Raw genomic sequence first — 72089 nt, 5'->3', positions numbered from 1 at the left:
CACTTTGCAAATAAAACAGTCCATTTAACTGTCTGTATTATCATCTCTGATATGATTTAACAATGAATGGTGGAACTGACAATTCCTTGGGAAGACCAGAATGAGGAGGCATTTGAACCGAAGAAAGCCAAATACCAAGGGCTAGGAGAGCAGTACCAGAGGCAGGGTTGAAGGGAATGATGTGAGCCTGTAGAGTTGGGGTGGAAAGATTTTGCTGGCCATTCGCTGGGCAGAACTTACTCTCTCTTTGGAATTATGGGGGCTGCAATAAAAAGAGTCATCAGGACCATCACAGAGTCTGCTGAACAAACCTCCAGGAGGCTTTGGATCAGGAGGTGTGACCGGTGGACCAGTGCCACTGGGATAGAAGCCAGGGCCTGATCAACCCTGGCTGGGTCACCTGGGTGAGAGTCTGCTATCGAAAGACCCGAAGCACACAATGACCCCAGGTTACATCACTGTTGATGTGTCCCAGCATCAAGGAAATGAATAAAGGTGCTCAGTTAGTATTTCCATGATGCCCACAGCATTGCTCAAGACCATTAACATTTAAATCCCTGTTTCTCCAGGACCACTGTGAAGGATATTCCAATCCTATTCTGTCAAGCCTATTTCAGGCATTTCATTCCGATTCACTCACAGCTGTCAGCCAATATGTGAAACATACAGGTGGATGGAAATCAATATTCTGGGAAATGGGTCTCAATTGCGTCTTTTCCTTGAGAATATTTATAGTTATTCTATACAATTGGAAGTTACTACTGAATAGAATAGGGGCATTAGTAGAAAAAATACTTAAAAGAATAATCCATTATGGCTTTTGCTTCTCATGGCTATTTTCGTATTTAGATTTCCAAGAAATATAGCAGTCTGTGGATTCAGTTATTTTTTATTTTCTGACTGGAATTTAGATGCAAATACTTGGCGACTCATCATTTCCATAAGATGAAATGACTGCATCACTCATTATTTCAGGAGACTATGATCCCAATATTTTGCGGGCAGAAATGTCCTACAAACACGCAGTAGATTCAAACTCTCTGACTGCATGGTGTTGAAGCCTTCTGAATCGGATAAGAGATTGTGATTTGAGAGCTTCAAAGTGCCATATAACTATAAAATTGTAAATAGATCAACACTGCTGGTTTATTTTCAATAATTACTTTGATTTTACATTTTATCAGGAGAATCTTTTGCAAAGATGTGAGAGAGAATGTAATAATCTTTAGTGCCTCCACCAAGAAGTACCTGACCACACTCTATCTGGTAAAAATATTTTGGGTGCAGGTGGTGTTGAGAGTGTAACTTTAAAAAAGTTTACCTTCAACCAACTCAACCTGATTGTGACTTTGATCCCTTCTCATTTTTCTAAGCTCTAGTAAATACAAACATAGTTAACTTAGTCCCTCTTCATGAGGAATAAACAATGTGGTGAATATTCCTTGCACTGGATTAGACATCAGTGTTCAACACTCCTGGGCTCAGGCAGTGATTTGAGAGAGAGAATGTGGCATTGAAGAGTTGGGTAAAATGACGAAGTTATTTCTGCCATTCTCATTATCTAGGAAGAAAGCAACTTAAAGCATTAAATTTTAATAAAATTTGAAATTACAGGGTCAGTACAAATTCCACTGCCCAGCGGTGAAAGCTGATGGACAGGCATGTGGACAGGAATGGCCCTACCATGAAGTTCGCAAGCTGGCAGTACTGACCAGAGAGGAGCAGCTGCATTTTGAGGAAACAGTTGCTGTACTGGCTGCAGCTGAGTACTGTGATTACAAATCAGTAAGTCTCACAATCTGATCTCACAAATCAGTAAGTCTATTAAAGTGTGCATTTCAATGTTTGTGTCTGCATTACATTTGCTTCATAGAAAATACTTCGTTGTCAGCATATAATAAATATTTAATTGAGAGTTACCTCTTTGATTAGCATGTCCAAATTGATGCAGTAGACTCACATATCAAACATGTGTCCATGTCTACATTCTGTGAGTAGAAACCATATATGAGCAATTTAGAAACAGTAAATTTCTATGAAATAGCAAATTTATTTTGCTCCTATGCTCAATATTCTTATCACAAACAAATTTCTCTACTGTCTTCTAATTAGCTAAAATGCATTTTTAAAAATTGTAATCTACTCCTGAGCCCCACAGTTTAGCAGGATATGGGGGAAAGATTTAAGCTCTAACCTAGGAAGATTACAAATGCAAATTCCAAGTAAAGAAGCAGACTTCATCAGAAATTAAAGAAAGTTTGATCATTTTGTGGTAAAGTTAGTCACAGCAGCCTATAACATTTGAAGCATATTTATTTAGGTCATGCATTATAAGGGTCATCAGTGTGAAGTAATTAATTTTGCCAATCTTTTTTGCTTATCTTTTTGCTTATCCACAGTGTCCTGGATGTGGAACATTTGTTGAACGCACAGACCTGAGTAACTTGAGTGTCCGCTGCACTATCTGTACTGCAGAAAAGGGGAATGTTTACAAGTTCTGTTGGCAGTGCCTGAAACCATGGAAGGGACGTGTCCCACGTTCTGACCGATGTGATAATGAAGGGTGCACCAATTTGGAACTGGACACACAACGCAGTTGCCCATTAGTCAACCTGTTAGGTACTGTAGTGAAGAATTGCCCTTCTATTCGAGCCTGCCCAACATGTGGTAAGCTGCTCGAACACAACCAAACGGGATGTAAAAATATTATCTGTTCGAGGTGCCAAGTTGAATTTTGCTTTATCTGTCTGGAGCTGACAAAAGTATGTCAGGCAAAAAAATCAAATTTGTGGGGTGATCTCTGTGCTAAACCAATTGCACCAAGGCAAACTTCAATCCCGACGTGGAATTGAAATCCTTCTCAAAGAATACATTCCACAGAAAACGTGGCACAAGATTCCACCTGTATATTGATATAATTTGATTTTAACCTGCTATCACTCCTCCAAAACTTTTGTTCTCTTTAAATTGTTGGACCTTTTGTTTGACATTCTAATCTGAACGTTCATCCTCAGCTCAAATATTGAATCAAAAATCTTCAGCCCCAGCAGAGACATCAGATCCTTGCCACTGACTCTAAGCTTCTCCCTAACAGTGTCTAAACTGGATAATTTGCAACATTGCTGTCATGCCTGATTTGAGTTGATTTTCAGATCTCATATCTCTACGCCACCATTTCCGTCACCTGCTTCCACAAGTGTAACATGACACATTTCTGCCTCTGCCTATAATCCATGTCTTTGTGACGTGTAAGATTCACTGTTATACTGAACACTTGATTGCAACCTTCTTCTCTCTGTAAATTTGTACTCAATGAAGCCTCTGATGCCGATGTCCCAACTTGCACCAGCATTATTCCCATCAGTTACATTGCAATTAAGTTCCTTATCTTTGAAGCTTTCATCATTTTCAAATCTTTTCAATGATCTTGTCCTCTTTCTGTAACCTCCTCCTGCCTTACAACCCCCCAAGATATCCGACTTCACTTTAAAATGAGCCTCCTGAACATTGCTGACTTTCATCACTTCCTCACTGTCAGCCAACAAGTCATTAAAATCTGTAGTCCATCTCATTCTTGCTATCTACCAAGCAGTAACAGTGACTACACTTAACTAAATACACTTCTGGCATTATAATGACTTGCAATGACCCATCTGTTCCTATATAAATGAAAAGCATTTTTCATTTTTATGTCGTATAGTTGGTTGCACATTAAGATCAGATTCAATGCAAATATTTTGAGAAACAATGCAAAGGAAAATATTGCTTATTTTGTTTCTTCTATAGCCAAAAGAATTCACTGTGAATGATTGGCTTATAATTAATGAGATCACGTTTATTCAATAGCATATGAAGTATCATTTTGATTATTTGATGTTAAATCTTTACAATATTTGAAGAACTTGCATGAACTGTGCATTTTTACGCATCACATGATCCTGCTGAACATTAGGAATTTAAAGTACTGCAGGCCTACCCCATCAGTGAGTTGCTCACAGGGGGAGAAGATGAAGGAGCTGTGCATTGTGCTGCTGCCTGAGTCGAAGGAGATGTGCAGTCTAACAGTGAGTGACCATCTTGCTCGCTTTTCTTGTGACTGCAAGACCCTTTTGGACATTGTTAGCATGAAATGCCGCGAGTTCGATTCACCGATTTATTGGTGGAGGGGGTGTGGAGCTGCGTGGACATATCTTATGTGTGAGTGTGTGTATATATATATATATATCTTATATGTGCTAAGGGGACTTTGATGTGTGTGTGAGACTGTTGGAACTGTGTTTTGCACCTGGACCCTGGAGTAATGCTGCTTTGTTTGGCTGTATTCATGTATGGTTGAATGACAATTAAACTTGAAATGAATTGAATGATTTCCATTTTGAATTTTTAATTAGTTAAATTGAACACAGCATAATATGGTTACTTTAAAAAAAATCCTCTCTTCAAATTGACTAACCTTCCTACTTTGTTTGCTTTCTAAAGATGGTCAATAATAAATTGACCAACATTCATTCATCTATGTAGGAACCACAATTAATTTTCCTTTCCAGAATGTTTAAATAATAGATGCAAATTGAAGTTGCTGAAATTTCACTGGAGTCTATTATCTTTTTCTGATTAGAACCATATGAAAATTGACAACTTTGTTACCTAATAAAACACATTTTATGTTAAGAGTATCTTCTTTGTAAATGAAGTTCAGTTATATCCAAATCCCATTTTTATAAACTATGTCCTTCCATCTCTGGTAGGTGACTGAAATCCTGAAAGGTGTTGGATTGATCTGTTTCTGTAACTGGCCAGGTGGTTCTTGGGCTATGTCCACACTAGACTGGATAATTTTGAAAACACTGGTTTAGTGTAAAAATGATAGGCATCCACATCAAGCGTTTTTGAAAATACCTCCGTCTACATTAAAATGGGTATTTGGGCGAATTTTCTCCTACTAGGCATGCACAGGGCACATCCACAGAAAACAAGCGACGTTTGATGTCGAATCTTACTGTGTAAGTCCACATTTGTGCAGTTATAGACTAGAAAATCTTAAAAGGAAGTTGCCAAAAGATGGACAGCTGTTGGCTCTTGCGCAGGAGGACTTAAAACTAAAAAAAAATCAAATACTGAAGCGTATGGAGGCAACAAACAGGGAGTTCACGGATAGTATGACCCCGCTGATGACGAACATTGAAAAACTGACTAACTCTGGTGCATTAATAAAGTACCTTGTTAAATGTATAAAACATGCCTGCATCAGTGTTATTTTGCATTTCCATACAATGTTACATTAGGCTGTTACACATCTATTGTCAGAGAAGTACTTGCATAAATAGGTAAACCACCTTCATACGAGCAAGGACAGAAAACAGGGCAAAGTGATTATACTTATTTATTCAGAAAGTTATAGGTCAAAGTATTTGGTGAGTACATTTCTAACTCTTCTGGTGAGAGGGACTATGGGTAGAATGAAAAGAGATTAGAATAAGATTAGTGTTAATAGCTGTTTGATAGTTGACAGTACCCGATGGGTTAAAGCACCTACCTCCACACCATATGTATTTAAGATGCTATGAGTTTACTGTGCTGATTTTTTTTTAAAAAGGAGTACGTGAAGTCGAAAATGAGAAGAAAATATATGTCATGCTGATCTAACTTGTCTCCTGGAGTGCAGTGAAAGGGTTAAGGAGCTGAATTGCACAATTTTGCATGCACAACAAGCCAAACCCAGTTGCTGTAATTCATCAGCAGTTCTTGGAAAACAAAACTGAAAGTTATGGGAAATGCAAAACACGTTTTAAGGAAACCTCTTGTTTTCATACTTGTAAAAATGTACGACAATTAAACATATTTCTAAGGTGGTTGGATTGGGCATCATTGTGCAAAATTTCCATGTGTGAGCATGGGTGAAAGGCATCTAATTTGTTATCTATGGTTACTAGCTGCAGTGAAATAAAGCAAAGTTAATTACTCAAGAGCTAGTAAATTGAAGTGACCCAGTGCAGGGTGGGGTTATTGAAAACTAAGTAAAGCAACATCAGCTGCTAAATGTCAAAGAGGAATGAAGAAGTTTGTCCTGCCTTGTATGAAGATAAGGCCATCAGCAATTTGATCACATCAAAATTCCCAATTGTTGCTGTTTTTTCCATGAATTGCAACGACCAGCTGTCTGAGTCCCTCATAGTAAAGCCTGACATAAAAAAAAAACTTTCTTCGTGTTCTGATGTTTTCACCAGAGAAAACGGGGGTGGGTAGGTTTAGACGCCACCTCCACAAAAAAGGCAACACAATCACACTGAGCACGGGGGGGCCCCAGGACTGTGTGCTCAGTCCACTGCTGTTCACTCTGCTGACCCACTCTGCAGCAATACACAACTTGAACCACATCATCAAGTTCGCCAATGACACGACCGTGGTGGGTCTCATCAGCAAGAACGAAGAGTCAGTATACAGAGAGGAGGTGCAGTGGCTAACGGATTGGTGCACAGCCAACAACCTGTCTCCGAGTGTGAACAAGACAAAAGAGATGATTGTTGACTTCAGGAGGGCACGGAGCGACCACTCCCCACTGACCATCGACGGCTCCTCAGTAGTGTTCGTTAAGAGCACCATATTTCTTGGTGTTCACCTGGTGGAGAATCTCAGCTGAGAATCTCAATCTAACCCTAACCCTAATGCGAGCTCCATAGCAAAGAAAGCCCAGCAGCATCTTTACTTTCTGTGAAGCCTGAGGAAATTCCTTCTCCCACCCTCCCCCCCCCCCCCTTCCTCACCACATTCTACAGAGGTTGTATTGAGAGCATCCTGAGCAGCTGCATCACTGCCTGGTTCAGAAATTGCACCATCTCAGAAGTGATGTCAGCTGAGAAGATCATCGGGGTATCTCTTCCTGCCATTACAGACATTTACATCACACGCTGCATCTGCAAAGCGAACAGCATTATGAAGGACCCCGTGCATGCCTCTTACAAACTCTCCTCCCTCCTGCCGTATGGGAAAAGGTACCGAAGCATTCGGGCTCTCACGACCAGACTATGTAACAGTTTCTTCCCCCAAGCTATCAGACTCCTCAATACCCAGAGTCTGGACACACCAAATTACCACCCTCTACTGTGTCTATTGTCTTGTTTATTATTTATTGTAATGCCTGCACTATTTTGTACACTTTATGCAGTCTTGGGTAGGTCTGTAGTCTAGTGTAGTTTTTTTGTGTTAATTTACGTAGTTCAGTGTAGTTTTTGTATTGTTTCATGTAGCACCATGGTCCTGAAAAACGTTGTCTCATTTTAACTGTGTACTGTACCTGCAGTTATGGTCGAAATGACAATAAAAATCGACTTGACTTGACAGCTGACTCACCCATGCCCAATGATTTAGATAAGGTGTCAAAGGCTTCATATTCATATGTTCATAAACAATTAAGTGACCATCAACACCACTAACTACTGGGTGATAGGCCTTTCCTCCCTCTATAAGTGGTAGTGTGTGTCCAGACTGTGTCCGTGGTGCTCAGCGTGAGTACCTGCCAATGTTAGCACAACCCTCCCCACCACTGAAACATCCACATGAGGTGCTGCCTCATCGATCAACAAGAACCCCACCATATGGAACATGCACTTTTACAACCGCTATCATTGCGAAAGGGTCACAGAAGCACAAAGTCTCACAACACCAGCTTCAGGAATTCCCTACAACCAGTTGATTCTTGAAGTAAATTGCACAACCCTAACCCTACCTCAATAATGGTACACCATGGAATACCTCTTGTACCACCATGCACTGTAAAGATCAAAGTTCAAAGTACATTTATAATCTAAGTATTTATGTGTCACTATCTTGAGGTCCTTTTTCTTGCAGTTATTTACAGTAAAACAAATAAAAACAATAGAATCAAGGAAAAACTACACACAAAGACTAACAAGCAGCCAACGTGCAAAAGAGAAACTGTGCAAATACAAAAAACCCAAATAATAAAAAATAAACAAATAGTACTGAGAACGTAGGTTCTAGGGTCCTTGAAAAGTGAGAATCAGGTGTGTTCAGTGAACAGTTCAGTTTTGCTCTGAGTGAAGTTATCCACACCGGTTCGGAGCCTGATAGTTGTGGTAATAAATGTCATTGAGCCTGGTAGCCTGAGACCCAAGGCTCCTTCGCCTCCTTCCTGATGGTAGCAGCAAAAAGAAAGTATGCCTTGAATCTGGTTTATTTTGACAGATGCCTTCAACACGTACAAAAGCTGGATGAAATCAGCAGATCAGTCAATGAGCAGTCAACGTTTTGGGCCAAGACCCTTCATCAGGTCTGTAGAAGGAGGGGGCAGGATTCCTATAAAGAAGGTGGGGGGAGGGGGGAGGTGCAAGGTGAAAAACCAATCAGAGGAAAGGTCAAGGGGGGGAGGGGAAGCAGGGAGTGTATAGGCAGGAGAGGTGGAAGGAATGTGAAGGGAAAGCACTATGGGTAGTAGAAGGAGGCAGAATCATGAGAGAGGTGATAGGCAGCTAGAAGAGGAGACAGAGTAGAGGTGGGATGGAGAAGGGAGAGGGAGGGAATTACCGGAAGATGGAGAATTCAATGTTCATACCAAGGGGCTGGAGACTACCCAGACGGTATGTGATACTCCTCCAACCTGAGTTTGGCCTCATCATGGCAGTAGAGGATGCCAGGTATGGACATATCTGAATGGGAACGTGTTGTGGCGGATGGAGCTGAGGTGCTCAACAAAGCGCTCCCACAACCTGCGTCAGCTCTCGCCGATGTAGAGGAGGCCGCACCGGGAGCACCGGATGCAATAGATTACCCCAAAAGACTCACAAGTGAAGTGTTGCCTCACCTGGAAGGACTGTTTGGGGCCCTGAATGGTGGTAAGAGAGGAGGTGTAGGGACAGGTGTAGCACTTACGCTTGCAGGGATAAGTACCAGGTGGGAAATCTGTGGGGAGGGACGTGTGGACCAGGCAGTCATGGAGGGAACGATCCCTGTGAAAAGCAGAGAGGGAAAGATGTGCTTAGTGGTGGGGTCCTGTTGAAGGTGGCAGAAGTTGCAGAGGATAATATGCAGGATCCGGAGGCTGGTGGGGAGGTAGGTGAGGACAAGGGGAACACGGTCCCTGTTGTGGTGATGGGAGGATAGGCTGAGAGCCAAAGTGTGAGAAATGGAGGAATTTAAGGTGGGGGGTTATATGGGAGGCACGGTTTGAGGGTTGGCACAACATTGTGGGCCGAAGGGCCTGTAATAACCATATAACGTATAACCATATAACAATCACAGCACGGAAACAGGCCATCCCGGCCCTCCTAGTCCGTGCCAAACTCTTAATGTCACCTAGTCCCACCTACCCGCACTCAGCCCATAACCCTCCACTTCTTTCCTGTCCATATACCTATCCAATTTTACCTTAAATGACACAACTGAACTGGCCTCTACTACTTCTACAGGAAGCTCATTCCACACAGCTATCACTCTCTGAGTAAAGAAATATCCCCTTGTGTTTCCCTTAAACTTCTGCCCCCTAACTCTCAAATCATGTCTTCTCGTTTGAATCTCCCCTACTCTCAATGGAAACAGCCTATTCACGTCAACTCTATCTATCCCTCTCAAAATTTTAAATACCTCGATCAAATCCCCCCTCAAACTTCTACGCTCCAATGAATAGAGACCTAACTTGTTCAACTTGTGCTGTACTATTCTATGTACTGTGCTATGTTCTATGTTCTATGAAATGGAGGAGATGCGGGTGAGGGCATCATTGATGACGGCAGAAGGGAAAACACGATTCTTAAAGAAAGAGGACATTTGAGATGTCCTAGAACGGAAAGCCTCATTCTAGGAGCAGATGCCCAACACAGCCATACTCCTCCAGTTGGCAGAACTGGTACTCACACTTAATAACTTCTCTTTCGGCTCTTCCCACTTTCTTCAGACCAAGGGTGTAGCTATGGGCACTTGCATGGGCCCCAGCTATGCCTGCTCTTTGTGGGTTATGTGGAACAGTCTATGCTCCAAATCTATACTGGTACTGCTCCCCAACTTTTCCTTTGCTTCATTAACGACTACATTGGTGCTGCTTCCTGCACCCATGCTGGGCTCGTCAATTTCATCGACTTTGCCTCTAACTTTCACCCAGCTCTCAAATTCACTTGGTCCATCTCGGACTCTTCTCTCCCCTTTCTCGATCTCTCAGTCTCCAACTCTGTCGGAATTGGTTGCTTTTCTTAACATAATATTTGTAAGCTATTCATTCAATTAATGCAACAGGAAAGTTGATGTTTTAATTGTGTCAGTAAAAAGAAACCATAGTTTTTACTTCTAATAAACTCGTGTATTTTTCATAGCTTGGTGGTTCATCCCCACCTCACTGGCAGAAGATGATATTCCAGTTGCAAATTATGTTTTCATTTTTAATTAGCTAAGTGTTAGCACATTATGCACGTGTTATAATTAATTTAATTGTGTAGTCTATTAACTAGATTGTTTCCGTCTAAAGAATTCCTGTTATTTTGAGTACAGATAGTATCTTGAGTATGTGATAGATTTTTCAGAGGTGCCACCTTCTTCATCTTCTTCTTTACATTGAATTTATTGCATCTCTATTTTGCTTCTTAGCTCCTCAGTTACTTTCAAATGCTCTGTACCTTTGTCCAAACTTTAAAATAAATTATAGATGTGTGTAAGACTTTTGCATAATAATGTTTGATTATGTTCTGGAAGGAAAAGCCTCATCCTGAGAGCAGATCCGGTGTAGAAGGAGGAACTGAGAGAAGGAGATGGAATTTTTACAGGTGACAAGGTGGGAAGAGGTATAGCCCAGGTAGTGCAGGTACTACTTTCAAGTCAGATACTCCCAAACACCAGCAAAGAAGGTATCATGGACAGTGCTTTTCATCAGCATTTATTGCTTAGTGTGGTTCGGCCAAGTCTTTCACATGCTGTCCAGAAATGTTCCAGGCAGAGACAGAGAGCTGAATTCCAGAGTGGAGGTGAGAATGAGCACATTTACAATTCTATAACTTATGACCAAGTGCAGTGTCAAGTTGTCTCAGTAAAAGTAAGGACAATTGGAATGAAACAGTGCAACCACACCAACAGTAAGGGAAGAGGGGATGGTTATTATGAATGAATAGCTTTGCCCTGGGCCATCATCCCTCCAACAATATCACAGTAAAAATTGGTTTTCAGAGCATTCTCCTGGTTCCATTTGCTTTCAGTTGTTTCATCAATGCCTTGCCCTTTGTTATAAGATCTGGAATGGGGATGCTTGCAGTTGGTAGCATAATGTTCAATTTCATTTACAACTCCCCACAGAACAGACTGGTCTGCCCCCCATTTGTAGGAATAACTGAACAAAATTTAGTCTGGGGAACACAAGCTTTCAAACCACGCAAGAGCTGGGTAATGATGGCTTACAATGAAGTAAAGTCTGACCATGTAAAATCCTTTCAAAAACCAATGTGCCTCTCTATCAACAACCTGGGATATTGGATATTAATTAGAAACTTAACCTGAACTAGCAGATAAATACTTTATCTTTAAAATCAGAGATTGGGTATTGACAGCAAATGACACCTCTTACTCTCTGTTCACCACCTCTCTATCAATTGAAAGGCAAAGGAAAGTGATGGAATATTCTCCCTGATCTGGGTTAAGTACAGATCTGATGACATGCAAGATGATCTACATCAACAAGCAGAAAGCTACATTCTGGAGCTGTACCGAGCTGTCTCACAGCTCTTCTGAGCCCAGTTTGAATCTTCCCTTCGTACACTTGTGCTATGAACTTGTCCGTTCTCCTAGTTACTGCACGTTCCAATGATGAGTTCAATGGTTTATTGTCGTTACCAAATTCATTACTGTAATTTGTAATGTAATTAGTTAATATAATTTGCCCTCTCTGTATTTGCATGTGGCTCTGTGCTGAGCCCCTCCATAAAGAAACCATTACCAGCTACTATAGGTATGATTACAAATCTTCAGCATGTTGTCAACACCACTTCTGCAAATATAAAAATTAATTCATACTATTAGATTAAGGGTCTATGAAAGTTGGATGAAGGGTCTCAGCATGAAATATTGATTCTTTATTCGTCTCTATTGATGCTTCCTAACCTGTGAAATTCCATTAGCATTTTGTGCATGTTACTCTGGATTTCTAGATCTGCAGAATCTCTTATGTTTATCAGACTATTAGAGCTTTATTTCTTGTCTTTGAGTTTATTGTGGAAACAGGATGCTATTTAATTAAGGAGACACTTGGCCCATCAGGTCTACACAATCTCACAGCAGGGAAATCCCACCATGATTTATATCACAGTACTCCTGAAATCTCTCATTTAAACATCACCTCTCCTGTCTGTTTTGTCACTGACCTATCCTAAATTTGGGCATTTAAATGGAAACAGGCTTAAACACTCAGCAGGTATTAACTGATGTCATCATCTCTCTGTACAGATTTCAGGGTGCTGTCATTCTGAGGCAGTGCATTCCAGAACCCCACAACTCTCTGGGAGAAGAAGATTTTCCTTAACTCTGTCCTAAATGACCTACCCCTTATTCTTAAACCATGCCCTCTTGTACTGGACTCTCCCAGCATCTGGAACATATTTCCTGCCTCTATCTTGTCCGATCCCTTAATAATCTTATATGTTGCAATCAGATCCCCTCTCAATCTCCTTAATTCCAGCGTGTACAAGCCCAGTCTCTCTAACCTCTCTGCGTAAGAAAGTCCGGACATCCTAGGAATTAACCTCGTGAATCTATGCTGCACTTCCTCTACAGCCAGGATGTCCTTCCTTAACCCTGGAGACCAAAACTGTACACAATACTCCAGGTGTGGTCTCACCAGGGCCCTGTACAAATGCAAAAGAATTTCCTTGCTCTTGTACTCAATTCCCTTTGTAATAAAGGCCAACATTCCATTAGCTTTCTTCACTGCCTGCTGCACTTGCTCATTCACCTTCAGTGACTGATGAACAAGGACTACTAGATCTCTTTGTATTTCTCCCTTACCTAACTCTACACCATACAGATAATAAACTGCCTTCCTGTTCTTACTCCCAAAGTGGATAAATTCACACTTATTCACATTAAACATCACCTGCCAAGTATCTGTCCACTCACCCAGCCTATCCAAGTCACCCTGAATTCTCTTAACATCCTCATCACATGTCACACTGCCACCCAGCTTAGTATCATCAACAAACTTGCTGATGTTATTCTCAATGCCTTCATCTAAATCGTTGATGTAAATTGTAAACAGCTGTGGTCCCAATACCGAGCCCTGTGGCACCCCACTAGTCACCACCTGCCATTCTGAGAAACACCCATTCATTTTCTATCATTTGTTCATGGAGTTTTCTTCTGTTTTGTGGATGCCTGTGGAGAGTAGGAATTTCAGGTTGTATTCTGCTTACATTCTCTGATATTTATTGGAATCATTGAACCATTGAACCACACATGTGACATGTAGCTTCCAATGATTTGTCAAGTTACTTCTCCATCCCTGTTGTACTTTGATCTGTTCATGGGCTCCTACATTCCTTTATCAGGTAAACTAAAGGAACAACACACCTTGCAAGATGTCAAATAACAGCTTTCTAAATGTAAATAATCTGAGTTTCTTTGATAATTTCAGATTATTCTACATTTGTGTTTTAACTAGATCATTCCTCCAATTTACATCTTTCCTCTTTCCAATCGTATACCTTCCCTTTTGTTTTTCTCCCCTTCCTCTTCCTGCATCTGAACTGTTTCTCTCTGTTCCTGATAAAAGACCATTGAACTGAACTGTGAATTGTTTCTCTCCTCACAGGTGTTGCCTGACCTGCCGAGTATATCCAATATTGTTTCTGTTATTACATTATTTTTCACTTAAAGATGCTGACTTGTACTTGACATTGTCTGAAAAATATCTATTGCCCATTTCTGAATTTTGGCCTTTAGTGTCTTTTACACATTTACACATGATGGGAAATCAGGAATGGTTTGAATCCTCGTATCAAGAATCCCATTTCAGTTTTGGTAAAGAAAATGTCAGAAACAAGAAGTATAACTGTGTTGTTGATTGGCAGAATGTCAAGTGTTGTCTTTTTGGAAAATCAGCCTTATTATCATTGAATGAAAATTAAACCTGTGTTCCAAATACACAAAAAACAGGGAAGCTTACACATGGCGTTGTTTGAAGATAGTCCGTTATCTGCACTAAGTGTCTGCACTGATTTTGATCATTGGCTGTCGGTTGGGGTCTGTAGTGATATACACTGGATGAATTCCTCCATCCATAACTACCGGGAACTAATAGACAGTTTAATATTACTGTGGTGGTATTAGTGGAGTTTTGGTTTGGTCTGTATTTCAATTAAATGCATAATTTGTTACTCAGTCGAATGGTGGTCTGTCTTTCTCATACTGTTTTAACTGGGCAACTGCTAATTCGGCCAATATGTACTGGTTCCAATATCCCAATTAACCAGAATCCACTGCACTAGCAGATGAAAATAAGACATCTATAGTTGCATCTAATTATTTAAAGGCATGAAATTTGAAAATTTTGTTTTACTGTTATTTTGTGTTTCAACTTCATCTTAATCAGAGTCAAATTTATTATCACCGACATATATCATGGAATTTGACATTTTACAGCAGCAATAAAAAATAAATCAATCGTGCAAATGAGAAATAGTAAAGTAGTTCTCATGGACGGGTCAGAAATCGATGGCAGATGGGAAAAAGTTGTTCCAAAAACATTCAGTGTGTGTCTTCAGGCTCCTGACCTCCTCCCTGATGGTAGTAATGAGAAGGTGGCGTGTCCTGGATGGTGAGGGCTCTTAATGATGGATGGTGCATTGAGACACTGCCTTGTGAAGATGTCCTTGATGTTGGAGAGGCTTTGCCCTATGATGGTGTTGGAAGCCCCTTTTGATTCTGCACATTGGACCCTCCATACCAGGCTGTGATGCAACCATTCAGAATGCTCTCCACTATTCATCTCTGGAAATTTTCTGGTGTAACCCAGGTTCATCAACCCAAAGATGTAATGTTAGAAACCTCCAGCTTAGGATGGATGAAAATGAAAATATTTTTTAAAAAAAGGGAACTTGATAAAGATACCTATCAGAGAATGAGGCATGGTTGACACAGGTGTGGACAAATGATAGAAACGCAATAAACTATTAGAAACTAACTAAAGATATAAATTATTAAAAGTGGAATTAGTATTTGGTATTTCTACTTATTCATTGGAAATCCTCAGGGTGAAACCTCTGGAGGAGAGACGATATTGATTAATGATTTATTGAAGCTCCAGCTATAACGAGGATTTGCGGGAGAAGCCAGAGAGTGGTCGTAGATGGCTGACTCTCCGACTTGAGACCTGTGACTTGTGGTAAACTGGGTTCATTGATGTTTGTCATCTATATCAATGATCTGGATGATAATGTGGTAAACTGGATCAACAAATATGGAAATGACACCAAGATATTGGGTGAGATGGGCAGTGAGGAAGATGATCAGAGCTTGAGCTGGATCTGGACCAGCTGGAAATCCGGATTGAAAACTGCAGATGGAATTTAATGCAGGCAAGTGCAAGGTGTTGCACTTCAGTGGGATCAACCAGGGAAGGACTAACACAGTGAAAAATGGGTCACTGATGAGTGCTGTAGAACAAAGGGATTTGGGAATAGGGGTCCATAATTCATTGATAGTGGTGTCACAGATCGACTGGGTCATAAAGAAAGCTTTTGGCACATAGGCCTTCATAAATCAAAGTATTGACTAAAGGAGGCCAGCAGGGATGCCTGGTGAGTTCCTCAAACATTTTGTGTGTGTTATTGAGTACAGGAGATGGGATGTTATGTTATCGTACAAGACATTGGTGATGCCTAATGTGGAATATTGTGTGCAACACGCACAAGATGCTGGAAGAACTCAGCAGGCCAGGCAGCATCTAGGAAAAGAGTACAGTCGACATTTTGGGCCGAAACCCTTCAGCAGGTCTGGAGAGAAAAACAGCAGAGGTGTAGATTTAAAAGGTGAGGGGAGGGGAGAGAGAAACTCCTGGTGATAGGTGAGACCTGGAGGGGGAGGGATGAAGTAAAGAGCTGGAAAGATGATTGGCAAAAGAGACAGAAGATCATGGAAGAAAGAAAAAGGAAATAAGGTGAGAGAGGGGAAAAAAGGGATGGGAAATGGAGAAGGTGGAGGGGTTGGGGGTCATTACCAGAATTTTGAGAAATCGATGTTCATGCCATCAAGTTGAAGGCTACCCAAACAGAATTTAAGGTGTTGTTCCTTTAACCTAAGTGTGGCTTTACCCCAACAGTGGAGGAGGCCATCAATGGAAGTATCAGAATGGGAATGGGAAGTGGAATTAAAATGGGTGACCACTGGAAAAACCCTCTTATTCTGGCAAATGGAGCATAGATGCTCGGCGAAGGGGTTTCCCAATCTACATTGTGTCTCACTGATATACACACCGGAAGCACTGAACACAGTATATGACCCCAACAGACTCACAGGTGAAGTACCCCTTCCCCTGAATGGTAATGAGGGAGGAGGTGTAGGGGCATGTGTAGCACCTGTTCCACTTTCAAGGATAAGTGCCAGGAGGGAGATCAGTGGGGAGGGACAAATGGACAGGGCAGTCGTGTAGGGAATGACCCCTGTAGCAGGTGGGGGGAGGAGGGAAAGTTGTGCTTGGTGGTGGGATCCTATTAAAGATGGCAGAAGATTCAGAGAATTATGTGCTGAATGTGGACACTGCTTAGGTGATAGGTGAGGAAAAGAGGAATCCTATCCCTGGTAGGGTGTTGGGAAGATAGGGTAAGAGCAGACGTCCATGAAATGGAAGAGATGTGATTGAGGGCAGTGTTGATGGTGGAGGATGGGAAGCCCTTTTCTTTGAAAAAGGAGGACTTCTTAATTTTTCTAGAATGAAAAGCCTCATCCTGAGAGCAGATATGGCAGAGACAGAGGACTTGAGAACAAGGAATGACATTTTTACAAGTAGCAGGGTGGGATGAGGTGTAGTCCAGGTAGCTGCAAGAGACCATGTGTTTGTAATAGACATCAGTGGATTAGCTGTCTCTGGAGATAGAGACAGTGAGATCGAGGAAGAGAAGGGAGGTGTCGGAAATGGATGAGGTGAATTTGAGGGCAAGGTGGAAGTTGGAAGCAAAGTGGATGAAGTCGACAAGTTCAGCACAAGTGCAGGAAACAGGACCAATACGGTCGTTGATGTAGCATATGAAAAGTGTGGGACGGTCACCGGTGCAGACTTGGAACATAGACTGTTCCACGTAGCCGACAAACAGGCAGGCCCACAGCTACCCCTTTTGTTTGAAGGAAGTGGGAGGAGCCAAAGGAGAAATTATTTAGAGTGAGGACAAGTTTCACTAGATGAAGGTGAGTTGTGGTGGAGGGGAACTGGTTAGGTCTAACCTATTCCAGCATCTGCAGATTTTCTCTTGTCTGTGATGGGAGTATTGTGTGCAGTTTTGGTCACCTTCATACAGGAAAGATGTGTATAATGTTAAAATAGCACGGTGGAAATTTATAAGGATGTTTCCAGTTCTGGAGAACTTGAGTAAAAGGAAAGATTGAATAGGTCAGGACTTTGCTCTTTGGAATGTAGAAGACAGAGGGATTTGATAGAGTTATACAAAATTATGTGCGGTGTAGGTAGGGTAAATGTAACCAGGCTTCTTCCACTGAGGTTGGCTGGGACTTCAACTAGAGATCATGTGTTAATGGTGAAAGGTGAACGTTTCAGGGGAACATGAGGGGAAACTTCACTCAGCGGGTCTTGAGAGGGTTGAACGAACCCACTGTGTAAGTAGTGCGTGCGAGCTTGATTTCAATAATTAAAAGAAGTTTGGATAGGTACATAGATGATCTGGGTCTGGAGGGCTGTGTTTTCAGTGCAGGTCAATGGGGTGAGGTATCTTAAATGGCTTGACACAGACTAGATGGGCCAAAGGGCCTGTTTTTTTGCTATAGTTTTCTGTGACTCTACAATTCTATTTATCTGTACAAATTTCATTGTACTGTCCATTGAGGTCATGATGGGTTTTGGCTGGTTCCATTTCTAGTTCCTGAGTCTCAACTAATATGTCAAAGGATTTCAGCAGAGCCCTCACAACATTCAAATGCAGGCTGTGCCAAACAAATACAATGAAATGTGAACGTTTGACCAATCCCATCAGAAAGGAAATGGTCCGATTATGTTTTTCTAAGTATGATAAAGGTTCACTTCTTATTTACTGTAAGCACACTCAGAAAGAGGAAATCCAGTCTCCCCACCCATTAAAGTTGTTTACTTTAAACTGCCTCAATATTAAGCCTCCTGGAAATGCCTTAACAATTTAACTTAGTGAATCCACCCCAGTGACTTCTCAGCTCTGTCTCAGCTCAATTTGTTTTCCTATTCTATATTTACTTTGCTTACCAGCTCTTCGCTTGTCAGTCTTAGTGTCATTCTGTGCTTTGCATTATGCACACACTGCTATTTTCCTGGAGCCCTCCACTGCTAATCTATGCAAACACTTCCTTGTCCTTGGTTTGAGAGCCAGGTATTTTTACCAATCTCTTTGCCACAGTGGGAGGGGAGGAAGTACATTCTCCTTTTCCCCAAACAAAAATAAATCAAAGGATTGATCCACCTGACTGCTGGAGATCAGATTGTTTGAATGTTAAGAAATAGACAAGCACTGGGATTACTGAAGTTTGTGAACCAAACGCTGATAAAAGGGATTAGTATAGAAGGGAACACATGAGATTCTGCAGATGTTGAACATCCAGAGAAACACACAGTCAATGCTGGAGAAACTCAGGTCAGGCAGCATCAATGGAAATGAATAAACTGTTGATGTTTTGGGCTGAGGCCCTTCATCAGGATGGGGAAGTGTTGGTGAAGAAACCAGAATAAGAAGGTAGGGAGAGGGGAAGGAGAACAAGCGAGAGGGTGATAAATGAAACCAGGTGGGTGGGGGGGGGATATGGATGAAGTAAGAAGCTGGGAGGTGATAAGTGTGAAAAATAAAGGGATGAAGAAGAAGGAATGCAATAGGAGAGGAGAGGGAACCATGGGAAAATCAGAAGAAGGATGGACAACAGGAGAATGTTAGGAGAAGATGGAAGACGGAAGCTGGAGTCGTGAATTGAAGAAGAGGGAAAAGGGAGTGGCAAAATTACCAGTGCAGGATTAATCATCCACATCTTCTCCATTTCCTGAACATCTGCCCTCACCTCACCATCCTGTCACCCTAACAGGGGTAGAGGCCCTCTTGCCCTCTCCTACCATCCTATGAGACTCTACCTCCAGCACATCATTCTCCACAGCTTCCATACACCAGACACAAACACAGGACCATACACCAATCACAAACCCAGGACCATACACCAGACACAAACACAGGACCATACACCAATCACAAACCTAGGACCATACACCAAACACAAACACAGGACCATACACCAGACACAAACACAGGACCATATATCAAACACAACTTTACCTCTACCTCCACCCACTCTCTGTGATTCCCTTGGATTTGTCCCTCCCTACAAATCTCCAGCCTGACACTTATCCTCTCCTAACAAATTCCATTTTCTCCAACACTTTACCTGTCTCACCTATCACCTCACAGCTTCTCACTTCACCCCCCTTCTCCAGCCAACTGGCCTCACTCATCACTTTCTAGCTTGTACCCCTTCCACTGTCCCACCCCTCATGCCTTCTTGCTCTGGCTTCTTCTCCCTCCCTTTCCAGTCCTGATGAACAGTCTCGGCCAGAAACATTGACTTTTTATTCATTTCCATGGATGCTCCCTGATCTGCTGTGTTCCTCCAGCATTTTCACTGTGTTGCAGTGTAATTCAATCCTTGCTGACATTGACGTTGTGTGCTGAAGGATGTGTGTCTGTGCTGTATGAATCTGTCACCCAATTAACCGTCATGTAACTGCATTATTGGTTGCCAATATTTGTCAAATTGGACCTTCTGCAATCTCTATTTTACAAAAACCAGATTGAAAATTGACAAAAGGCTTTCAAAATTAGAAGTCTGTTCACAAAGCTTGTGATTTCCGTTGGCAGATGTCCATTTAAACTGTACAGTACACAGGCTCTGGTTAATTTATTCAGAATACATTGAGCCATTTCTTCATCTTTAGGCCTTGTGTATTATGATACATTGGACCTAGACCACATGTATTAATTTATTTAGAGATAAAGTGTGGAATTGACACTTTCTGTCCATCAAGCTGTGGTGCCCATCAACCACCAACCACCCTAATTAAACCCTAATTGGGACAATTTTTTACAAGATCCAATTAACCTACCCAGTATGTATTTGCCACTTGGACCAGTAAGCCTGCTCCACCATTTCAGCATAGATTATCCCCTTTCATTCTCCCTGAATCCCGTCAGGCCCTGGGTTATCAAGAATCTATCAGCCTCTGACTTAAGTATACCCAATGACTTGACCTTCACCCCTGTGGCAAATAATTTCAGATTTACCTCTCTCTGATTAAAGAAATTCCTTCTCATCTCCATTGTAAATGATACCTCTCCATCCTGAGGCTGTGTCCTCTAGTCTTAGACTCTCTCACCATTGGAAACATCCTCTCCAAATCCAATGTATTGAGACCTTTAAACATGTGAGAGGTTTCAACGAGGACACCCCTCATTCTTCTGAATTCCAGTGAGCCGAAGCCCAGTGCCATCAAACACTTCTCATTTGACAAGCCTTTTAATTCCAGAATCATTTTTGTGAACTTCCTTGAAATCTCTCCAATGTCTGCACATCCATTCTTAGATAAGGAGCCCAAAATTGCTTACCATACTCCAAGTGAGGCCTCACCAGTGCTTTATAAGGCCTCAACATTACATCCATGCTTTTATATTCTAGTCCTCTCGAAGTGGATGCTAACATTGCATTTGCCTCCCTCATTACTGAGTCAATCTGCATATTAACCTTTATGGAATCCTGCATGAGGACTCCCAAGTCCCAAGATTAAGATGCATGACATCCATGGTTAATCGCCTGTTTTAATGCATAATTTTCTGGCCTGTAGAGGACAGAGGGTGGTAATTGAAGGGCTTTATTACAGCTGGATGTCTGTGACTAGTTGAATTCCACAGTGATCTGTACTTGGACCTCTGCTGTTTGTGACATTATATCAATAAACTACCTGCATTGAAATATAGATGGGTGGGTTAGTAAAATGATATGAATGTTGGTGTTGTAAACAACGTAGAAGACTACCTACAGATACAGTGGAATTAGATCAGTTGCAGATATGGGCAGGGAAATGACAGACAGAGTATAACCCAGCCAAATGTGGAGGGTTGCACTTTGGCAGATTGAATGTAAAGGGACAGTAGACTGTTAATCGTAAGATGCTTCACAGTGTTGATTTAGAGATGGATCTCAGTTCAGTTTCAATCCTTGAAAATGGGGATGCATGTTGATAGGGTGGTAAAGAAAGCCTACCGCATCTTGCCTTCATTAGTTCAGAAACTGAGTTCAAGAGGCAAGAAGTTATGCTGTAGCGTTATAAAACTCCACATCAGGAATTTTTCATTCAGTTCCAATTGCCCCATCATAGGAAAGATGTCAATATTCTGAAAATGGTGCAGAGGAGATTTATCAGGATGCTGCCTGGATTAGAGAGCATGTGCTCTCAGGAGAGGTTGGACAAACTTGGACTCTTTTCTCTGGAGCGATGGATGCCGAGGGGAAACCTGATTGATGCTCATAATATTATGAGGGACGTAGGCAGAATAGACAGTCAGTAACTTTCCCCAGGGTTGAAATGTTTAACAGCAGAGGGCATGTATTTAAGGTGAGTGGGGGGGATTTCAAAGCGCATGTGCAGTACAAGATTGGTGGATGCCTGCAATATGCTGTCGATTGTGATGATGGAGGAAAACACAATAGGTGTGTTCAACAGCCTGTTAGAGAGACGCATGAATGTGCAGGAAATGGAAGATCATGGACATTATGTTGGCAGAAACATTAGTTTTGTTGGACATATTATTACTAATGTAATTAGTACAGCTATTTTTCTGTTATACCATTCTATGTTCTGTTTTCTAATTAACCTATCAGAATGTGAAATTATCTATTGGAATGTCTATTCATCCACGGAATGTTGGAATTATCTATTGGAATGGCATAATTTTCTTCTTATTTAATTATTTATGGTTTTATTTCGCTATATTTCTACACTATTCTTGGTTAGTGCGACTGTAACAAAACCCAATTTCCCTCATGATCAATTAAGCATGTCTGTCTGTCTGTGAGGACAAATTGGAACAATCAGATGGTGCCATTGCTACGAGCCCACAGTCTCGCACTGTGGACTGTCACTTTAAGAGCACCCAAGTGAGGCAGGGCTATGACGTCAGTCACAGGCTGTCACGGTCTGTGCTGGTTAAAATACAGAGACACAGAGAGAGTGAGAGAGAGAGAGAGAGAGAGAGAGAGAGACTTGGAACTACGAACTGCCAGGGCAAGTTTACTACAGAATGTGTGTCTGTCACTTCGTATAATCCAAAGGAGTGGATTTTGGAATATCCTGTGGGACCACCTGGGTTAACCTTTGGCTGGGTATGTTGTGTGGTTCCACTCAAAGACTATTCCTGTGACAGGTCACTTTTGTGATATATCTAAGTGGACTTTGGAACTGTTCAATGAACAAGGTCTTCGATGACCTGTGGAATTCACGAAATCACTTTCTCTCTACATTTACCTTGGATAACAAATTTCTCTCTCCCATCATTTATTCCATGGATAAAATGAATTTTCCTACTTTATCATCTCAAGTCTCTAAGCCTTGTTCCCCCAGGCTCGATAGTTTGGGAATTATATTTACACACACATATATATATATATATAGTTTGGGAATTATATTTACACACACATATATATAACCTGACGTCAGGAAAAAAGCCAGGTCCCTTCAGTTGTGAGACGACAAACTTAACTGTTGCATCACTGGGCCAATGGTGTAGTTGCATCAGCACTGGACTTCAAGGTGAATGGTCCTGAGTTCAGATCTGGCCAGATCTTTCAATACTTTCCACCTGAGCTGCATTGAGCTTTCAGCTAGCAAGTTGGCCTCATAAAAAAAAACAGTCAGATGCTACAAAAAGAGCAAAAAATACCACCCAATGTGCCACAAGGTGTAGGAAGGAACAACGACAACAATCTGGCAGCAGTATCTTTTCCTTCAACAGCTTTCTAAACTATGCCAAAAGACCATAAGATATAGGAGCAGAAGTGGGCCATTCAGTCCATCGAGTCTGCTCTACCATTCAATTATGGGCTGATCCAATTCATCCAGTCATTCCCACTCCCCTGCTTTCAAGCCATACCCTTTGATGCCCTGGGTAATCAAGAAACTATCTCTCTCTGCCTTAAATACACCCAATGACTTGGCCTCCATAGCCATTTGTGGCAACAAATTACACATATTTACCACCCTCTGACCAAAGTAATTTCTCCATATCTCTGTTCTAAAGGGATGTCCTTCAATCCTGAAGTTGTGCCCTCTTGACCTCGACTCCCCTACCATGGGAAATAACTTTGCCATATCTAATCTATTCAGGCCTTTTGACATGCAGAATGTTTTAATGATATTTCCCCCCCCCCCCCCCGCATCCATTCTCCTGAACTCCAGGGAATATAGCACAGGAGCTGCCAGATGTTCCTCATATGGTAACCCTTCCATGCCTGGAATCATTCTCGTGAATCTTCTCTGATCCCTCTCCAATATCAGTATATCCTTTCTAAAATAAGGAACCTAAAACGGCACATAATACTCCAAGTTTGGTCTCACGAGTGCCTTATAGAACCTCAACATCATATCCCTGCTCTTATATTATATATCTCCAGAAATGAATGCCAACATTGCATTTGCCTTCTTCACCACTGACTCAAACTGGAGATTAACCTTTAGGATATTCTACACAAAGTCTCCCAAGTCCCTTTGCATCTCTGCATTTTGAATTCCCTCCCCATCTAAATAATAGTCTGCCCATTTATTTCTTTCACAAAAGTGGATGACCATACAATTTCTAACATTGTATTTCATTTGCTACTTCTTTGCTCATTCCCCTTAACTATCTAAGTCTCTCTGCAGGCTCTCTGTTTCCTCAACACAATCCACTCCTTCACCTATCTTTTTATCATCATCTAATTTAACCACAAATTCATTAATCCCATAGTCCAAATCATTGACATACATAGTAAAAAGCAGCGGTCTTAACACTGACCTCTGTGGGACTCCACTCGTCACGGGCAGCCAGCCAGAATACGATCCCTTTATTCCCACTCTGTTTTTTGCTGATCAGTCAATGCTCCACCTATGCTGGTAACTTCCCTGGAATTCCATGGGCTGTTACCTTGCTAAGCAGATTCATGTGCGGCACCTTGTGAAAGACCTTTTGAAAATTGAAATACCCCACATCTACTGCATCTCCTTTGTCTACCCAAATACTCAAAACAAATCTCAGTAGGTTATTCAGGCAGGATTTTCTTTTCAGGAAACCATACTGCCTTTGCCCTATCTTGCCTCCAGATATAATTAATCTCATCTCTAACAATTGACTCTAACAACTTCCCAACTATTGATAGCGGTGTAACATTTGCAATTTTCCAGTCATCTGGTACAATGCCATAATCTATTGATTCTTGAAAGATCATTGTTATTGCCTCTGCAATCTCTCCAGCTACTTCCTTCAGAACCCAAGGTTGCACCCATCAGGTCCAGGAGATTTATCCACCCTCAGACCATTCAGCTTCCTGAGCACTTTCTCAGTTGTAATTTTCACTGCGCACACTTCATTTCCCTGACACTCTTGAATGTCCAGTATACTGCAGGTGTCTTCTACTGTGAAGAGTGAAGCAAAATATGCATTCAGTTCTTTTGCCATCTCTGCATCTCTCATTACAATATCTCCAGTGTCATTTTGTATTGGTCCTATATCTACCCTCAATTCTCTTTTACCTTTTATATTCTTCAAAAACTTTTAGTATCTTCTTTGATATTAGTTTCCAGCTTCCTCACATAATTCATCTTTTCCTTCCGAATGACCTTCTTAGTTTCCTTCTGTAAGTTTTTAAAAGCTTCCCAATCCTCTATCTTCACACTAACTTTAGGTTCCTTGCATGCCCTCTCTTTTGCTTTAACTTTGGCTCTGACTTCACTTCTCAGCCATGGTTCTGTCCTTCTTCCCTTTGAAAATTTCTTCTTATTTGGAATATATCTTTCTTGACTTCTCTCGTTTTTTAGCAGAAACTCCAGCCATTGCTGCTCTGCTGTCTTTCCTGCCAGTGTCCTTTTCCATTTAACCTTGGTCAGTTCTCCTCTCATACCATTGTAATTTCCTTTATTCCACCAGAATACCGACATAATGAAATTTATTCCCTCCTTCTCAAATCTCCAAGTGAACTGGATCATATTGTGACCACTGTTCCCTAAGGGTTCCTTAACCTTAATCTCACTTATCACCTTCGTATCATTGCAGAACATCCATTTCAGCTCAGCCGATCCCCTACTGGGCTCAACAACAAGCTGTTCTGAAAAGGAATCCCTTAGATATTCTACAAATTCTCTCTTCTGAGGTCCAGTACTGGCATGGTTTTCCCAATCCACTTTCATGATAAAATTCCTAATGATTATCATGACACACTTCTGACACACCTTTTCTAACTCCTGCTGTAATTTGTAATCCACATTCTGGCTGCTGCTTGGAGGCCTGTATACAACTGCCATTAGGGTCCTTTTACCCTTGCCATTTCTTTACTCAACCCATAGAGCCTCTACACCTTCCAATCCCATGTCATCCCCTTCTAATGATTTAATATTATTTCTTATACATAGGGCCACACCATCTGCCTACTAATCTATCTTTCCGATGCACTGTATATCCTTGGATGCTCAGCTCCCAATTGCAGCCATCCTTAAGCCAAGTTTCAAGAGATGGCCAAAACATCATACTTGCCAATCTGTAGCTGAATTTCAAGATCATCCATTTTATTTCTTATGCTGCATGCATTCAAGTACAACACTTTCCATCCAGTATTAGTTACTTTACCATGCCTCTATTACCCTGTAACTCATCCCTCTGGCTGTGATTATGCCTCATCTCCTATCTGTCCTTTCTATCTTCTCTGTTGCATGCTACCTTTGGTTTATTTCTGTTTTCCTCTTCCTCAGTGCTATCACCTCAGTTCTTATCCTCCTGCCAAATTAGTTTAAACCCTCCCGAACAGAGCTATTAAAACTGCTTGCTGGGATATTGGACTCCTTTGGGTTCAGGTGTAATTCGTCTTTGTTGTACAAGTCGTACCTCCCCCAGAAGATGCCCCAATAATCCTGGAACTGGAAGCCCTGCCAACTAGATCAATCTCTTAGTTACGCAGCAATATGTCTGATAATGCTATTCTCGCGCTCGTTAGCACGTGGCACAGGCATCAATCCCAAGATTACTACCCTGGAGGTCCTGTTTTTCAGCCTCCTACCCAACTCCCTGAATTGTCTCTTCAGGACCTCCTCCCTTTTTCTACCTGTGTCATTGGTAGCAAAGTGTTTCATGAATTCTGGCTGTTCACCCTCTCCCTTCAGAATTCTCTACTCCTGATCCGAGACATCTTGTACCCTGGCATCTGGGAGGGAACACACCATACGGTTATCTCTATCAGGCTGACAGAACATCCTGTCTGTTCCTCTCACTATGGAATCCCCTATAACTACAGCATTCCTCATCCTCTTCTCTCCCTTCTGCACCACAGAATCGGGCTCAGTGCCAGAGATCTGATCACTGTGGTCATCCTCTGTCAGGTCACCCCCCCTCAAAAGCATCCAAAACGAGATAACGATTACTGAGGGAGATGGCCACAGGGTTGCTCTCAAGCTGAGCTCTTCCCTTCCCTGACAGTCACCCACTTATCTAACTCCTGCAGCCTCGCACAGCTCGGTCCCAGCTGCTCTGCCAGATTAGATATTGCAAACATCATTTATCTTGAGAAATTGGGCTTCAACTGCTAATCCATATATGTCATTTGATCCTGAGTATGATTTCCACCACATCCACTCTTGCATTTTAATTCTATTAGACATTACAGAAAACTCAGCATTCAATGATCCAGTTTCCATACGGGTTATTTTGAAAATTGCCATACTCAGAGAAATATGGATTGTACTAGTAAATATCAAGAGTGCCTAATGGAATTGTCTGCATTTATATGGAAGCAATTTTGACCAAGGATGGAATTACTGGATTTAGTGACAGTTTCAGCACGTTGGGTCTGTCAGTTCATTCTGCCACAAGGCCCTTGAGTGCAGAGGATCAGAGTCATTTCAATTCCAAGTCAAGTCAATTCAAGTCAATTCCACAAACAAGATTTTGGGTTCATTCCATGTAATGGGTGACTTGTATTTTGGCCAGAATGGTTAGGCAGATAACTGTGAATTGTTTAGATCCCCTTTGAATTGATAGACTCAGTTAATATTCAGAAGTAAATATTCTTGGAGGGATAAATAAATTCTGGCTTGTACTATTTATATGGTGAGGATTTGTGCTTGATGAGGGTTTGTACACCATCAAATGATTCAATCGGGGAATTGGTTCTAAGTGCATTTGTGCAAGAAAAAAAAACTTACATTAATAAATAAAAGAAAAATAACTATTGAGAAGATGAGATGAAGAGTCCATTAAAGTGGGTCCATAGGTCATGGGAACAGTTCAGTTTTGGGCAAGTGAAGATGAGTGAAGTTATCCACACTAGTTCAAGAACCTGAGGTTGAGGAGTAATAACTGCTCCTGAACTCAGACGTGTGTGTCCTGACTCCTGCATCTTCATCCTGATGGCAGTAATGAGAAGAGTGTGTGGCCTGGACATTGGAGGTCCTTGAGAGATACTGCTTTCCCGCAACAGTGCTCCACGTAGATGCACTCAAAGCTGAGATCTTTATTTTGATGGACTGGTCATTATCCACTACATATTGTATGATTTTCCATTCAAGGGCTTGGTGTTCCCATACCAGTCTATGAGGCAGCCAGTCAATATACTCTCTATCACACATCTATAGAAGTTTGTCAAAGTTTACAATGTCATCCTGAATCTTTGCAAACCTCTAAGGAAGCAGAGGTGCTGTCATGCTTTCTTTGTAATTACACTTTTGTGCTGGTCCCAGGTCACATTTTCTGGAATTATAACACCGAGTATGTTAAAGTTTCTAACTTTCTCCACCTCTGATCCCCCAATGGAAACTGGTTCATGGACTTCTGCTTTCCTCCTCCAGGAGTCAATAATCAGCTTCTTACTCTTGTTGACAGTGAGTGAGAGGTTGTTCTTGTGGCCTGATGAATGAGAATGCTGGTGGAAGGGCTGAGCCTATAAGAATGCAGTAAGTAAGAAGACACATGATTAATGAAACGGCTGCTCAGCCAATGTGTTCAGTAATTCAGTAATGTGTTTACTGTGCCACAATGTTGTGAGAGGACATGTGGACTTACTTGTTAGGCTTAGACTTACTTGTTTAGGTTAGAAGGGATGGTTTTGGGGACAGCACATGGAGTTAGGGGACAGGTTAGTGTTTAGGGACAGGGATGGTGTATTAGAGGTCGGGGCAGTTAATGAAGTATTTGAGACAGGAGTCCAGGTCAGAGTGTCCACGGTTGAAGGCCAGTGATCTCCAAGGCCAGACTTTGAGTTGGCAGGCTCTGAGGATGAAGACATGCAATCCTCATGGGTCATGATCAAGTTCGATATGTCCACTTATGTCAGTGAGTCCCAGATCAGATGACACCTCCGTCCCCAGGACAGCAGGTTCTGGCATCAGTAGCCCTGTAAGTCCAGAGTTCTAGTCTCATGATCATTGAGTCCTGGGGTCAATACTGAAGGATGAGTCCTGAAGGTTGAAAACAGAAGTTGGTGAGTCCCACAGTTGAGGTACCTGGTTCTACAGGTCTGGAAGTCAGAGGCCTGAATATCTGTGTGTCCTGACTGGGGACTGGAGGATGGAGTCCAAGATATGGCCTGTCTTGTGTTAGAGTCCTGTCTGTGTGTGAGGGTCTGGTGGGTGGGAAGGAGAAAGGTGCTTGTTCTGATGTTGGTTTGTTTGGTTGCTGTTGTGTTGTTACTGGAGTTGTTCTGCTGAACATTGAGGGCACGCTATGTTGGCATTGGTTGGCACCACTGCCAGTCATAATGACAGATGTGGGTTCAATTGTATCATTTAAGAGAAGCTTGGATAGGTATATGGATAGGTGTGGTATGTATGGCTGTAGCCTGGGACACTGTTTTGAAGCAGTGCCGATGAAAAAGTCAAAGTTAACAAGTGAGCACCAGGACTGGTATGAACTTTGCAAGGTTAGTGGAACAGTGGGCGTGTTCAAGGCAAGATGGTAGGAGTGGGAAAAGGATGCTCTCAGAAATGTGAGAATACATTGTAGGAGTCAGCTGGGAGAGGGGTGGTGTTCACAGGAGTTCAACAGTAACATCGTTGTGTTTTCTAGTGGACTGCTGGGAGTGTCATTTTCATGATTCATATGTGTTTCTCCTTGCAATATTTCACTTTATCGAACAAGGGGGCAAGATAAATGAACAATCCCATCTCTACCATTCCTGAGTTCACAGACCCAGTGTTACCATGGAAACCAGTTGTGCCTTTCACTCTTATCACATCATTGTAACCTAGCCAATGAACAGGGCCTTTACTAAATATGGAGATGCTGAGGAGTGCCCGCTCAGGTAGAAATCAAACCCTGACATCACAAGGCTACTGTGACACCAGTGGGACACATCACAATTTGGCATCTTGAAAGGTTTCAAAGTCTGGTCACTTGGAGACCAGAGGTAGATGCACTGTTTGCTGCTCTGGAGGCTGGTTTTGACACAATTCTCTAAAATGCCTTGTTCTGGCTTCAGATTTTTTTGACTCGCGGATGACGATGATGAGATTTGCCTGGGTCCCAAGTGACAAATTTGGTCCTGGATCTTCCTGTTCACCAGCGTTTTCAAGTGAGTGACACTGATCGGATCAGGACCCGGAAAATTCAAACCTGCAACCCAACAGCATCACAGTGAGCAGAAAGGTTTCTTCTTGGACTCCCCAATTATTCATTCCTGTGGGATTTCATTGTGGGCTCAAATGCTTGCAGACTCATTTGAAAACATGGACTGGAACATGTTCAGGAGGCGGTTACCTATGACCATCACATTAACATTGATCTGCGACTGGTAATATATAGAATTGTACTGAGGATGCCAATGTTATTAAACGTATCTCTGTGAGGGCAAATCAGAAGCCATGGTTGACAGTAGAGGTTTGTCCACTGTGGAGACATCAGGATACCGCCTTCAGTTCAGGCGATAAGACGGCACTCAGGACAGTAAGAACTGTGCTTTCCACACCACTAGGAATGCAAAACATGATTACTTACAGAGGATATATGGCCATTTCTGTAACATCAGAGACACAAGGTGTATGTGACTGGGCATTCAGACAATATGGACTTCAAGACCAGCCTGTGCTCAAAACTCTGATGGGCTGAATGCCTTTTGTATTGTTACACTGTTTACCTTTTAACGTGTCATAAATGCACCTTATTATTTGTTAGTCTATTTGTGGTAATATTAATTTTTGTATTATGTTTCAGTTATATGTTCATGGTTTGGAGGAACATTGTTCTGTTTGGTGACAGGCACCTATACAATTAAAATGAAAATAAACTTGAACATTAGCTTGTACTCTTCCTGAACTGTATTTCCACAACAGAAATCTAACACTGGAAAGGATGGAGCCACCAGACTGTTGAAGGGAGCATACTCTCATGTTGCTACAATGTGGGTTGGTTTGGCCCCAGTCCTCTGCTGGTGGACATCCTGGCCTGTGATGTTATGATCTCTGACTATTCACATCCAGCAAGAGTAATCACAAAGCTTCATAATGTCCCTTCCTCATGGGGAATGTGTCCATGGATCTCCTGTGTTGCAGCATCTGATTGAGCCGGAGTCCCAGGAGCCCAGCCTTCTCCCGGCTCGGTGCTGTTGCTCTCAGGCCCTTCAGATGCTTTGCCACCTGGGTGGGGCCACCCTGAGGACCAGTGGGCTTCAAGGCCAATGGACATGGATGTGTTCACCTGGGATTTCCGTAGGCTCAGAGAGTGAAGGTACAATGGACATTATCCAATTCCAGACTTGGGGCTGAGTTAAATCTGTGTGTCTTCAGACAGATAGTATGACCAGAGTCTGGACATCTGCAGGTAAAGCAGGGCTCCTCTCCTGGTTCTCTCAGTCCTGTCGACACACTGCTTCCTATTGGTGCTCGAACGATGGGGTGACACTCGCGGCCACATCAGCCGGAGTCAGTCAATCCAACGTTTGGCTCCCTCAGCTGCTCTGAGCTCCACCCTCTTGAGTGGATGATCCACACAGAGTCTGTCCGAAATCCCTTCTGAACTCAGGAGCATTTTGGCTGAGTGATCTGCTCACCCCTAGACAATTATCATTCCGCTTGGACCTCAGGCAGACAAGATGGAGGCTCCAGTCTGTGGTTCTTGCCTGGAGAGAAGACAAGCTCCATTGTAAGCTGGTCCTTTGCTCGCTCTTCTCTAGTAAGCTTCTCTTCATTCATCAGATAGTGTAGCATTTTCCATCCGGCTGTTTGTCCCCATGGATTTATTATTGTCACATGTACCAAGACACAGTGAATAGCTAATCTTGAGTACTGTTCATACAGATCAAATCATTACACAGTGATTGAGGTAGAACAAGGGAAAAGAATAACAATGCAGAATAAACTATTAAATCTACAGAGAAAGTGCAGAACAGGGAAATGGTAAAGTGCAAGATCATAACAACATAGATTGTGTGACCATGATTCCATCTTGTAAAAGCGGTACATGGAAGAGTCTGGTCACAGCGGGGTAGAAGCTGTCCGTGAGCCTGGTGATACGTGCTTTCAAGCTTTTGTAAGTTTTGCCTGATGGAGGAGGGAAGAAGAGAAAATGTCCAGGATGGGAGGGGCCTTTGATTATTCTGCCTGCTTTAGTGAGGCAGTGAGAAGTGTAGACAGAGTTCACAGAGGAGACTTTGGTTTCCATGATATGCTGAGCTGTGTTGACAACTCTGCAGATTCTTGTGTTCATGTACAGAGCAGTTGTCATACGAGGCAGCTTTGCATCCAAATAGAATCCTTCCTATGATACGTCAGTAAAATTTGGGAAGGGTCAAGACTGAGAAAATAAAATATCTAGTCTAAGGTAGGGTTCTTCAGGTCAGCTCAGAAACCCAGTGACAGTGTGGAAGAAGCTGTGTTTAACCAGGTTAATATTAGATTGTGATTGTGTGGGTAATGTGAAAATCATCCTTTTTGTGGTTCTTGATCTCGTCACTCAAGATTCCGGACTTGAGATAGAGTTAGAGTTGAGGTTAGGGTGGGGTCTTCAGGCTCCTGTACCTCCTGCCCGATGGCAGCGTACGATCAGATCGTGGGAGCAGACAGAATCTAAGGTGGAGGTTCCAGTCTGTGGTTGTTGCCCGGAGTGAAGATGTGGGAGGAAGCCAGAGCAACAGTGGGAAAGCCACACATCACAGAGAGAGCAGACAGCTCCTGATGTCTGGATGCAGCTCAGGTCTCTGGAGCTGGAAAGCAGAATTGTTAAATAATGTGTGGCAGTATGATGGATATTTACTGCTAGGACATGAGAGGCTTACTGCCAACCTCAGCTTTCTTGTACAGCAGCATGACTTTCCCAAAGAGTCAGCGTTGTTTCTGACAAAGTTAAAACAACTGCTGACAAACATTCCTTGCTCAACTTCTTGCTGTAAACAAGAACCAGTTTTCTGTTCTCAATGAAAATTGCAAGTTTTAAGTTAGAAAATCACCTGGGCTGGTTGCTAAGGGATATGAATTGCAAGGTGAGGTGATCATGAGACTTCATGCCTGCACTGGCCAAACACAACACATTAAAACATTCCAATGTATAACAATTGAGCCCCAAACTGCTATAGGGGAATAAGTGTGACGGATATTCACTTTCTGAAGTCTGGGAAGCTTATTGTCAACCCTAGTTTTCTGGTACAGCAATATGACTTATCTAAAGGGTTGAAGCTGTTTGTGACAAAGTTAAAATTTGAACATAATATTCCTAGTTCATCTTTTTCCAAACAAGAACCTCTTCATGGAATTTGCAAGCAGCAATCAGTTTGAAGTGAGAAGTACAGCAGTACAAACAGTATTGTTACAGAGCACAGGCAGTGGGGATGATGTTGGCAGCTTGGAGATGTGTAGAGACCATGAGTCCTCTTGTGTGTATTCACCAAATGAGGTGGACGATGGGGCTAGATTAATAGGTTTGCATTCAGCAAGACAACTTCGCTAAGTTATTTGCACCGTTGTCCTCAGAAGCTTTGAGACCAGCTGTATAAATTACTTCAACCTAGCAAAGGTATCTGGAAAATACCTTTGCTAGGTTACCTAGTAACCTAGATGTTACCTAGTAGAAAATTATATAAATATCAGAAAGCACTGGAGATTGTTAGGAATGACGAGGAGAATATCAGAACAATGGGTGACAAAAAGAAGAACTAGATTTCATTCCTCAGTCTTTCTTTTCATGATGGATGAGTTGTTTGTCTGCAACTCGCTGCTATGTTCCTTTAGTTCACAAGAATTACACCTGTATTTGGATATCCTTCATAGCTTATAAATCTTTTGGAATTCGGAAATCTTTCGTGAATCATAAATTCTCTGGAAGAAGTGTGGGTTAAGAACTATTTGACTAAACGTAAACGTGTATCATTAAAAATAAACAAACTAATATTAAAATAAGTTGTCTGTTGGAAGTACCTCTTCCTGTTCGGGAGTGGGTATCTCACACTGAAGCAGTAGGTATTGGCAGCTGGTCTACACTGTCAGGACTAGACAAGGAATTAAGTTAGTCCTTGAAGAGTAGACAGACACATTATAACCTCCCAATAGTGAGGGTACCTGTAGAAATCTGTCTCGGATAGGACATAAAATCTTTTGAGTTTAATGCTTTGTGGGCAGGGACACTGATGAGAGGATTAGTCAAGGTCAACATCATCATCATAATGTGTTGTGTCGTATGATGTGGGCAATTGTGGTCTTTGACCATCATTGTTCTTGGCAATTCTTTTCTACAGAAGTGGTTTGCCATTTCCTTCTTCAGGGTAGTGTCCTTACAAGGTGGGTGACCCCACCCAATATCAGTACTCTTCAGAAATTGTCTGCCTGGCATCGATGGTCGCATAACCAGGTCATATGATGTGCACTAGCTGCTCATACAACCATACATCATCTGCTCCCATGGCCTCACATTACTCTGACAGGGAGTTAAGCAGGTGCTACACTTTGCCGAAGGGTGATCTGCAGGCTGGCAGTGGGAAGGAGCACTTTACACTTCCTTTGGCAGAGATGTATCTCCATACTGCCACCCAATAGTCAAGATAGCTGTGTGTAAAGAGACAGATTGCTTTGTAATAAACATTTAAGAGGAACTGTCAGATGTCAATTCTTTTGTTCATTCTGTCGAAGAGTAAGTTAGTTGAACATTTTGCAATATTTCTGTGATGAATATCATTCATTAGTGCTTATCATTGATCCACTGTGATGAAGTGCTTTGAGAGAGTATACATGAAATAAACTCCTGCCTGAGGAGTGACTTAAATCAGCTCCAATTTGTCTACCTTTACGCAGATCAACAGCAGGTGCCATTTCATTGGAGACTCAGTCCTAGAACATCTTGACAGTGAAGATGCATACATCAGGATGATCTTCATTGACTACAGCTCTGGGTTCAACTCTATCATCTCCTCAAAACTAATCACTGAGCTTCAAGTCTTAAGCCTCTATACCTCCTTGTGCAACTGGATCCTCAATTTGCTCGCTTGTAGAGCCCACTCGGTTTGGACTAGCACCAACAATTACCATGAGCAGATATGCACCACAAGGCAGTGTGCTTAGCCCACTACTCCACTCACGTTATATTTATGACTGTGAGCCTAAGTACAGCTCCAATGCCATATTCAAGTTTGCCGACACACCACTGTAGGTGGTAACAAATTTGTATATAGGAAGGAGATTGACAATCTGATTGATTGCTGCCACAACACCTGCCTCTCACTCAGTGTCAGCAAAACCAAAGAACTGATTGACTTCAAGAGGAGAAAACCAGAAGACCATGAGCCAGTCCTCATCAGGAGATCAGAGGTGGATCAAGTTTGCAGCTTTAAATTCCTCAGTGTTATCATTTCAGAGGATTTGTCTTGGGTGCAGCATGTAACTACTTTCTTAAAGAAGCTATGGCTGTGCCTTTTCTCATGGACCTCTACTTCCTTATAAGTTTTGTGGAGATTCAACATGTCATCACAAACTCCCACTATTCAGACCACACACATTTGTCACTGCTGGTATTGGGAAGGAGATACAGGAGCCTGAGATTCAACACGACCAGGCTGAGGAACAGTTATTGCACTTCAACAATCAAAATCTTGAACCAGCATGGACAACTTCACTCAGCTGAACACTGAACTCAATGTACAACCTATGGACTCACTTTAAAGGAAACTACAACTCAGGTTTTCAATATTATTTATTACATATTTATTTGGATTATTATTATTTGTTTTTTTGTATTTGCACAGTTTGTCTTTTGCAGATTGGTATTTGTCTGTCTTTGGATTTGTATAACTTTTCATTGATTCTAATGTATTTCATTATTTCTTCTGTGAAGGCCCATAAGTCAATGAATCTCAGGGTAGAGTATGTTGACATACAGTATACATATTTTGACAATACTTTGAACTTGAAGGAACCATCACTTAAACTAATCCTTGAGAATCTCTGTGGCATTGACAAGAACAATTAATACTCTGCAGGTGAACTAATTTCAGTTTTGAAAATAATTGGGAAGGCACCCTCCAACATCTCCTCATAGCTGTGTTCTAAGTATTGATTTATTCTGTTTAATTAATCCTATTCTCACAGTTCACTGTACAGTGTAGAATTTAAGTTATTCCCTGAACTCACTTTGAAAGGAGTGCTCCAATTCCAGACCCAAAGATGAGTTCAGGAATTGTGTAGTGTTAAAATGATATCTATGATTGGTCACAATAGCAATTTTTCCAACAATATTTTTGTTGTCTTTGTTAAATAAAGAGAACATAGTATATATGAGAATTGTGCAGTGCGTAAAAAATATATCAAATGTACAATTCACATTCATGAAAGAGATGCACCCACAGTACAGTCATGCTTTGATTATCGCCCCACCCCTCCCAGTCCCCAACTCCAAGCCATCAATGCATTGGCAAAAAGGGTTAAACAGAACCTTTGTCCCGACAGAGCCGCATTGGAATAGAGAAGGTGTATTTTTCTAATACATGGGCTCTAGTGTGATAACAAATTTGAGTCGGAAGAATTTTACCGGAAAGTGCTGGAGGTCAGGGATTTATGTACTGAGGAAAGGGAGAGAGAATAGACCTTTAGTCTCAGTGGCGGTGCTGAGGTGGTGCTTGCTGTTGCTATAGCACCAGCAGAAATTACAATAGCACCACCACAGCACCACCAAGAAATTAACTGATCTTTGACAGACAAATTGCAGCTGCTTTCCCTGTATAGTTTTGAATACAGCTTGTTTCTCCAGCTGATCTAGTGAAACAATGCCCCCAATTACCATAGCACCCACACAGCAATAAAGTTATAAACTCTGTGGAGGTCTAAGGTCAGATCCACTCTACATTTCTGCTTATTCGTTCGTTGTCAATGTCTTGCCATTGCTGTCCTCAGATCAGTAAAGCTGATCTAAGATCACTTAAGGTGGTGATGTCACTCACATGAGAGATTGATAATATACACACATTGTGCAGGATCTAGGTGCAGATCGAGACTAACGGATGCCACACACCCACATTCTGCTTTTAAAGCTAGCATGAGCCTGGCATGAGCATTAATTTGGCCGGCGTGCAAAATGGATCAATTTTTAGTGAGAAAACAACCTCATCCAGAGGAATCAGTGGTGTCTCAGCCCGAGACTGTCTTAATTGAAAGTGACATGCAGAGAGAAGTGGGGATGAGGACGACAGCAGTTCATCAAAGGAGTGTGAGGGTGAAGTAAAGGAACAAGAAATGGAGCGGGATTCGGAAGAGAACGTGGATGAAGCTGCTCTTAGTGTTAGTGGGAATATTGTTAGCGATGTTAGCCAGCAGCCTGAGGAAGGACCCCATCGGCCAGCATTGAATAAGTACCGTTCGCAAAAGTTTGGCAATCAGCAAAGGAGTTTTATTCGTGGCTGGTTTGACCGGTATTCCTGGCCAGAATATTCGATCAGGAAAGACACTATGTTCTGCTTCGCATGCAGGCACTTCCTGTGCGGAGGACATGGGTTCCATTCTGAGTCTACCTTCACTGTCACCGGTTACCACAACTGGCGGAAAGCTACAGCAGCTTTCAAAACCCACCATGTAAGTGCAGCTCATGAGTTTGCTATGGAGGCATGGGCCGAATTCAGATTGAGAAAACAAGATCATTCAAGATTGGGAAATATGCTTGATAAAGGACATGAAAAGATTGTCCAAGAAAACCGTGAGTGTATGAGAGCAGTGGTTGAGTCTCTACGCTATACTGTGTGCTAAGACATTGCCCAGTGAGGACACCGGGAGGATGATGGATCTGGCTGTAGGGGAAACTTTGTTGAGTTGCTCAGTGTAATTGGGCAGTTTGATAAGACTGTAGCTAAAAAAATAGAGGACATGCAAAAAACACCCATCACGATATCCAAAATGAAATTATGGATATTATGGCAGATATGGTCAGACATCAAACAAGTGCAGAATTCAAGGAGGCTGGACATTTTGCCATCATGGTGGATGAAAGTAAAGACTTGAGTGAAAAGTAGCAAATATCAGTGGTGGTGCAGTATTTGAATAACAAAACAGCGATTGAAGGATTCTTGCACTTCGCTCCAGCAGAAGGGTTGGACGCAGAGTCGCTTCTTAGAAGCATTGAACTCGCCCAGTGTGTTATTGATAAGAACATTTGTATAGGTCAGTGTTATGACAGGGCAGCAGTGATGTCCGGGTGCAATAATGGAGTACAAGAGAGGTTCAGGAAAGAGGTCCTGCAGGCATTATATATACGCTGCCATGCTCACAGACTTAACCTTGTTTTAGTGGATGTTGTGAGCAATGTACAATAAGCAGGTGAGTTTTTTGAAACTGTGCAACCTCTTTTCAAACTCTGTTGCCCACAATCTCTTCAGGAAGAAACAGAGAGAACTGGAATCAACTGCACATCCCGTGGAGTTGAGGAAATTGTCAGATACATGCTGGGCATGGTAGTACACAGCTTTGTGGGCTGTAAGGAAATCACTCCCTGCCATTCTAGATACATTACAGGATATTATGGGTCAACCAAATGCACGGAGGTAAAGGAAGGCCAGAGCTGTAAATGGACTGATTGACAAGCAGTTTGCTTTACTTCTCACTCTGAGGATTTATTCCGAGTCACCAAGTTCATGTCAGACCAGCTACAATCTCCAAGTTTGGAGCTTTCATCCGCTGTGGACTTGGCTCAGTCTGTTATCGATGCTCTCAGCAAAATGAGGAGAGGAATCATGGAGTGAAATTCAGGCACGAACTAGGGACCTGTGCGTCAAGGCCGATATACAGAGCAGACCACGTGAAAGGAGGCAGGCCCAGCCACCCCGCCGCCTACATGACTTTGTAACCGAAAGCACACATGTCACATCCTCTGATGTCCTTCGCAAGCACCTTTTCTATCTAGTTATAGACAGACTTCTGACTGAAATGAAAAGACGTTTCTCAATTGAGACTGGGGGTGTTCTGACTGGAGTCTCAGCATTGAGTACCAAACACAAGCTCTCCCTGGACAAGAATTGTCTTTGGCCAAAGGCCCAATACTATGGAGTGACTGAAGTGAACCTGACTGCAGAGTTAATTCAGGTTCGGCGTCTGCTGGAAACAAAACAAAAGCAAGGACGGACAGTGAATGACAATGGAATTTGCAGCTCTAATGAGACCCTACGTGATGCATTATAGATTTATACAAACTAATCTGCATATCACTGACCCTGCCTGTGACATCTGCCTCATGTGAACGGAGTTTCTCTTGTCTCAGACGCCTCAAAAACTATCTGAGGAACAGCAGCGGCGATGCTCAGAACAGCAACTGGGCCCTGTTGGCCATAAACAGCTAGAGGACTAAGGCACTTGACATCCAGAAAATCAAAGATGCTTTCACCACCAATCACGACAGCAGATAAATTGTGCTTCTCTGAAAACATCAATAGTGAGTGCAGTTGATTTAAAAAAAAATTTGGGCCTGGACTAATGCTGATTATAATTGTTATTTTGTGGTGGATACCACATAGTCCTTACATTTTCTGCAAATCCTAAAATTTTACATTTTCTACTATTAAGCATATTGGTTTTGCTTAGACTTCCAAGTGGTGATTCTATTGATTTTTGTTTTAATTTCAGTAGCCAAATTAATTGAGGTATTGCATGGTCAGAGTACAATTTGTCCAGCTCCTGGTAAAGCCTTGCATCTGTCGTTTGCCTTATTTGACTTTAATAATGGTGTATCTTTTGGAATTGTCTGTCTATGTAATGTAAATAGCAGTGGACATTGTGGGTTAGCATTGTGTTTTTCAGTTGAAAAGCATGCATTTGACGCTGATTGCGGGATTGGTGCATGATTCATGTTGTGCACTGTGGGTCTCATGCTCTGTTGGCTTGAACGTTTATGCTCTGTGTAGCCCGGGTTGTCTCTGATGCTGTTTACACTGTCACAGTTCACTTCTGTATTAGATCTTTCAATTGCTGTTGCTTGTGAATCAACAGAGGCATTTATAGTAGGCACAAAATGCTTGAAACTGACTTTTGAATGCCACGCATCTAGCCTTGCGAATACACATTACCTCCCTTATAACCATCACTGAATAATTCAGCCTCATTGTAGCACCAGCAAGACAAAATCTTTGGCGCTCCAAGTGTTTAGTCTGGCTGTGACCCTTGAAAATATTCAAGAAAGCGTCCCCACACCTTTTGGAACTTCATGTCGAAATTGAGAATTGAATAGTGGATCTTCTCATGGTGTAGACTGGACATAATGTCTCTGAGCCACTGAGCGTGAGTGGGCGGGACAGCATCTCTCCACCTGAGCAAAACTGCACGTCTGGCCAACAGAGAAGCAAAAGTCAGTGTGTGACGTTTAGTCCGGCTTAGGTGCACGTCCCCCTCTCCGGAGGTGCCGAAAAGAGCAATCAAAGGGTTGGGTTCCAAATTATAATTATATATTTGGGGTAGAGTTTGGAAGACATCTTTCCAGTATTTTTCCAAACTAGGGCAAACTTAACCTACATGAGAGCAAACTATTTCCAATAAATGGAGAAGCACAAATGTTAGAGTTTATTAACCTCTCTTTTAAGGTTGTGAATAACCAATTTACTTACCTTGGTGTCACAGTAACAAGGAAATATAAGTTTCTTTTTGGAGAAAACTTTATTTGTTAAATCATACAAAACAGAGCTTAGTACAGTGGTCACCACTGTCCATGTCCCTGATGGGCCGAATCAACGTTGTCAAAATGAACATCCTTCCTAAATTTTTATACCTTTTTCAATCCATACCAATTTTCATTCCTAAAGCCTTCTTTGACTCGCTGGACTCAGTCATATCATCCTACCCCGACTGAATAAAGTTCATCTTCAAAAATCTGGAAGAGTTGGGGGCATGGTTCTGCCCAATTTCCACCTATACTACTGGGCAGCTAACATTCATTGTCTCATCTTTTGGTCTCATTTTTATAATCAATTCGACTGCCCAATATGGGTGACAATGGAGCAGAACTCTACTGAGAATGTTTCCATCGCCGCACTTCTTGTCTAAACTTGCTAATCCTGTCATCAGGCACACCCTGAGAGTGTGGGCTCAGTTCAGAAAGCATAGTGGTCTCCATGCCTTCTCCCTTTCAAGTCCTATCTACATAATCATCTCTTCCAGCCTTTTGTACACGATTCAACACTGGTACAGAAAGGGCAACAGACACTTTAAAAATCTTTTTTTAGACAACTGTTTTGCATCATTTGAACAACTGTCTGCAAAGTTTAATCTACCCAACACTCATTTCTATAGATATTTGCAAATGAGACATTTTATCCACCATCTGATACCCTGAGACGCCCAACACAAATGTCTTTGATTTGTTTCTCTGTATGAATCCATTGCGCAAAGGTCTAATATCTTTTATCTGTGACAAGCTGGCAGCTCTGAGGCGAGCCTCTCTTGACAAAATTAAAACTGCCTGGGAGCAAGGTTTAAATTTTTCAATGACAGATGAGGTATAGGATGAAGTCCTCAAATTAGTTAACTCAACCTCTTTATGTGTCCACCACTGTCTGTTACAGTTCAAGGCCGTACACAGGGCCCATATATCTAAAATTAAATTATCTCGCATTTACCCAGATGTTAATCCCTGTTGCGACAAATGCAAAAGGGGCGAGGCTTCCCTTATCCATATGTACTGAACATTTCTTTGTACTGAACTGTATTTATATCTGTACCTCATAGGCTCAGATGTAATTGGAATCCATTGTTCCAGAACTTAATTTAAACCTGCATCATTTCTGTCTCCTCAGTCCCTCTCTGTGCTATCTACACATATGGTGAGTCAGAAACTGGATTAGCTCTGGCTGTGCGGTTGTCCTATCTGGGGATTGTAGTAAATGACAGGAACAGAATTCTTTATTTATTGCCATCATAAGGCTGAGTGATTACAGTAAACAATGTAATTACTGACAATTGGATACACTTTTCTTTCTTTTCCCATCTATGTTACAAGCTGATGTTGTGGGCATCACTGATTCAAAGAAGATCATATCTGTTAGTTTAATCTTAAAGGATATACTTTCTATTGAAAGGACAGGCAGGAAGGCATAGGTAGTGGTGTGGCTCTGCTGGTAAGAGATGGAACTACATCTTTAGAAAGAGGTGACATAGGGTCAGAGAATGTCAAATCCTTGTGCGTAGAGTGTAGAAACTGCAAGGGTAAAAAATATTATGGGAATCATTTATAGGACTCTAAATTGTAGCCAGGGTGAGATTGCAAAAAGAGCAGGAAAGGGCATGGAATAAGGGTAATGACATGATTATAAGGGGGAGACATCAATCTGCAAGGGGATTGGGAAAATTAGGTTGGTATTGGATCGCAAGCGAGGGAATTTGTTGAATGCCTATGAGCTGGCTCTTTAGAGCAGCTTGTGATTGAGCCTACTCAGAGAAAGTCTATCTTAGGTTGGGTGTTGTGTAATAATCCAGATTTTATTAGGGAGCTTAAGGTAAAGGAACTCTGAGGAGGCAGGGATCATAATATGATTGAATTCACACTGCAATTTCAAAGGGAGAAGCACAGTCCATTGTGTCAGCACTGCAATGAAATTAAAGGAATTACTGAGGCCTGAGAGAGGAGCTTGACCAGGTGGATTGGAGGGGATACTGGCAGGGATGACGGCAGAGTAGAGATGCTTCAGTTTCTTGGAATAGTTCACAAGGCGCAGGCAAGATACGTCCTACAGAAGAAGTTCTCAAATGGGCAGAGTAGACAAGACAACTGTGGCTATCAAGGGAAGTTAAGGACTGCAAAAAAGCCAAGGAAAGGGCATATAATGTAGCCGAAGCGAGTGGGAAGTTGGATGATTGGCAATTTTTTAAAAAAGGCAACTAAAAAGCCATAAGAAGGGAAAAGAGGAAATATTAGGACAAGCTAGTCAATAATATAAAGCAGGACACTGAACATTTTTTCAGTTATATAAAGAATAAAGGTAGGTGAGAGTTGATATTGGACCACTGGAAAATGATGCTTGGGAGGTAGTAATGAGGGACAAAGAAATCTGGATAAACTTAATAAGTACTTTGCATCAATCTTCACTGTGGAAGACACTAACAGTGTGACAGAGGTCCGTGAGTATCAGGAACAGGAGTGGGTGCATTGTTATTACAAAGGAAAAAGTGCTAGGCAAGCTGTAAGGCCTTAAGGTGGATAATTCACCTGGACCATATAGACTACATCCCAGAGTTCTGAAAGTGGTTGCTGAAGAGATAGCAGATACATTGTTTATGATCTTTCAAGAATCATTCAATTCTGGCATGGTTCCAGAGGACTGAAAAATTGCAATTGTTACTCCACACATTAGAAGGGAACGAAGGCAAAAGAAAATAAATTATAGGCCAGTTAGCCTAACATTGGTGGTTGGGAAATTGTTGGACTCAACTATTAAGGATGAGGTTTTGATGTACTTGGAGACTAATGATAGACTAAGCCTAAGCCAAATTTTCTGTAAAGGGAAATCTTGCCTGACATATGTTAGAGTTCTTTGAGGAAATAAAAAGCATGGTGGACAAAGGAGAGGTAGTGGATGTCATTTACTTGGATTTTCAGAAGACATTTGATAAGGTGCCACATATGAGGCTGCTTAACAAGATAAAATTCTATAACATTACAGGAAAGATACTGGCATGGATAGAGGAATGGTTGGTAGGTAGGAGGCAATGATAGGGAATAAAGAGGGCCTATTCTTGTTGGCTGCCAGTGACTGGTAGTGTTTCTCAGAGGTCAGTGTTGGGTCAGCTACTTTTCACATTTGTCAGTGATTTGGATAATAGAATTGATGGCTTGGTGCAAAGTTTGCAGATGATATGAAGATAGGTGAAGGGTTAAGAAATGCCGAGGAAGCAATGTGTTTGACTGAGTGTCATGGTCCAGTCTGTGAAGTCCATATTCCGGTTCATGGTCCGGTTCGTTGATACTGTATTCCGGGTTTTCTGTTTTTTCTCCTTGTTTGGCTGGGTGCCTTAATTGAAGCACCTGATTCTCATTTTGGGCTGGCACATAAATACCTCTGCAAACCAGAGATACCCTACTGGACTGTTTTCTCTTTCTCTCTCCTGAATCCCTGGCAGTTACTTTGGCATTAACCTTTGTCTGTAATCTTCAGTTCTTAGCTTTGCATGCTGTCTTGCCTGTATTGCTGTCAAGTTCAACTGCTGGAGTGAGACTGGAGCCTTGCCAAGCCAAGATAAGGAACTATCTATTGTTGAGTTTGGAGCTGTCTCTTTGTGTCCCTGTGTTTAGTGTCCATGTTAAAGAAGAGTCCTGGCCCTAGGGTCTGTTCCCAAGGATGGGTCCTGACTCTGTGTGGAGCCTTGGCTCTAAGTCCTGTTCTCAAGGAGGGGCCCAAGGCTCTGTGCTCCTGTGTTCCAAGACCTAGCCCAGGTGCCATGTTCCAGCCCTGTGAAGTCTGAGCTTTGTGTCCTCTTTTAGTTCTGGGCCTTGCCCAGCTGTGTACTGGAGATCCTTTGTCCTATGCTGGAGTACCTTGTTCAAGAACCTTGCCTTGTCCAAGCTACATCCAAGAACCTCAGTGTCTGTGTCTTGCATTTGGGTCTGCTATCATTGCCCCCCCCCCTTGCAACACTGAGACAAGCTGGAAGAATGGGAAAAATAATAGTGAGTGATGGAATACATTGTTTGGAAATGTTTGATAATGCATTTTGGTAAAAAGAACAAAAGTGCAGACTAGTACCTAAATGGGGAGAAATTTCAAACATCAGAGGTGGAAAGGGAGTTGGGACTCCTTGTGCAGGTTAATTTACAGGTTGAATCTGTGGTAAAGAAGGCAAATGCAATGTTGGCATTCACTTCAAGGGGAATAAAATATTATAAAGTAGACAAGACTGAGGCTTTGTAAGACATTAGTCAGGCCACACTTGGAGTATTGTCAAGAGTTTTGGGCCCCATACCTCGGAAAGGATGTGTTGTCAGTGGAGACCATTCAAAGGAGATGCACTAGGATGATTCCAGGAATGAAGGGGTTAACAGCTGAAGAGTGTTTGGCAGCTTTGTGCCTGTACTCACTGGAACTTAGAAGAATGTGGGGGGTGGGGGGGAGAGAATCTCATTGAATACTAAATGTTGAAAGGACTGGATAAGGTGGATGTGGAGAGGCCATTTTCTATGATGGGGGTGTCCAGAAGTAGAGGGCACAGCCTTAAAATTGAGGGGTGCTATTCTAGAGCAAAGGTAAGGAGGAATTCTTTTAGCCAGATAGTAGTGAACCTGTGGAATTCTCTGCCACAGACAGCTATGGAGGCCATATCCATGGGTATATTTAGAGCCAAAGTTGATAGTTTCCTGATTGGTCAGAACATCAAAGGTTATGACGAGAAGGAAGGTGTATGGGGTTGAGTGGAATCAGCCTTGATGGAATGGTGAAGCTGACTTGATGGGCTGAATGGCCAGTTTCTGCTCCTTTGACTTGTCTTCTGGTCAAAGCTGGGTCTTTGGTATAAGCACAAGAGATTCTGCAAATGCATGAAATCTTGAGCACACAAAATGCTGAGGGAAATCAGCATTGGAGGGAGGGAGTAAACTGTCGATGTACTTGAGTTCAGGACTGGAAAGGAAGGGAACTGGAACCAGAATGGAGATGGGGGGACACAAGCTGGTAGGTGAGAGGTGAGACCAGGTGAGGGGTATAGTGGGGGTGTGGGGCATTCGTGGCAATGTTGGTGAGTTTGGGTGAGTCAGAGCAGCAGATATCAAAGAGAAGGCAGTGAGGGGAGCCTTATCACACACCCAGCAAAGAGAGAATTTAAAATTCTTGTAGAAGTAGATTGGAGGTTGGAAATGTGATCACACTATTTTATAAAGGAGCAAGAGAGAAGCCAAAATTTGATGGTGAATTTGGCTAGGCTATCAAGAGATTGAGGTACATCATTATAAAAATGTCCCCTAGTTCAATGGCTGGCTGAGAAGCTTTATGCCCCTTAAGCAATCCTCGTGTATTACTGCACTGCTCCTACGGTCAAACATGTATCAACTCAGGAGCACATTCGATACCAATCTGACAGCCTGATGAACAAGGAAAATGCTGGGACCTACAATGATAAATGCAATAACATAACAGTAAAATAATAGGATTGTGAAGATTTATGAATAAAGTGTCATATTTCATTATTTTAGAGTTTTTGAGTATCTGAGTAGAGAACAGATAATGGGAATCCAGCAGGCATCATGTTTTGAATTTTTGGAGGCTTTCAAGACCTGGTAGACCCGTAGAAGACCTGGTCAAGACAGTTGGAGTGAGGTGTAATACTCTGACATGAATTGGGAACTGGTAATTGGACAGAAACCGAGGAGTAGGAATGAATGTCCCTCTCAGGTTGTCAGACTGTGTCTGATCGGTTACAGCAGGGATCAGCACTTGGCATTCAACCTTTCAGGAACTACAGCAACATTTTGACTGAGAGGATCAAATGTTGTATTTCTTGGTTTGCTGACCAGACATAACTGGGTTGGATGAAGAATCTGAAGGAGAATGAAATGGGGTTTCAGTGGGATGAAGACAAATTGACTGAGGGCTCAGGAATGTGGCACAATACAGAAAAGTAGAGTGTTTGAAATGTTGAGAGATTGAATAAGGTTGATGTTCAAAGGATCCCAGGGGTTCTCACACTGAAGTCAATCAAAGCCAAAGTGCAGGTGAAACAAGTATATAATAGTTTCAAAGGTACATTTAATGTCAGAGAAATATATATGATACACATCCTGAAATTCGTTTCTTTGCAAACATCCACAAAAAGAGGAGTACCACAAAGAGTGAATGATAGTTAAATGTTAGAACCCCAAAGCCCCTCCAACTCCCACTCCCATGCATAAGCAGCAAATCAATGATCTCCCCCCCCCCCCCCACCAGCACAAAGCATCGGTACACTTCACCAAGCACTCAAGCATGCAGCAAATCATCAGTAAGACACAGACTTGCAATACCCCAAAGATGACTCGTTCACCTGGCAATTCAACATACCGCAGGCTATCTCTCTCCCTCGTATAGGAAAAATAGATGTTCTTGTTTCACAGTGAGAGGAAAAGCATAACAAAGCAGCTCGCTGATTTACGGTGTTAAAAGCCAGTTGCGTTGCATTTTCGGAGCTCTGTGCCCAAATAACTCGGGTCTCTGGGCAGACAGCCTGCAGCCAGCTCACTACTTTTGATCTTCCCTCTCCCATGATGCATCAGGCAGCGGCAGCGGCCTTATGTCTGCCCGCATCCAGAGCTACGGAAATCTGCCACACTGAAGGTGCTCTAGTCTTCCAGTCCACATCCTTGGCATATCGAAAAGCGGCTGGTCATGAGGCCCTAAGGATGGGTCCTGTTTCCACAAAGAACCAGAGTCAGTATGTAACTCCCGGTGAGGGTCTTTTAAAAGAACCTTGAAAAGGAAGAAAAAAGAGATATCAAAGACAGAAATAGAGCTGATTCTGAAGATGCAACCAAAGGAGTCAGCGTTAGATGCCGTCGTCCCCCTAAACTCCACTTAGGTAGACAACTGTTGGGCTTTATCGAGAAATGATATGAATGCAGGAGTAAAGACAGCTTATCACAATTGCAGTGTATAGACTCTGTCTGGGTATGTTGAGCTCTGATACCTTGTCTCCCTGGATCCCCCATTCACCCTGTCTGATGTCTGTGCATTAGATGTCAGCCGACTCAGTGGAACTACAGTGGAACAAGAGAAGTCAAGTTAAAAAAATTGGCAATGCACCACACCCAATGTTTCTCAGCAAGTTTACACATACATCTTGTAGGCCGATCTGCCGGCCTTCTGATCTCTGCAGAACACTGCTGGTGTACGTGTCAGATGGCCGGCAAAAGTTCTGGTGCAGTGACTGGAGACAGAGATAAAAGCTAGTTGACGTGAGCAGTACAGCAGAAGGAAGTGGGAATGCTATCATTACAAATGTTAACCATACCACTATATTGGTAGCAGGTTAACACTAGGTTTACCATTGATTAAAATGATGTAAATATTAGAAACAGCTCTTAGATATATCTTAGCAGAGATAAGGCTTTAGCAATGTTATAACTATAAACTATCTTCTAATATCATTATTATCTGTTAATTGTATTGTAAGGTGATTTTAATGTAAGGAATTACTAAATATATGAGCAGCATACTTAAATGCAAGCAATACATTTTTAAACCATTGTGAAGGGCAACAATCATAGATTGATAGAGTATTTCAGCATAGGAACAGGCCCTTTCACCCAACTCATTCATCAAGTAATTTCTCTGGCAACAGGTTTCATACACTCACCTCCTTCTGCATGAAGAAGTTGCTCTTCAGGTGTCTGTTACATTTTACCATTCACTTCTTCACCTTTGTCTCAAGACTGTATACATCTCTGAAGGATAAGCTCTCCGTCTCCTCAGTTACAATTTAATATTGTTCCTGTTTCCATTTTTTCATTTAATTTTTTTTGTAATTTTATTTTCATTGAAGTTCATCAACAAACATTTCCATAAGATCTATTTCAGACATTGTACATATACATCATATAATCATATATGTCATAAATCTCCACATAGTATTTATCTGATGTATACATTTATAGAAAAGAGTGGAAAGAAAAAACAAGCAAAAGCAAAAAACAATGTACAAGTAGGGAGTGATCTTTTTTACAACAAATCATTGATTTGTGAGAATAAAATCAGGCCTTTGAGGTATTATGTAGTTAAACCATTTTTCCTAGTATGAATCAAATTGTTCCAGCTTATGGTTAACAGATGCTGTTATCTTCTCTATTTTGTAAATGTCCATTGTAATTTCCATCCATGTATTTAAAGTTGGGCTCTCCTGTGATAACCATTTCCTAGTAAGAGTCTCTTTACCAGCCACCAACAGTATATTCAGTAAATAGTTATCTCTTTTCAAACATTCTTGAGGTATATATTCAAAATAATGGTCCTACTCTCTAAAGGTATTTCACATTTAAAGATGTCTTGTAGGACATGGTGTATCCCCCTCCAATGGTCTTTGATAACAGGGCAGTCCCAAAAAATATAATAATGATTTGCATTTTCATTTCCACAATTTCTCCAGTAAACAGGGAGGTTACTATCATAATGGGATTTCTGAGAGGGTGTAATAAAATATCTTATCAAGTTTTTCCATCCAAACACCCTCCATTTCTGTGAACTGGTACACTTCCATTGATATCTCCATTTTGTTGTCCATTCTTCCTCACATATAATTATCCCTCATTCCTTCTCCCATTTTGTTTTAATGTATGAAGTCGAATGTGTTTTAAAATTTGACAACCCCCTATACATCCTTGAAATGATTCTACTACCATTATCTGAATTATATGTTTTTCCAAATACTCGCCTTGGTTACATTTTTAAGCATATTATTAACATACTGTCGCATCTGTAAATACTGATAAAATCTTGTTTTTCTAATAAGTGTTTCTCTTCAAACATTTCAAAACTGAACAGTGTTCTTTCTATCATTATGTTGCAAAGAACTGTTATTCCATTGAGTGTCTTATGATGGGTTGCACCAACATACCACAGCTCTCAACTGTGCTGCAAAATAATAATCTCTAAGAGAAGGTAAGCCCCATCCCCCCATTTCCTTTGCAAATTGCAAAGTTTTGAGATGAACTCTAGGCCATTTACCCTGCCATATATACCTTGATAACACCTTGTTCCATTCATTGATTAATCTCTATTGGTAGGGTCTGAAAGAGATATAACAGCCTGGGTAGTACATTCATTTTAATAGACTCAATCCTTGAACTGAGACTGACAAAAGGAATCAGGCTCCATCTTGCCGCATCTTCCTTAATTTTTTTATATAAAGGCTGATAATTACATTCTGATAATTTTGCCAAATCTTTTGGCATAATGATGCCCAAATATTTGAAAGATTCTTTTTGCCATGCTGAGGGATATCTACTTTCAATTTCTCTTGGTGGGCTATAGTAATATGAAAGTAACTGGGTTTTATCTATGTTGATCTTGTATCCCGATAATTGACCATATTGTTCAAAGGATTGCATCAATTTAGGTAAAGAGTATGTTGGTTGCCCTAGATAGATCAAAATGTCATCCGCATAACAAGCCAATTTATGCTCTGTCCCTTTAATAGTAATTCCCCTGCTATCTTCATTTTGTCTGATGTATTGAGCTAATGGTTCCAGATATAACATGAAGATTAGTGGTGACCATTCACAACCCTGTTTCGTGCCCCTTTCTAGGGTAAGACTATTTGATAAATATCCATTGATTTTAATCCTAGCAGTAGGGCTGTCATATAGTGTCTGTATAGTTTTAATAATTGTGTCTTGGAAACCAAATCTATGTAAAATTCTGTAAAGAAAATTCCAATTAACCGAATCAACTGCTTTTTCAGCATCCACTTAATTTAAAATTCTTTGTACCACTCTGCCGTATACTCATCTGATCCTGGTGACTGCTTAATTTAAGCCTACTAATCGCAGCTTTTAATTCAACTTCAGTTATGTCAGCAGTCATTGTTCTATTTTGTTCTTAGCTTAAAGTGGATAACTCTGGAGAATTCAAGAAGGTGTCAATTTGGGTTATGCTTCCCCCTGGAACTTTGGAATACAGAGTTTTGTAAAACACTTCAAAAGCTTCTTATTTTTTCTCAGCTTCAAAAGCTTCTTCTCAGCTTATTTTTTATCATTTTCATTCTTGGGTCCCTAATTCTGTGAATTGTATTTTCTGCTATCCTTTTTTTTTCAGTTTCCATACCCATATTTTCATAGACTTTGATCCACTTTCATAACGTCTCTGTTTCAGAAACATTAAATGTTACCTGATTTCTTGCGTAGCCAAACTATTAACTTAATTCCTAATTCTTTTAATTTCCCCTAATGTATCCTGTGCCAAATTCAATTTGTGTTTTTCTCTAGTTCCTTCAGCCAACTTTGTAATTCCTCTAATGTTTTATTCCTTATTTTTCTTATATCAAGTTATCAATATAATTTTCCATCTTAAGACAGCCTTCGGAGTATCCCATAAAATGGGAGGTGAAACTTCTCCATTATCATTAAATTCTAAGTAGAGACCAATTTCTTTTTTAATCTGTTCCTTAAAGTACAGATCATTGAGTAGACTTGAATTTAGTTTCCAAATAGTATTCTGTGGTTGTAGGTCAAAATCGTTGGGAACAATGACTGATACAATCTGTCACAAGAAAACGAAGGGTCAAACAAATTGCATAATATGCTCTAACAAAGTTTAACTGACTGTTCTGCATTTTTTGTACTTTCAGCAATCTCTGATCTAGATTGATTACCTGTAGAATTGTGCAATTAGAATTAGAATTAGAATCTAAAGAAGGGTTCTGAACAGGACTTTGAGTGGGATTTTGAATAGCAGTCAGAATATGACTTGGGGTGGGACTTGGGGTGGGACTTGGGGTGGGACTTGGGGTGGGACTTGGGGTGGGACTTGGGGTGGGACTTGGGGTGGGACTTGGGGTGGGACTTGGGGTGGGACTTGGGGTGGGACTTGGGGTGGGACTTGGGGTGGGACTTGGGGTGGGACTTGGATTGCCAAATGAGTCTGAATCTGATGTGAAATTGGAGGTCTGATCTTGAGTACGATTCCACACTGGAATACTTGTTTGCCTTGGGGCTACAGGTATAGTACAATGAAGAGAATACTCAGATGACCCACTGCAAATTGCCTTTGTGCTAAGGCAGGCAAAGCAAAATTCCTCATGGAATCTGATGCACACGACATATTTGCACATTTCTTTATGTTCTATAAGCAAACTACAAGTGGGACAAGCACAAATTATAGGACAATTTTGAATATTGCTGTAAGGTAAAGATTTTGTGTCACAATTCTTCAGGGTTTCCAGTTGGATATTAATACATCCTTCATTGTCACATTTATCAGAGCGTGGAGCTGGGCCTTTCCACTTCTTCATACATTGCCAGCAAAATTCAAATGGGTTTTCATCATTGGCCGTGCAGACTGAACAGGTCACTGATATGTTCATCTCATCGTTCCGTCCCACATAATTCCCACACCTAGGACACTTAACAAAGACATGATGAAATTAATAATTAAGAACATGCACTTCTGATAATACACTGTATATAATAATGTAATTTTAGCTTTTAAATGTGCTTCTTCAAAATTAATGTTATCTCATCTCCTGTATTGATAAATTTTGATGTTCCACAGAAATTGAAAGTTTGCTGCAATTTAGATATGAAATGATTATCACAGTAATAATATCTAGTTCCACCCCCCCCCCCCCCCATAGGTATTATGTTTAAGCAAATTTCTAAGTTTCTAAGTACTAAATACATTGAGAGATTTCTGGAGTGATATTCAACTGATAAACATAGAAACATAGAAACACAGAAATCCTACAGCACAATACAGGCCCGTCAGCCCACACAGTTATGCTGAACACGTCCCTACCTAAGAAATTACAAGACTTACCCATAGCCCTCTATATTTCTAAGCTCCATGTACCTATCCAAAGGTCTCTTAAAAGACCCTATCGTATCCACCTCCACCACTATTGCCGGTAGCCCATTCCACGCACTCACCACTCTCGGAGTTAAATCTTACCCCTGACATCTTCTCTGTACCTACTCCCCAGCACTTTAAACCTGTGTCCTATTGTGGCAAGCATTTCAGCCGTAGGGAAAACCCTCTGACAATCCACACGAGCAATGCATCACATCATCTTGTACACCTCTATCAGATCACCTGTCATCCTCCGTCGCTCCAAGGAGAAAAGGTGGAGTTCACTCAACCTATTCTCATAAGACATGCTCCCCAATCCAGGCAAGATCTTTGTAAATCTCCTCTGCACCCTTTCTATGGCTTCCACATCCTTCCTGTAGTGAGGCAACCAGAACTGAGCACAGTACTCCATGGGGTCTGACCAGGGTCCTATATAGCTGCAATATTACTTCTCAGTTCCTAAACTCAATCCCACTATTGATGAAGGTCAATACACCGTACGCCTTCTTAACCACAGAGTCAACCTGCACAGCTGCTTTAAGTGTCCTATGGACTTGGACCCTAAGATCCCTATGATCCTCCACAATGCCAAGAGTCTTACCACTAATGCTATATTCTGCCATTACATTTGACCTAGCAAAATAAACCACTTCACATTTATCTGGGCTGGTCTCCATGTGCCACTTCTCAGCACAGTTTTGCATCCTATCAATATCCCGCTGTAACTTCTGACAGCTTTCCACACTATCCACAACACCTGCAATCTTTGTGTCATCAGCAAACTTACTAAACCATCCTCATCCAGGTTATTTATAAAAATCGTGAAGAGTAAGGGTCCCAGAATAGATAACTGAGGCACTCCACTGGTGAATGACCTCCATGACCCATCTATAACCACTATATGCCTTCTGTGGGCAAGTCAGTTCTGGATCCACAAAACAATGTCCCCTTGGATCCCATGCCTCCTTACTTTCTCAATAAGCCTAGCAAGGGGTACCTTATCAAATGCCTTGCTGAAATCCATATACACTATATCTACTGCTCTTCCTTCATCAATGTGTTTAGTCACATCCTCAAAAAATGCAATCAGGCTCATAAGGCATGACCTGCCCTTGACAAAGCCATGCTGACTGTTCCTAATCATATTATACCTCTCCAAATGTTCATAAATCTTGCCTCTCAGGATCTTCTCCAACAACTTACCAACCATTGAAGTAAGACTCAGTGCTCTATAATTTCCTGGGCTATCTCTACTCCCTCTCTTGAATAAAGGAACAACATCTGCAACCCTCCAATCCTCCGAATCCTTTCCCGTCCTCATTGATGATGCAAAGATCATCACCAGAGGCTCAGCAATCTCCTCTCTCACCTTCCACAGTAGCCTGGGGTACATCTCATCCAGTCCCAGCGACTTATCCAACTTGATGCTTTCCAAAAGCTCCAGCACATCCTCTTACTTAATATCTACATGCTCAAGCTTCTCAGTCTGCTGCAAGTCATCACTACAATCACCAAGATCTTTTTTCCATAGTGAATACTGAAGTGAAGTATTCATTAATTACCTCAGCTATTACCTCCGGTTCCATACACACTTTCCCACTGCCACACTTGATAGGTCCTATTCTATCATGTCTTATCCTCTTGCTCTTCACATACTTGTAGAATGCCTTGGGGTTTTCCTTAATCCTGCCTGCCAAGGCCTTCTCATGGCCCCCTCTGGCTCTCATAATTTCCTTCTTAAGCTCCTTCCTATAAGCCTTATAATCTTCTAGTTCTTTAACATTACCTAGTTCGCCAAACCTTTTGTAAGCTTTTCTTTTCTTCTTGACTAGATTTATTACAGCCTTTGTACACCATGGTTCCTGTATCTTACCATAACTTCCCTGGCTCATTAGAACATACCGATGCAGGATTCCACACAAATATCCCCTGAACATTTGCCAGATTTCTTCCGTACTTTTCCCTGACAACATCTGTAGATCAAGAACTGATGATCAATTCTTTGGTGAAATGGGTTTATACCACCGAGCAAGACTGTTTTTCCCCTTACATTGGTTTACAGTGGAATCACATCTTTGAGTCATAGATTCCAAGCCCTTTGGTCCAACTGCTCTGTGCAAACCGAGCCGTCCATCTAAACTGATCTCATTTCAGAATCAGAATCAGTTTTAATATCATTATCATATGTTGTGAAATTTGTAGTTCTTGTAGCAGCGCTAAATGCAATAAATAAGAACAGAGAGAAAACCATGAATTACAATAAATATATATGTTAAGTAGTTAAACAAAGTATGAAGTGTAAAAATTAAAATAAAAAAGTAGTGAGGGAGAGTTTATGGGTTCAATGTCCAATCAAAAATCTGATGGTAGAGGGGAAGAAGCTGATTCTGAATCATTGAGTGTGTGCCCTCAGGCTCCTATAACTCCCTGATGGGGGCATGTACTGGGTGATGAAAGTCCTTCATGATGAATGCCACCTTTTTGAGTCATCGCTCCTTTCAGATATCCGAGATGCTACAGAGGCTGGTGCTCATGGTGAAGCAAAGTTCACAACTTTGTGCAGTTTCTTTCAATCCTGTGTAGTAGCATCCCAACACCCCCCACCCCCCACCAGACAGATATGCTCATTTGCTTGAGTTTGGCCCATAGCTCTCTAAATCTTTCCCATTCTTGGTTCATTGTCTTTGCTGATCTTGACAATATAATATAAAGATGGTGTAAAGTCAGGAGAGTCTGAAGCTGTGGCTTGGAAGAGAATGGAGGAGAAGAGGACTGCAGTATTGATAGGGGATTCGATAGTTAGATGTGTAGACAGTAGATTCTGTGAACATGATAGAGACACCTAAATGGTATGTTGCCTCAGATGGTGCCAGGGTCAGAACCATTTCAGATTGAGTCCATGACATTCTAAAGAGGCAGGGTAAGCCATCATGATACAGATTGGCACCAATAAGATAGATAGGAAAAGGGAGGAGGTCCTGAAGAGAGAATTTGGTGAGTTAAGTAGAAAGCTGAAAAGCAGGACCCCCCAGGGTAGTAATCTGTAGATTGCTTCCTGTGCCACTGGCAGTGAGGGTAACATGCAAATAACTGAAGGTATGCAATATCTTCATTCCACCAACAATTTCCACTGAAAAGTTCATGGGTCCTGTATCTTCTCTAACCTGATGCAAGGTCAGCGAACTATTTTTCTAATCTACATACTGTGAATTCCACAAGCTCCTTCTAAGAGCATTCATGCAGAATCCATTGTTAGAACATAACTGAGGGATTGATAATCGGTAAGTCTGAGATTTAAAAAAATGCTGATAAATCTGTGTAGAACTATTGGTGGAATCATGCTACAGAGTTAACAGTTTAGAAGCAAGCCAATACCTGGGTGTGTATAATCCACATATAAAGCTTAAACACAAGAGAATGAGCAGATGCTGGAACTCCAGGGCAACACACACAAAATGTTGGAGGAACTCAGCAGGTCAGGAGGCTATGGAAATGAATAAACAGTTGACATTTTGGACCAAGGCACTTTTTCAGGACTGGAAAGGAAGGAAAAGTCACCAGAATATTAAGGTGGGAGAGGGAAAGGAGGACTAGCTAGAAGGTGATAGGTGAAGCCAGGTGGGTGACAAAGGTAAAGGGCTGTAGAAGAAGGGATCTGATGGGAGAGGAGAGTGGATCATGAGAGAAAGGGAAGTAGGAGTGGGCACCAGGAGGAAGTGATAGGCAGGTGAGGAGAGGTCGGAGTGGGGAATAGAAGAAGAGGAGTGTTTGGCAGCTTTGGGCCTGTACTCACTGGAATTTAGAAGAATGCAAGGAAATCTCATTGAAACCTACCAAATGTTGAAGGGACTAGAAAGGGTGGATGTAGAGAGGATGTTTCCTAGGGTGGGGATATCTAGAACAGGAGGGCATAGCCTCAAAATTGAGGGGTGACCCTTTGAACCGAGTTAAGGAGGAACTTTTTTAGCCATCCGTGTGTATATTTAAGGTGGAAGTTGATCATCATCTGATCAGTCAGAGGATCAAAGGATTTGGTGAGGAGGCAGGTGGATGTGGTTGAGTGGAATCCAGATTCAGCCATGATGGAATGGCAGAGCAGACTCGAAGGACTGAATTCTGCTCCCATGTCTTATGCCCTTTGATAAGGTTAAAGGAAAAGATTTACTGGAAGGAGAAATCGATGTTCATGCCATCAGGTTGGAGACTACCCAGACAGAACACGAGTTGTTACTCCCCTGCCCTGAGAGTAGCCTCATCATGGCAAAAGAGGAGGTCATGGGCCACATATCAGAAAATGAATGGGAATAGGAATTAAAGTGTTCGGCCAAGGGGAAATCCTGCTCTTGGCAGTGGAGAAGAGGTGCATAGCAAAGTGGTCCCCCAATTTTTATCGGATCTCATCAATGGAGATTAGAAGGGAGGGATGAATGGACACGTGAATCAAAGAAGAAGCGATCCCTGTGGAAAGCAGAGACTGGGGTTGGAGGTAAATATGTGTTGGGGTAGTACTGAAAATGGTGGAAGTTGTGGAGAATAATAGGTGAGGCCAAGAGAAATTCAACTCCTGTTCACAAGTGGGTGTCTGGAAGTGAAAGAGATGCAGGTGAGGGCAGCATCAATTGTGGAGAAAGGGAGGCCCTGTTCTTTGAAGAAGGAGGACATCTGTGATGTCCTGGAAAGGAAAGCCTCATCCTGGAACAAATACAGTAGAAATGAAGGAACTGAGAAAAGAGAACAGCATTTCTACAGGAGACAGGGTGAGAAGAGAGATAGTCAAGATAGCTGTGGAAAATGGTAGGTTTATAAAAGTTGTGGGTAGATATTTTCCATCCAGGGATGGAAAAAGAGATCAAGGGAGGAGAGAGGTGTTAGAAATGGATCAAGTGAATTTAAGGGCAGGCTGGAAGTTGGAGGCAAAGTTGATGAGATTGACGAGCTCAGCTAGGGTGCCAGAAGCAGTACCAATGCAGTTGTCAAAGTATCACAGGAAGAGTTGGGGAGCATTACCATTACCATTTGGCCAGCAAATCTCAGCCAAACATGAAAATGACACAGTTTGCATCCTAGCTCAGTGTAGCGGCAAAATGGCTGGCAACTAAGCTGGACACAAAAAGGACTGAATTCACTAAGCAACCACAGGCACCAAAACAACATAGCTACCCCCTGAGTTTGGAAATATTGGATGGAGTCAAAGAAGAAATTGTTTAGGTTTGAGGGAAACTGGTTGGGTCTTTTTTGCAGAAAGATTTAAGGCTTCTTGATGGGGGTAGATTGTATATATGTCCATGGTGAAAATAAGGTGGTCGAAGCCAGGGAATAGAAAGATGTTGAAGAGAGCAAGAGCATGTGAAGTGTTGCAGATATAGCTGGAATGGGTCTAAATCAAGTTGGACAGAATGGAATCGAGGTGTGCGGACACAAGTTCTTTGGGTCAGGAGCTGGCAGAGACGTAGGTCTACTTGTACACTCAGATTTGCGGATTTTGGGTGGGAGCTAGAAATGAACAGTGCCGGATAAGGGAACTTTGAGTTTTCCAGAATTGATGAGGTTAGTGATGATGTTGGATACACTTTTTTGATGGACCAGAGTTGGGTCCTGCCTCCTGACCTCTGCAAGGTAGAGGACCTTCCGCATAGTTTGGATCCGCATAGTTTTGAACAACAGTCCATAAACCATTTATCCGTGTGTGTTACAAGGTGGAAGCAAGGGTGCTTGAGGAGGACCCAAAAGCAGGGCATAAACATGTCTTTCTTAGGTTCAATAAAATAGAGTTTAATACTCTCTACACAGAAAACTGGAAGATCAAGGAGGGCAAAGAGGAACACGAACCTTGGAACCGGGAGGAATGCGGACCTTGGACCTGAACACCGGGAATTTGGATCGCCGTGGCCAGGACTTGGACACCGGGAACTTGGATCGCCGCGGCCAGGACTTGGACACCGGGAACTTGGATCGCCGCGGCCAGGACTTGGACACCGGGAACTTGGATCGCCGCGGCCAGGACTTGGACACCGGGAACTTGGATCGCCGCGGCCAGGACTTGGACACCGGGAACTTGGATCGCCGCGGCCAGGACTTGGACACCGGGAACTTGGATCGCCGCGGCCAGGACTTGGACACCGGGAACTTGGATCGCCGCGGCCAGGACTTGGACACCGGGAACTTGGATCGCCGCGGCCAGGACTTGGACACCGGGAACTTGGATCGCCGCGGCCAGGACTTGGACACCGGGAACTTGGATCGCCGCGGCCAGGACTTGGACACCGGGAACTTGGATCGCCGCGGCCAGGACTTGGACACCGGGAACTTGGATCGCCGCGGCCAGGACTTGGACACCGGGAACTTGGATCGCCGCGGCCAGGACTTGGACACCGGGAACTTGGATCGCCGCGGCCAGGACTTGGACACCGGGAACTTGGATCGCCGCGGCCAGGACTTGGACACCGGGAACTTGGATCGCCGCGGCCAGGACTTGGACACCGGGAACTTGGATCGCCGCGGCCAGGACTTGGACACCGGGAACTTGGATCGCCGCGGCCAGGACTTGGACACCGGGAACTTGGATCGCCGCGGCCAGGACTTGGACACCGGGAACTTGGATCGCCGCGGCCAGGACTTGGACACCGGGAACTTGGATCGCCGCGGCCAGGACTTGGACACCGGGAACTTGGATCGCCGCGGCCAGGACTTGGACACCGGGAACTTGGATCGCCACGGCCAGGACTTGGACACCGGGAACTTGGATCGCCGCGGCCAGGACTTGGACACCGGGAACTTGGATCGCCGCGGCCAGGTCTTGGACACCGGGAACTTGGATCGCCGTGGCTAAGGTCTTGGACACCGGGAACTTGGATCTCCGTGGCCAGGACTTGGACACTGGGAACTTGGATCGCCACAGCCAGGACTTGGACACCGGGAAATTGGATCGCCGTGGCCAGGACTTGGACACTGGGAACTTACTTGGACTGCTGCAACCAGGACTTGGACACTTGGAAATTGGATCGCCACAGCAAGAACATGGACACTTGGACATGAAACACCGAGCCAGGACTCCACCTTCAGGTCAGGCATCGAGCCGGGACTCTTCTTCTTCAAAGGACAGACGCAGACACAGGACATGAAACACCATACCCAAGTTCGTTCCAAGCTGCGGTAGCTCTTAACTCACCCCTGGCGGTTTAACCTTACCCGGACTCTGGCAAGGGAAGGCGAATTGCTGGCACTCCGCTGCAGGAAAGGACCTGGCTTGCATCCGCTAGAAACATAGTCAGCTCAGGCTGGTTGACTCTGGCTTGTAGTAGCAATGGTGACTCTGGCTTGTAGTAGCAATGGTGACTTTGCCAATGCTCCTTATCACTCTCGTCCCGAATGGCTAAAGCGGGGGGCTTATAAACTGCTGGTTCAATCAAGAGCAGATCACCTTAATGGCCAAGCTTGAGGGATGCGTGAAACAGGAAATTAGAAGGGAACAAGAATTCAAAGGTCCGGATCATAACACAACCTAACTAAATTTAAAGGGAAACCAATCCGGTCCATGACAGTGTGTTTGATGGGAAAGTCCTTCTTCTCCAACTCTTTACCTTTTCCACACATCTGAATTCATCTATCTTCTTCAAGCTAGACCTCCTTCCACTCTCCCCATGTTTTTATTTTGGTATCTTCCCCCTCTCTTTCTAATCCAGAAGAAGGGCCTCAGCCTGAGACACAGAGATAGAAACATAGAAACCTACAGCACTATACAGGCCCTTTGGCCCACAAAATTGTGCCGAATATGTCCCTACCTTAGAAATTCTGAGGCTTACCCATAGTCCTCTATTTTTCTAAGCTCCTTGTACCTATCTAAAAGTCTCTTGAAAGACCCTATTGTATCCACCTCCATCACTGTTGCCAGCAGCCTATTCCATGCACTCACTACTCTCTGAGTAAAAAACATCCCCCTGACATCTGCTCTGTACCTACTCCCGAGCACCTTAAACCTGTGCCCTCCTGTGGAAACCATTTCAGCCCTGGGAAAAAAGCCTCTGACTATCCACACGATCAAAGCCTATCATCATCTTATACCCCTCTATCAGGTCACCCCTCATCCTCTGTTGCTCCAAGGAGAAAAGTCCGAGTTCACTCAACCTATTCTCATAAGGCATGCTCCCCAAACCAGGCAACATCATTGTAAATCTCTGCACCCTTTCTATGGCTTCCACATTCTTTCTGTAGAGAGGCGAACAGAATTGAACACAGTACTCCAAATGGAGTCTGACCAGGGTCCTATATAGCTGCAACATTACCTTTCAGCTCTTAAACTCAATCCCATGATTGATGAGGGACAATGTACTGTATGCCTTCTTAACCAGGAGGAGTAAGGGTCTCAAAACAGATCCCTGTGACACACCACTGGTCACCCACCTCCATGCAGAATATGACCCATCTACAACCACTCTTTGCCTTCTGTGGGCAAGCCAGTTCTGGATCCACAAAGCAATGTCCCCTTGGATCCCATGCCTCTTTCCTTTCTCTATAAGCCTTGCATGGGATACCTTATCAAATGCCTTGCTGAAATCCATATACACTACATCTACTGCTCTTCCTTCATCAATGTGTTTAGTCCAGGCATGGGCAAACTACAGCCCGCGGGCCATATGCGGCCCGTTAAGCTTTTTAATCCGGCCCACAGAACTTGATGAAATTATATTAATAAACCTTGTTAATGTTTTTTCCCCGCAATTCTGGCGTTTTCCCAATAGGTGACGCACTCTATATACATTTGTGGCGACCCATTTCCTGGCACATCCGAACCGGCTCACAATTAGCCAGCGTTCTGGCTAAGGGAGATAGCCTGCGGGGATTTGCGAGCACAGAGCTTTGGAGCCTCTGCGCCACGGGGGGCAGGTTGAGGGAGGCTTAAAAGTGAGGCTGGGGATTTTGAATAAAGTTTTTTTCTTCGACTGCAGTTACCGATTCTGTTGTAATTTTAGCGCTGCATGTAGCACACCAGCGTATTACTCCACATTTGCGCTTTACTCTTTGTTCGGCTCGACCTATTTGTGTGAACAGGCGTTCAGCGTCATGAACATCAACAAAGCCAGCCACAGATCCAAGTTAACTGACCAACACCTCAGATCCATCCTGAGAATCGCCACAACAAAACTAAATCCAGACTTTGATGCGCTGGCTAAAAAGGGAGACCACCAACACTGTTCCCACTGAAATTAAAAATAAGTTTCTTCGTTGTGTTATGTAAAAAATGCATTTGAAAATATTTTTTTCAATAAGCCTTACATGTTACATGTCATTTCTGTTAAGTGATGGACATGAGTAGTGCGCAGGTGCACGTACGTTCTCAAAATAAAAAATGCGCTCCAGATCAAATAACGCGCTCCGCATACTGGCGCGCTGTCATTGTTCTGTCCTTGTGCTGGTCGTTGTTGAGTTTTGGCACAGGGGACAATTGAATAAGAAGGAGACCTACATCTCCTACCGTTTTTGAAATAAAGACAGGCAGGAGGAGAGTGATGATGATAATATCTTGAAGGATAACAGAATTTACAGTGCTTTAAAATAATAACTGTTACTATTAAAAAAGCTGTATTTTATTCATTTAATTTTCAGTGTTTTAAAAGTCATTTCAATAAATAGCTAAATACCATGTGACATCAAAGACAGATATTTTGTTGTAATGCATTTGTTCATTGTCAATTGAAATTAAAGCACATGTTTTCTACATATCCCATGATATTTTATTTTCTCTTATGAGGTGTATTACCAAAACACTCCATCCATCTGCTCCTGGTCTGGCCCCCCTGTCAAATTTTAGAACCCTTTGTGGCCCACAAGTCAAAAAGTTTGCCCACCCCTGGTTTAGTCACATCCTCAAAAAATTCAGTCAGGCTTGCTAGGCAGGACCAGCCCTTGACAAAGCCATGTTGACTATTCCTAATCATATTATACCTCTCCAAATGTTCATAAATCCTGCCGCTGTGGATCTTCTCCATCAACTTACCAACCATTGAAGTAAGACTCACTGGTCTATAATTTCCTGGACTATCTCTGCTCCCTTTCTTGAAAAAAGGAACAACATCTGCAAACCTCCAATCCTTCGGAACCTCTCCCGTCCACATTGATGATGCAAAGATCATCACCAGAGGCTCAGCAATCTCCTCTCTCACCTCCCACAGTAGCCTGGGTTACATCTCATCTGGTCCCAGCGACCTATCCAACTTGATCCTTTCCAGAAGCTCCAGCACATCCTCTTTCTTAATATCTACATGCTCAAGCATTTAAGTTTGCTGCAAGTCGTCACTACAATCACCAAGCTCCTTTTCCATAGTGAATACTGAAGTAAACTATTTATTTACCCCTGCTATTTCCTCTGGTTCCATACACACTTCCCACTGTCACACTTGATAGGTCCTATTCTTTCACATCTTATCCTTTTGCTCTTCACATTCTTGTAGAATGCTTTGGGTTTTTCCTTAATCCTGCCTGCCAGAGCCTTCTCATGACTGTGTCTGACTGTCCTAATTTCCTTCTTAAGCTCCTACCTGTTTGCCTTACCATCTTCTAGATCTGTAACATTACCTAGCTCTCAATTGAACCCAGGTCACCTGTACTGTAAAGTGTTGTGCGAACCACTACACTATCGTGCCGCCCCAATAAGAATTTTTTTTTTCATTTTCACATATAAAGCTTGTCAGTTTATTTCATGTCAGCCCCTCTGTGTATCTTTACTTCTTTATGCACTCATTCACCTTCCTCACCTCCTTTGAAATTGATCTCAGTTACTATGTATTTTTTTCTAGTCTGTCCTGAATTCCCGATGGGATTTCTTCAAGAAAGCTCTATATTACGGTATCTAAAATTGTATTCTTCCACAAGTGAATATTTCTTCTCTAGATTGATCATTTCAAATCTCCTTATAATTTTAAACCCTTTGATCAGGTAATCTCTCAGTTCTCTTTTGCAGAAAAATGGTCAGTTAACCTGTTCATTGTTATAGTATCTGGGAAACCCTTGTGAGAATCTTGGGTTATTATGTTGAAATTTCTGTTATATAGTGGATCCTTTTTAAAACATTGCCTGTCAACCTCCCTGAATATTACCTCATTTCTTCAGACTCTTACACCATCCCAAACTTCACAGCTTTCACAAATACAGTAATGACCCCTATTTATTAGCAGTTAGATACCAAGAGGAATCGGTCGAGTGGACAGCCAGTTCCTCTTCCCCAGGGCACCACTGCTCAGTACAAGAGGACATGGCTTTAAGGTAAGGTGAGGGAAGTTCAAAGGGGATATTAGAAGAAGGTTTTTCACTCAGAGAGTGGTTGGTGCATGAAATGCACTGCCTGAGTCTGAGGTGGAGGCAGATACACTAGTGAAGTTTAAGAGACAACTAGACAAGTATATGGAGGAATTTAAGGTGGGGGGATATATGGGAGGCAGGGTTTGAGGGTCGGCACAACATTGTGGGCTGAAGGGCCTGTAATGTGCTGTACTATTCTATGTTCTATGTTCTACCAGTCCACTTTACCTGTTTGAATTCATAGTAACTTGAAGTGGCGAGAGTGGCAAGCTTCTCTTCAAAATCCTGTCGTTCCTCAACAGAGAGCAATGCATGTCTGCACACCTCCATGTAGGACCATTCCTTTCCACAGCCTTCATTTATCCCATCTATTACTGCAGGGCAGTGGAATTTGAAATGACCCTGGAGAAGACATTGAAAAATATTGTAAAGCATTCCCATTTAAAAAGTGGAGTGAGCATGAGATACAACAGAAAGGATTGTTTGTGATATCCACCTGGCTGATACGGATCCGACACCATTCCGTGAGTGAAATGGGATCCACAATGTGTCCACAGGACATTTCCACTCTGTAAACATTTGGGTCATCATCGCCTGCAATAGAACATTTTGTTGGAATTACTACAGAATTTGTTTAAGAATTTAAGTATACACCAACCACAACTTCTTGAACAGTGCCTTCGTTAAAAGTATTTGCTTAGATAAAATAAAATGGTTCAATAAATTTGATCTGATTGGTAAAGAGACTACCAGAAATATGAGTGAAGAAATGGATAGATTTACCGATGGTTACAAAACATATATTTTCTTTTTAACTGGAGTGTATCCTGGGGTGACCTGAAGGAGCTCTGGGTTGTTTTTTGTTATAGAACACAGAAAAGTACATAACAGGAAACTGCTCATAGGTACATCTTGGCTGCATCAAGCATGAAGCCAAGTTAAACTCATCCCATCTGCTTGCATAGTGTCTGTGTTCTGCCAAACTCTTCCACTTCATGTGTCTGTATAAATACTTTTGAAATGGTGCTGTATTCTGTTTCCATCACATCCATTGCAGCACATTCTAAACATCTACTAATTTCTGTGTTCTCTCTGAAGTATCCAAGGGTTTTAAACAAAGGCAATGTAATAGTATCACCTTAAATTTAGTGTCGATATTTGTTAAAACATTAGAAGCAAGAAACATTATGATTTGAAAATCCTTTCAAATTATTAATAGTGACTGATAAGTCAAATTATTTCTGCCATAATTAGGCAAAGAAATCACAATATATTTCTCTATATATGTTGACTAGATCTCAACAACCCACTCCTCACCCAAACACAACTCCCATGATAATAAGCAACTACGAGGAAATCTGCAGATGCTGGAAATTCAAACAACACACACAAAATGCTGGTGGAACACAGCAGGCCAGGCAGCATCTATAGGGAGAAGCGCTGTCAACGTTTCGGGCCGAGACCCTTCGTCAGGACTAACCAAAAGGAAAGATAGTAAGAGATTTGAAAGTACTGGGGGAAGGGGGAAATGCAAAATGATAGGAGAAGACCGGAGCGGGTGGGATGAAGCTAAGAGCTGGAAAGGTGATTGGTGAAAGTGATATAGAGCTGGAGAAGGGAAAGGATCATGGGACGGGAGGCCTCGGGAGAAAGAAAGGGGGGAGCACCAGAGGGAGATGGAGAAAAGGCAAACAACTAAATATGTCAGGGATGGGGTAAGAAGGGGAGGAGGGGCATTAACGGAAGTTAGTGAAGTCAATCTTCATGCCATCAGGTTGGAGGCTACCCAGCCGGTATATAAGGTGTTGTCCTCCAACCTGAGTTTGGATTTATTTTGACAATAGAGGAGGCCATGGATAGACATATCAGAATGGGAATGGGATGTGGAATTAAAATGTGTGATTCTGCTTTTTCTGGCGGACTGAGCATAGGTGTTCAGCGAAATGGTCTCCCAGTCTGCGTCGGGTCTCACCAATATATAAAAGGCCACACTGCGAACACCGCGCGCAGTATACCACACCAGCCGACTCACAGGTGAAGTGTCGCCTCACCTGGAAGGACTGTCTGGGGCCCTGAATGGTGGTGAGGGAGGAAGTGTAAGGGCAGGTGTAGCACTTGCTAATTGCCGACAGGACATCAACCGTCTTGACTTCACCATACCCTGTTCCAATTCCAACGTCACTCCTTCCGAACGTTCTGCTCTCCGCTCCCTCCATGCCAATCGCAACCTCACTATGAAACCTGCTGATAAGGGGGGAGCTGTTGTTGTCTGGCCTACTGACCTCTACCTGGCCAAGGCACAGCGAAAACTCTCTGATACCTCCTCTTAATTACCCCTTGATCATTATCCCACTAAGGAGCACCAGGCCATTGTCTCCTATACCATCACTAACCTTATTAGCTCTGGGGATCTCCCATCCACTGCCACCAACCTCATAGTTCCCACACCCTGCACTTCCCGTTTCTACCTCCTACCCAAGATCCACAAACCTGCCTGTCCAGGTAGACCCATTGTCTCAGCTTGCTCCTGCCCCACTGAACTCATTTCTGCATACCTTGACACTGCCTTATCCCCCCCTGTTCAATCTCTTCCCACCTATGTTCATGACACTTCTCATGCTTTGAATTTTTTCAATGATATTAAGTTCCCTGCACCCACCGTCTTTTTTTCACCATGGACGTCCAGTCCCTATATACCTCCATCCCCCACCCAGATGGTCTCAAAGCTCTTCACTTCTTTTTGGATTCCAGACCTAACCAATTCCCCTCTACCACCACTCTCCTTTGTCTAGCGCAATTTGTTCTTACTCTCAATAATTTCTCCTTTGGCTCCTCCCACTTCCTCCAAACCAAGGGTGTAGCAATGGGCACCCGTATGGGTCCCAGTTATGCCTGCCTTTTTGTTGGCTTTGTGGAACAGTCCATGTTCCAAGTCTATACCGGTATCCATCCCCCTCTTTTCCTTCGTGACATCAATGACTGCATTGGAGCTGCCTCCTGCATGCATGCTGAGCTCGTTGACTTCATTAACTTTGCCTCCAACTTTCACCCTGCCCTCAGATTTACCTGGTCCATTTCCGACACCTCCCTCTCCTTTCTTGATCTTTCTGTCTCCATCTCTGGAGATGGCCTATCTACTGATATCTACTATAAGCCTACAGACTTTCACAGCTACCTGGACTATTCCTCTTCCCACCCTGTCTCTTGCGAAAAGGCCCTTCTCACAATTCCTCCATCTCCGCCGCACCTGCTCTCAGGATGAAGCTTTTCATTCCAGGACGAAGGAGATGGCTTCCTTTTTTAAACAAAGGGGCTTCCCTTCATCCACCATCAACTCTGCTCTCAAACACATCTCTCCCATTTCCCGCACATCTGCCCTCACCCCATCCACCCGTCACCCCACTCGGGATAGGGTTCCCCTTGTCCTTACCTACCACCCCACCAGCCTCCAGGTCCAACATATAATTCTCCGTAACTTCCGCCACCTCCAACGGGATCCCACTACCAAACACATTTTTCCCTCCCCCCATCTTTCCGCTTTTCACAGGGATTGCTCCCTACAGGACTCCCTTGTTCACTTGGTTCCCCCCAGCCTTTCCCACTGATCTCCCTCCTGGCACTTATCCTTGAAAACGGAACAAGTGCTACACCTGCCCTTACATTTCCTCCCTCACCACCATTCAGGGCCCCAGACAGTCCTTCCAGGTGAGGCGACACTTCACCTGTGAGTCGGCTGGTGTGGTATACTGCGTCCGGTGCTCCCAGTGTGGACTTTTATATATTGGTGAGACCCAACGCAGACTGGGAGACCATTTTGCTGAACACCTATGCTCGGTCCACCAGAAAAAGCAGGATCTTCCAGTGGCCACACATTTTAATTCCATGTCCCATTCCCATTCTGATATATCTATCCATGGCCTCCTCTATTGTCAAAAAGAATCCAAATTCAGGTTGGAGGAACAACACCTTATATACCGGCTGGGTAGCCTCCAACCTGATGGCATGAACATTGACTTCTCTAACTTCCGTTAATGCCCCTCCTCCCCTTCTTACCCCATCCCTGACATATTTAGTTGTTTGCCTGTTCTCCATCTCCCTCTGGTGCTCCCTCCCCCTTTCTTTCTCCTGAGGCCTCCTGTCCCATGATCCTTTCCCTTCTCCATCTCTGTATCACTTTCGCCAATCAACTTTCCAACTCTTAGCTTCATCCCACCCCCTCCAGTCTTTTCCTATCATTTTGCATTTCCCCCTCCCCCCACTACTTTCAAATCTCTTACTATCTTTCCTTTCGGTTAGTCCTGACGAAGGGTCTCGGCCCGAAACGTTGACAGCGCTTCTCCCTATAGAGCCTGCTGTGTTCCACCAGCATTTTGTGTGTGTTGTCCCATGATAATAATCTAGCGACCCTCTTCCCTTTCATGGTTTTATTTGGTTTGTGTCCTCTTGTCGTTCAGTTTGCCAAAACCCTGCAGGTCAAGTCTGCATCACTGGAAGAGGGGATTGTATTGATGGTTGGGACATGAGGTTGGAATGTCAGAGCTGTTATATGCTGTATTCTTACCTGAAAGTATATTTGTAGAACACTGAAATCTTAGCAACTTTGCTGAATTCCCATCAAATATAGCAGACTTTCCTGACAAATCCTGTGTCATAGGTCTGTGATGTAGGATATGGGACTGGTCCTTTTCTGGGCTGAGGCATATAGTTAGGAAGCCACTCCCTACCCAAAGGGACAGAGTTTTGAACTTTGTTACAAACCATAACTGACATCTCAAACCCAACAGGCTTTCCATTTTACATTCAGAAACAAAGAACACCAGATGGAGCACATCAGGATACCACAGACACAAGAGGAAAGAGTAACTCAACATAAATCGACAATGTTTGATTGCTAATCCACAGAAGGACAAGTACAAGTAACAAAAATAAAACACACACAAATTAGAAATGATAATAGTAAACAATAGTTAGCTTAATACTTGATCGAGTACGTAAACCATTAATGGGTTTATTGACCTATAGGCTACCACACGGTTATTGGGAGAATGTACAAACTCCTTCCAGGGGGAGCCCGAAATGAACTCGGAAGTTCGACGCCTCAAACTGTAATAACTCGCTCTCATCGCTCAGGTACCGTAGCGGCTTCAAGTTCATGAACAACATGATCTGCGAAAACATCAACTTTCACTAAGACAATGATAATGAACTGATTCGGACTTAACAAGGGAAACAAAACTCAGAAGACTAAAAATGCATTGGAAGCAGCTCAGGGAATGTACAGTATATTGAACTAATTCCCGGAGCTAGCAGATAGTCTTTTGAAGACAAGTTGAACAGTCGGTGGTTTGTATGTACTGAGTTTAGGGGAGCATGTGAGAGGGACCTTATTTAAATATAAAAAGTCCTGAAAGACCTTGACAGGATATGGAGGAGATTCACTTGTAGGAGAATCGAGAACTGGTGTGGGCGTGGGGGTTGCTATTTAAAAATAAGCTTTGCCCGCTAAAGACAGAAAAAAAAGATAGTTTTGTTTTCTCTCTCTGACTTTCAAATTCTCTTCACAGAAGCGTAGTGGCATCTTTTGTTGCGTAGCAAACCAAAAATAGTTCAAGTATATCACAAAACACTTTGGATTTTAAGAGCTCGCTCAACACACCGACCCCTCACTATTCAAGTCGACCTAACCAGGTCTGGCCAAAGCTGGAGATCCCTTTCCATTCTGGGACTTTGACCCAGCCAAAGACCAACATAGAAACGCCTGTACGCTTTCCGCTCCGAGCTGCACCGTAATCTGGGATGGCCGCAACTTGTGCAGAAGTCCTAGAGAGAGTTTGCCCACCCAAACTCGGCGTTGGGGGTCTGTCCTTATTTTACTCATGATGTGATATATGTTTTACCTGTGATCTCGTCCGGTCTCTTAACAAATTTTAATCTGTAGTCAATGAAACCGCGGCTCATTTCTCCGCAGTTGTTCTTATCCGATGCACCTGCACAACAGGGGAGTTTGTGTAGATCATGAACTACGATTGTAGGTTACGCCAAACAAGTGCGGTGAAACGTAAACCCTCTAACCACGCCCTCGAAAAGGAGGCTGTTAATTCCTTTAACTTCCTTGCGGGTGCAATTTTTCTCTGAATTATCCCTTTTCCTCGTGTTTAATATTTTATTTGGATCACTTCTTGTTGTTTCGTTAAAAATACGGAAAGTTTGCCCTGTTTTATGCCCAACTGTCCCAGAGATATCCCGACATTATGCCCCCTTCTGACATTGACTCGCTAACTTCGTTCCCCTAGTCCGGTTCACAAAACACCGAACAGCCCAGCCCTTCAGCCAGAGTTCCGTAAAGCAAGTGAAACTAAATTCAGTTCACTTAAACAGACCTTCACGGGTATTACAGCAGCAAACGAAGTTGCTGAGATCAAAATGGGAAAGATCTATCAAGTGTGCGTTATTGGCTTGAAAGGCGAAAGAATTATGGTTGATATATGGGAGTCGGAAGCTGAATTTAATGCGATGAAGATCGTTACGTTTAAAAAATTGCTGATAACCAAAATGCCATCTTTATTAGGTACTTGAATAACATTTCATGTCAGTTTCTGAGATGAAAACTGGTTAGATAGTTTAAAGAGGAAGTTGACAATGGGCATCTAGATATTACATGTAGCTTCGCCGATCGAGGCAGAATTGTTTCCTTTACTGTGAATTCAGTTTTCTTGAGTCAAATCTGTACATGAATATGTTTAATTTTAAATCTCTAACTATTTATTAATCAGGGCTGGTTCACTCTTTTCTCAATTTCTCTCTTTTTAAGGTGTCGTTAATGTGGATGATCTGCGCCTAGTTTTTAGTGACAAGCAACTGGAAAACAAGAAATCATTCTCCCATTACCAGATCAGGGACAAATCCACAATACTCGTCATAACGGAACTAGTTGGAGGAGCAACAGAACAGAAGATTGAAAATGCACTCTGAAGAAGAATTGAACTGTAGTGGTCTGTGTTTGTATCGCATGTGATATTATTCAGAGGCATGAGACGCAATTGTGGCTTTAATTTGTTTATATAAGATAGTGTTTCCAAAAGTAGATTAGGTTTATATTCTGATGAAGGATCTGGGCCTGAAACATCGACTATTTACTCCTTTCCATAGATGCTCGCTGGCCTGCTGAGTTCCTCCAGCATCTTGAGTGGTTGCTTGGTATACCTTCAGTGTATACGTTGGCGTTTGTAATGAGAAATTGAGTTCAATTGAACACTTTGTGTAGAAGAGACAGAAGAGAGTGCAAGGAGTGGGATCTGGACCCATACGGGGACGGGGTGTAAGGTGGGTTGGAGGAATGCAGCGAATCAGGCAGCATCTATGGAAGAGAATGAACAGTCAAAGAAATCAGAAGAGATTGTGTGGAATGTTCTGTTTTTTTCTTGTGCAAACCCTTGCTTAGTTATTACAAAATGTAGTGTTATGCCATAATTAGAATATTTTCCATGTTTAGTTTCAAGAGTTGAACATTTTCAGAGAGGTGGTGACATTACTCGTTTGGTGGGTGGTGGGTGCTGATGTTTCCTGCTGAAATAAGGGGGGGGGAAGGAATGCTCTGCTGCTGTTGATGCATGGGAGGGGAGAGGGCTCTTTGGGTTCTAATGTTTTACTGTTATTCATTATTTGGGGTTTGTTTCTGTTTTCAAGGATGTCTGTAATGTTATGGATTCAGCCATAATAAATATATGAGTGAGGCAGGGGTTTTGAGAACAAACAAAACATTTATTAAACATTGAAAAACAAACCCCCCAAAAGTAAACCAATCACTGACGTAACCGGAAATCAGCTGCTGTGCGGCAGCTTAAACAGTTCTTAAAGCGATGTTGCAAAAACAGTTCTTCAAAGTAGTATTGCAAAAGTTCAAAATGCTTACAGTCCATTTAAGGGAGAGACTTTTTAAGATGATTTAAATTCTCTTTCATGTCGTGTTGTTGCAGTTCCCAGTCGAACTTCTTTTCCCACGAAGAATTTTACGAAGATAAAATGAAACGGCTTAAAGGCACTGACCTTTCCTTTACAAAACTGTTCCCAATCCTTTCTGCTATTCACAGGGATTAACACGGGCACAGTCAACGAATTCCTTCCGAATGAGGATCAAACAAGGTCGAATCTGTTTCACCGTCGAAATCGACTTTCCTCAATCTTTTAACTCCCGAACTCCGAGCTTCACTCTTCACTGATTTTTAACTAGCAGTATTATAAAGAAACTGCTGGCAATGACCTTTTAAACTTTAGGCATTAAATAACACTCCATCTTTCAACTAAACTGCGTCATAATATTAAATCACGCAGTGGCATGAAGTCAACATGGCAAATCCAGCCACGAACTGCCCCTCCTCACAGGGAGGGGTCCTACT

At 42.5% G+C, this 72089-nt stretch overlaps 1 protein-coding gene and 1 pseudogene across 1 annotated transcript; one reads left to right on the top strand and one right to left on the bottom strand.

The window, feature by feature from the left end:
- Positions 1 to 2852, top strand: part of LOC132404909 (uncharacterized) — a 3445-nt pseudogene extending 593 nt beyond the window's left edge.
- Positions 2853 to 39129: 36277 nt separating this feature from the next.
- LOC132403589 (uncharacterized protein DDB_G0292642-like) lies at positions 39130 to 69651 on the bottom strand. Its single transcript, XM_059987019.1, has 5 exons — positions 69591 to 69651; positions 64190 to 64287; positions 63922 to 64095; positions 51589 to 51955; positions 39130 to 39314 (listed from the first exon to the last, which is right to left on the bottom strand). Exons 1-5 carry the CDS (start codon positions 69649 to 69651, stop codon positions 39130 to 39132), a joined length of 885 nt encoding a protein of 294 aa, XP_059843002.1.
- Positions 69652 to 72089: the final 2438 nt, after the last annotated feature.

The sequence above is a fragment of the Hypanus sabinus genome, chromosome 2 (assembly GCF_030144855.1).
Source record: "Hypanus sabinus isolate sHypSab1 chromosome 2, sHypSab1.hap1, whole genome shotgun sequence".
In the NCBI taxonomy this organism is placed as follows: Eukaryota; Metazoa; Chordata; class Chondrichthyes; order Myliobatiformes; family Dasyatidae; genus Hypanus; species Hypanus sabinus.
The sequence above is the reverse complement of the archived record's forward strand: the minus strand, read 5'-3'. Positions and strand labels throughout refer to the sequence as shown.

Coding starts and splice junctions, on each gene's coding strand:
- LOC132403589 (XM_059987019.1), bottom strand. CDS start 69,651: ATGAGCCGCGGTTTCATTGACTACAGATTAAAATTTGTTAAGAGACCG. Junction 51,956..63,921: donor GTTACTATGAATTCAAACAG/GTAAAGTGGACT, acceptor GTCTTTGTTAAG/TGTCCTAGGTGTGGGAATTA. Junction 39,315..51,588: donor TAGCACAAAGGCAATTTGCA/GTGGGTCATCTG, acceptor TGATGTTTTCAG/AGAAGCACAATTTATCTGCT.